This window comes from Cupressus sempervirens, chromosome 5 (genome assembly GCF_028749045.1).
Source record: "Cupressus sempervirens isolate cs-2001-9-10 chromosome 5, ASM2874904v1, whole genome shotgun sequence".
Classification (NCBI taxonomy): Eukaryota; Viridiplantae; Streptophyta; class Pinopsida; order Cupressales; family Cupressaceae; genus Cupressus; species Cupressus sempervirens.
This window is the reverse complement of record NC_143122.1, coordinates 263,378,397-263,450,485: the sequence shown is the minus strand read 5'-3', so window position 1 is coordinate 263,450,485 and position 72,089 is coordinate 263,378,397. Positions and strand designations below refer to the sequence as shown.

General features: G+C 34.8%; 1 protein-coding gene across 1 annotated transcript; it reads left to right on the top strand.

Annotated features, from left to right (window-relative positions):
* The first annotated feature begins 17,997 nt into the window (after positions 1 to 17,997).
* Positions 17,998 to 70,392, top strand: LOC149555558 (RNA-dependent RNA polymerase 6-like). Its single transcript, XM_089829673.1, is given in 3 exon segments — positions 17,998 to 20,910; positions 69,245 to 70,089; positions 70,091 to 70,392. Coding segments are annotated over 3 exon segments (3,591 nt in total). The 5' UTR covers positions 17,998 to 18,222; the 3' UTR covers positions 70,149 to 70,392.
* The last annotated feature ends 1,697 nt before the right edge of the window (positions 70,393 to 72,089 follow it).

Genomic DNA, 72,089 nt, shown 5'->3' with positions numbered 1-72,089 from the left:
TATCCCATGTTAGATTATTTTGGATAAGATTTTTACATCGCATCATGAAGTTCTAGGTTTTGGAGCCTTTGGGTGGGTTTTTTGTTTGAAAATAGATAGAGGGTCATTGTTGTTTAGGTATTTTTGATATAATATTTTGGCCCATTTACTTTCATATTCGGAATACATTATCCATACCAGCTTGGCACCTAGAGCTATATTTTGCCACATCAAATTTTTGATGTTGAGTCCTCTTGCCTGTTTGCGTTTGCATATGTTTTCCCATTTAATCATTGCTTGTTTCTTTTTGTCCTTTATTCCACTCCAATTTTTTTTTCTAAGTATAGAGTCTAGTTTATTTTTTCTAGCTTTGGGTAGTGGGAGGTAGGACATTTGGTAGGTGGGGATTTCAATCTTGACTACTCGTCCTACTTTTGTCAATCATTTGCCTTTCCAATTTTCTATTTTCTTATTTATTTTTTTCTAATAAATGATCCTAGGATTTGGTTTCTTTCATTTTTTTGTCCAAGTTATTCCTAGGGATTTACATAGAAATAAACTATTTTTATATCCCATTGTGTGGCAAATCCTACTTTCTAGATCTGATTTGTTTTGGGGAAGAAAATCTCGGACTTGTTTGCATTAACCACTTGTCCTAAGGCTTTCATGTAAGTTTTGATGGTTTTTTTGAAGTTGTATGGTTCTATTAAGGAGCTTTCTCTACGTAGAATAGCATCATCCGCAAATTGCTAGTGTGTTATAGTTGGAATTTCTTCAGCTACTGTAACACCCTTAATATTCCATACACTTGCACCTTTTTATTGATCTTCCAAAGGCTTCCACCATTATGATGAAAAGAAAGGGTGATATTGGGTCACATTGCCCTAATCCTTGAGTTATGTTTTAAAAACCCTCTAGGGTTATATTGATGAGTATGAAGATGTCATAGGTAGTTATGCAGTTCAAGATTAAGTTGATTTGTTTGTGTGCAAAACCAAATGCTTCAAGTGTTTTGAATAAAAATCACCTATCTACTTTGTCATATACTTTCTGAATATCTAGTTTCATTAGCATGCATGCATATTTGTTTACTTGTGCTAAGTGAATTAATACTTGAAGGATTACGATTTGTCAAGAATGGATCTACCTAGCACGAATCCTATTTGTTCTTCTGAAGTGAGTTTAGGAAAGACTATTTTAAGTCTATTAGCTAAGGCTTTAGATAGGATTTTATAAATAGTGTTACAAAGCATAATTGGTCTGAAATCTCCAAGATTTTTGTGGTTGGAATTTTTAAGTATTAAAGTTGGAAATGTGTTATTAATTTTTGTCAAGAGGGAGCCTAAGTTCCTCATTTCCTTGATGGCTTTCCAAAGGTTGGTGCCTAGAATATCCCAACATTTTTGGAAAAAAGAAGGCTTGGAATCCATTAGGGCTGGGGGACTTGTCAGGGTGCATACTAAAGAGGGTTGTCTTAATTTCTTCTTGAGAAAAAGGTTTATTCGACTGTTTGTTGTCTTCATTTGTGATAAGTTTTGGGATAAGTTTCTTTCGTAATGTTTTGAGCTATTAGACTCAAGCTTTTGTTGTTGTTATAAATATCTGTAAAGTAATTAACAACAATATCCATAATTTTTTTTCAACCCTTTGTCATGATTCCTAAGTTGTTCTTAATTCTTGATATTATTTATATATTTCTATTATTTAATGTGCTATTGTGAAAAAAACTTAGTATTACAATCTCCTTCTATCAGCCAATTTTCTCGTGATTTTCCTTTCTAGTATATTTCTTCTTTTACCAAAATATTTTCTTATTTTGCTAAGAGCTCTTTTTCTTTATTATATCTAGCATTATCCATTCCCAGTTTAATAAATTCTTCATCTAGTTTTTTTTTTTCTTCCTCATTATCTACATTTTCTTTGAAGACATTCTTAAAATGATTTTGGTTCCATCTTAATATGTTCTCTTTTAGGTCTTTGAGTTTGGATACAAAGACGAACATCTTTAAGCCTTTGTAATTGCCTTTTGTTCACCATAGTAAGAGATTTCCCATAAGATTGTTATCTAAGAACCACATTTTCTCACATTTAAATGAGTTTCTTGATGGTTTACTTTGCTCCTCTATTACTAGTCTAACTAGAAAGTGATCTAATCCAACACTGGGGAGGATAGAGGACTGAATAGTATGATTAAAGAGACTTAGATCTCCCTTAAATATGAATCTGTCCAACCTTTTTGCTATATGAAATAATCCTAACCTTCTGTTATTCCATGTAAATGAACCATTAGTTAGGGGTATGTCAATTAGATTATCCTTAGCAAGTCAGTCTCTAAAGTCTGTCATAACTTGTGACATTGTTTGTATACCTCCCAATTTTTCTTCTAGGCTTAATAATGCATGAAAGTCCCCTTTTGTAATTATGTTGTCCATTATTATATTTTCCATAAATGCACTCATCTCTTTCCATACTGACTTCTCATTTCTTGTGGGGGTTGGCCCATATACATTAATAATAGTGAATTAGATGTTGTTTCTATAATTTTGAATTTTCCCTCCCATCCAATTGTTTTTTGTTCTTATCCTACTGAAGTTTAACTTCACGGGGTTCCATATTATCCCAATGCCTCTTGAGGCACCTGCTGCTTCTATCAAGTCTAATTTCCATATTTTGAGTTGTTTGTTAGATTTTTCCCCTTCTTCCTTATTTAATTTGGTTTCTTGTATTGGAATTAATTATAATTCAAAAACTGCCAAATTGCGCTTGAGTAAGCTCGTTTTGTTAGAGGCATGAAAACCCCTAGCATTCCATGTTGTTATCTTCATTGAGACCTAGGAAGGAACTTCTTCTTCCCATTATTTAGAATATCGCTTATTTTCCTTTGATTCCCTTTTAAGCTCGTTACTACTCTTGGTTCAGCAAGAAATTTCCTTCCTAATTTTTTATTTTGTTTTCCACATTTAGGTGTTTCTAGTCCTTAGCTATGGCTTTTTTTATACCTAGTTTGTCTATATGCTCACTGGTATTTTTAGTGATGATTGTAATTGTTTCACCTATGAAATCATCTTCTTCTTCTTTGAGTTATTTTATTAATTGGTTACTTATGTCGATTTGCCCATTTTGGGTTTCATGAAGTTCTTCTTGTTGATCCATATTGCAATCTACCTTCTTGTTTTCCTTGCCTATTGCGTGTGCTTCTAAAACTACAAATTCTTCCCAATCTTGAGAGGTGCTTACTTCAGCTTTATCTTTGATATTCTCAGTGTTGTTGTCATTTGTTATTACTTGGTATTCTTTATTAAGTTCATCTAAAAATGTTTTCACTTCAATTGGGACTAGACTGTGTCCACCACTTCTCGGGATATCCCTTTCCTTTATACTCCTAGATAGGCTAGGTTGATCAAAGGGATCTCTTCCATTTTTTGGTGTTTGCCATAATTTATGAGAGATCCATTTTAGTTCTTTGGATCTTTTCCTTACTGTAATGTGTTTCCAATGATACAATGTTATTGGTGGTATACCACTACTCATTTCTTTATGTTCTTTTATGTTTGGGTGGCTGTCAATTTATTCTCTTCATGTACCTTAATTAGCTTACTTTCTTAATCTACTTTGTTTTAGGTGATCTGTGCTTGTTCTCTTCATTCCTCATCTCTGTCAGAGTAATACATTTCTTTGGGTCCTTGCTTCTCTGTAGTTCAGTTAGCTTCTCACTTTTTTGATGTTGGTTTGAGGTCTTATTGTAATTGATCCATATCTCTTTGTTTGATTCTCTCTAAATTTTAGATCTCACCTTAACTTCTAGTGATTTTAGCAGTTCTATTGAATCTTTATCTAAATCATTCTTTGTTCTTTTTGGGCTTCTTAATTGTATTTTTTCCCTGATGTAGAGATATCATGTTTCCATATTATCACAGTTTTCTTGGTCTGATACTCTCTAATGCCTATCTAGGCATTATGGGTGCTAGATGGGATACATCCTTTGTGGGATTGATCCCTTAATGCCATTTGATTAGCTATATCATTTTAATTTAATAGGAGGTTGTGAGACAATCTATAATAATGGTTTATGCTAGTTGTTATGTAGTGCCTACCCCTAGTTTACTTTTCATGTTATATTGTCAAATTCTTTTAGGCCAACTTTATGGTTATGTTTTATGATTTAGTGGTACTTAGTTACCTGATTTGATAGGGTGTTATTTCATACTCAGTTTATATATTTGATGAGCTACTTAATACTCTATTATTTCATGTGTTCATGTTTATTCAATGACGGTGCTTTGTATGTTCATATAGTGATTTTAGTTGTTTCATGATGATAGTTAGATGGATGAATTATATATAGTTTTCTATGGTTACTTACCCTACACTTGCATGGGTATGGTGTATATGTATGTTTTACTTTATGTTTGATATTTTTGACTTGGTTGAGGGAGGGAGTCATAGTCACCTGCTAGTCAGGATCTGCACAATGCACCACTCTCCATCATTGCCTGTTTAGTTTACACACACACACACACACACACACACACACACACACACACACACACACACACACACACACACACACACACACACACACACACACACACACACACACACACACACACGTTCAAATTTTATGCAGATTGTAGGTACCGGACATTGACTTCCTTAAATTGTCAAGATGAGTGTGCCCTATCAAAGTATCTCAATGGTAAAGAGGGTAGATAGTTCTTGAGTCCAAATCCTAACCCTACAACAATTGTCCTAAAATATAGACACGTATTTGAGTTATTCACCCTTCTAAATTCATCAAACTGACAAGAATTTAAGATTTTGACCCTTAAGTTTGAATCTGTACTTTATTTTATAGATATAATTTTTTATGTAGATTTGTGGGTCTGTTGTGATTTTTAGTTATAATTAAATCAAATAAAGAGAATATTTAATGGTTTAATTTAATGAAAATTTTATAAAGAAAAGTCATTTTTAAATTATATTTAATTAATTGAGAAGTTAATTAAATAGAATAATTGAATTTAAAAATATTTAATCGAAGTTCCAAATTTGGCGCAATTATATTTATTTAATTTAACAATAAGGAGCAAAATTTTGGAAAGATTTCGAGAGGCGACAATTCTTGCAATCTCTGAGCATTCATCTGTTTAGCATTAGATTGAGGTAGGAACCTTGTTGAAATTTTCACAGTGGATTGCTTTGAATCTTTCCTCTGTCTTCTTCATGCTTTTTTGTGAATCTTGATTTAGAAATGGATTTTGGTTGAAACCCTTGTTTATAAATTTTTATTATTTCTTCGTTATTGAATCATAAGTGAACGAAAGCCTAATTGAAAACCCTTGTGTTGTGAATTGATTCTTGGACTACAACATAACTAGGATTTATTTTCAAAATTACTTCAGTAGCAAGTTGATAATTAGATTAGAGAAATCGTTGTTTATGTGTGTGTGTGTGTGTGTGTGTGTGTGTGTGTGTGTGTGTGTGTGTGTGTGTGTGTAACATGGGGGTGTTTTGTATTGTTTTGATTAAAAATAATATTAAAAAAGTGGAGGAGGGCTCCTGACCTCCCCCTAGTTGCAATGGTAGTGAATGTTGCCAAGCAACGACTACCAAAGCAATCAGGTCGCTAAGTGACCACTCCATATTTTGGGGTTGCAATTTTATAAATTACATTATTATTGTTAATGTTATAATTTTTTCAGATAAATTATATTATATATAGATGAGATATATAAATAATATATGGTAAATATTATATATGAAATAATTAACTTATGTTAAGTGTGTGTGTGTAGATTATTATTATAATATATCAAGGGTATATTTTACTTGTGTTATAACTATAACCAATTTAAGTTAATATATCAAAGAGACATGTCTCTTCAAGAGACATACCTATTTGATCTCATATATATTCACTCGTATAGTAACTTGGAAAACATATAAAATATCCATAAGTGCTATTACAAGTTACAAAATAATTTAATTGATCCTATTTCACTAACACGGTATCAAAGCAAGTTCCCTACTTGCCTGTGAAGTTTAGAAGGACAATATTGTAAAGTGCAGGAATTTAGCATTTGAGAGTGTGTTCGATTCACATATTTGGAATGTTAAAATGTTAAATTTAGATTGCCATGAATATAAATAAAAGATTGGTTTCCAATATTCTTGAATGCATTTAAAATGAGGTAACATTATCCTTAATATTATTCTTCATTGAAGATACACATGGAACCCTATCAACGTTCATTTGGTTTACATAGGCTGATGTGTGTGCAAACAACAGTACATACCTCTCATAATAAATGATGGATTCTGATAATGTTGAGATGTGCATAGATTAGCCTCATGTTGGGCAATGCACAGGGCACCAACATAATCAAAGATCAATAACTCTAACCTACTTATTATCATGAGCAATTTCATTTGTTGGAGATGTTATAAGTATTGTGTATCACATCAAAGACTTTGAAGTTACAGTTTTACATTCTATCACTGAGAAGTTTATATCATATTGCAAATGATACATATCTGTCACAAACGTAGATTGTATAGACACTACAGATCAATGTTAAAACACTTGCAGTAATCGGTTACAACATTTCGTATATTTAGTTAGACAATTCATTTCTAGAGATTGGAATTTATTCAAACAGATTGATAGAGACTGCCTAGGATTTAAATGCATCTAGTTGCAACAAAAATTTCATCTCAGTGGTAATGTACACGATGAGGGACACAACCCTCATTCTTGTTAAATTAGCCTATGTTTGTTATAGGCGAACAATCTATAGAGAAACCCAATGTGTAGAGTAAGTTTGACCTTATCTCCTATATAGTGTAAGTTTTACGAATCAAGAAATATACATTGATTGGTTGACATAACCGATCCAGTTGATTATTATTGCTCCGTAAATTGTTGCAACCATTATAATAGTGTTCATCTTATTCTAGTGATTTAAAGAATCTACTAAGTGTAAGGTATGGGTTGTACCAATATGATTTGGTGATCTATTAAGACTTACTAAGGATCTCCACATGGATTATTGGATTTTGGGAGATTTATGACTATTTCATGATCCATGAAAATTATTACTTCAATCTGCTTGTAAGGTGGTCGGACCTTCACTAGAGCAGCTTAAGTGTGCCATATTTAAATACAAAATTGTTTGATGATATAAAAGTGGGAATTTTATATTGTGGGGGAGAAATAATAAATAATATTTCATTCCCACTTGAACCATCCTTAGTGAGGAGTTGATTCAAAAGAGGAAACATCTCTCAAACAGTTTAAGAAGACATTTTTAGATATGGACCTTCATTTTAGCAAACTCGTATTGAGGATGCATAGATATGTATTTATTATCCTTCAGTATTACACTGATCTACTCATTGTAGTCTCTCTCTTATTTGTACTTCTATATGTGCTATAAAGAGTCATTTGTATATTTGCCTTAATGTTTTCCTTTGTCTTTGAGGATGTCCTTGCAGGAAAGAAGATTGGAACATTAGGCATGCTACCAAATATTGTCCAAACTCAATCTTATGATAGTAGCTCCAGAGAAACTGTGATTTAGGAATCATTTGATGATTAGGTTGGATAATGTGAGGATCTTGAAGCGAATACGAATATCCTTGATGATTAGGATTATGAGAGGGAGTCTAACAGTTCATTAGAGGCAACCTTGGAGAAAGAGAGGGAGCAAAAAATTAAAAAATGCTTCAATCAAACTTTTGATGATCTTGGTTTAGAAGGAGTGGACCTTGTTGATGGATTCAACACTAGTCAGAAACTAAAACAACTAAAGGACTATGATTCATGGAATAAAGTCTCATGTATGTAGGCTGGAAGGCCTTATGCTATCAGGATACCCATTGAACTAGGAAAGCATGACATGACTTGCTACCAAGAGGTTAGAAGGATGATAACAGATTCAAAGGAAGTCTGACACTTCATTGGAGAGAACCTTGTGCTAAGAGATTAGAAAAGTTGATATCAAACTAAGAGGGAGCTTTGACACTTTATTAGTAACCTTGACAAGAATAAGAAAAGTATTCGTGGAGACTTCATGTGAACTTTTGATATCATAAATGTATGAGCCTATCCCCTGTGTACATCATGAAGAAGTGACAACTTCTAAATGATTATCACTTGTATTAGGAGAAGTTATTGAAAGGTGATGACCTTACAATAACTTGTATCATGATATACATTTCAAGTGTAAATGTTGAAATAAATCATGAAAGGCTTTATCTTATAAATCAACAACTAGGTGTTAGATGTCATTAATTTGACTATCTACAAGTTGTTTGTATAGATATATTTTAGGTACTTGGTGAATATCTTGCCTTGATATTCTAATAGGCCATTATCACATTGAGTACTTGGTGAATATCATTTAATTGATGTTCTGATAGGCCATTATTCAGAGTACTTGGTGAATATCATTTGATTGATGTTCTTATAGGCCAATACTCGTGTAACCTAATATGATATCAAATAGTAATTGATGAATATCATGTATTGATATTCTGATAGGTCAATAATCATATGATATCATATTCTAGAAATCTTCTGATCAAAGATTTCCTATATGTATTATTCTTGAAATATTATCCATGGTGTAATATCTATGTGTTTTAACCTTCTTCATCAAGAGGGAGTGTTAATGTTATAATTTTGTTGGATATATATATATATATATTATATTATATATTATATATAAAATAATTAACTTATGTTAAGTGTGTGTGTGTGTGTGTGTAGATTACTATTATAATATATTGAGAGTATATTTTACTTGTGTTATAACTATAGTTAATTTACGTTAATATATCAAAGAGACATGTCTCTTCAAGAGACATGCCTCTTTGATCTCACATATATTCACTCATATAGTAACTTGGAAAACATATAAAATATCCATAAGTGTTATTACAAGTTACAGAATAGTTTAATCGATCCTATTTCACTAACAATTATTATTATGTATTTTAAATTTTATTAATATAATAATTATTATATTATTTAATTTAATAAGTATTATTAAATTTTAATAATAATATTAAATTATAAGATTTTCTTATATAATATATTATTTAAAAAATAAAATAATAGATGTATTTCAATCATATTTAAGAGAAAATTTTCATTTAAAATTCAGGATGTTATTTCAGAAATAGTTCAATTTATATAAAATTGGTTTTTATACTAAGGAATTTTTATTATACTTGTGAACGAAAAACTTTATCAAATGTGACACTTTGAAAATGAAAACTTGAACTCATTTGTAAATTGAACTTTTATGATTTCAAACCAAATGAACTATGAAACTACACTTGTTAAATACTTGATGTGATGTATGGTTTATTTTGTGTTGGGATTGGGTTTAACTTATTACGTTTACCAGTTAGGATGTTTACTAGAGGCTTAAAAGTTTTATGTTATGATGTTGTGCAAATATCGTGATAAATGTGATTTGATTTTGAGATATGGATCAGGGCTTATATTGTGATTTCCAATTGCTTGTATAGGACTGATGTGGTCATTGTGACTTTATGAGATTTTTTGTTATGAGTTTAGGGTAGATTATCTTTATGTAGGTTGGACAGTGGCTTGCAATGGAGGCTAAAGCCTTAAAGAGGCTACCTAGGTAACTCATTGTAGGTTGTATTAATAAGTGATAATATCTCATTAAATGGGTTTAAAATGAATTAACAAGAGCTAGTGGATTACCTAGCCCATTCCTCGGGTGCTAGTACATGATAGGATGGGAGTAGAGAGGATGTTTGGTTGCGACCTTGCCTCATTATTATGTAGGGCCCATTTTCCGTTGCACCAAAAGCCATGACTGTTAGTGAACATGGAACACCACATAATTAAACACCTGTGGGCAGGGGAGCGCGTCGCATCACCCAACAAAAATCTCCCCCTCGATGTGCATACCAAGTGCTTACGCAAGTCGGGAAGGCACGAGGGAGATTTGAACCCATGACAAGGCCAAAACCAGGCTTTGATACCAATTGTGGGGCCCATTTGCCGTTGCACCAAAAGCCATGACTATTAGTGAACATGGAACACCGCATAATTAACCACCTATGGGCAGGGGAGCGCATCGCATCACCCAACATATTATGCCTTGTCTATAAGAAAGGATATTGATGTTGTATAAAGTCATTAGGGAGCCGAAGTCTAGAGAGGCTGCTAGGGTAACCTTAGAGTTAGCTCATGCAATGATACTTGCCCATGGGATTAGGTGTTAATTGTCTCTTGGTACCTTTGAGATAGATTGCTATTAGGATTTCCTTGACCTAAATGATGGTTATGACTTTTGGATTGTTATCTATATGGGACTTGAGATTATCTCCTCAATACTATTACACAAGGTCAGGTGGTAGTTTTTCTTATCCCATTGAGATCCAACAACTAGATACCGTTGTTGGATGTTCTTGTGCAGTTGTTCTATTCTTCCAATCTTGTGATTATGTTCTTTGGTCATACTCTGATGTACTGCACTTGAAAATTGGAGATCTTATGAGATGTAGGTTTTATTCATAATGTATATTCTTTTAACATCTCACACTCTATGAATTGTACAAAGGATGCTTATGCATTTGGGTTATGCCATGTGGCATCTTATGTACTTGTATATTATTTTGTTTAATTTGTACTTATGGTTATTCTATGATGTGGATTTTGTTATGTATCATATTTAATCTTAATAACACTTATGTATGTGATTCAAAGTCATGGAACCCTTAAGAGATGTAACTATTAATGTATGGTTTTGTATATATGTGAGTTATTGCTTCTTAATTATTATTTTTTGGAAAACTTAGTGACTTAATAGATTAATTTCTTTTGGGTTCCCTGGTGGGGTTTTACATGTTACCTCTTCAGAATATTCCTTATTACATCGTTCACATTGTGCCAGGCTAGATATATATTTCTTTATGCTGCTAACATTTCTTAAAGAAATGTCTTCTACCTTGATTGCATTGCCTGTTTCTAGTTTTTTGTCTTCCTAGAGGTTGTTGCAGTTATTTGATCATGTTTTATCTCTTGCTTCTCTTCTTATCCGACCTTCTTCTAATTCTTCTTCGATTTCCATTTTACTATCAAATGTGTTATTATTGTTATTACCTTTTGAACTTAGATATAAACTTTGTGGGACAAGGCTCTTGTTCTCGCTGTAAATAATTCTAAATGTATCCTTTAGGTTTGACATTCTTTTGATATATTTTAATGTTGTTGTAGATTTTGTGTTAAGAATTTCCTTAATCTTACCTTCATATTTGGAGAGTGATAAGTTATAAATAGATTTTTTAAATTTATTTTTTAATGAAGCCTGGCTTGTTTTAGAGTGTAAAAGGAACTTTATGTCATTTGATTTGTTTGATCCTAAATTTATTCCTATTAGATTTCCAACTTCTTTACCTATGCATTCTAAGATTTGAATGTGATCGAGTTCTAGTGGAAGAGCTTTAGTTGTGATCCATATGGGAGCTTTATGTTTTCTAGTCATAGATTCATTACAATTTGGTTCCCATTTAAAGAATTTTAGAGAAAAACATTATAGAAATAATGAGATACGTGAAGAAAATCATCTCTTATTTGTTTATCCTTGCAATGAAAATGAATTAATCTATTGGTTACGGTGGAGGTACTTACCTATTCCCCACATAATATTTTTAGCCAACTGATAAGATTGGTGTATCTGGCTTTCGAGCCATTCTAATAGGCATAAACCCCACGTTCTTGGCACTCTATCCATTTATTTTCACTGCACTTGTTGCTTATTATTAAGATAATCTTTGTGTTACAAAGAGTTTGTTGCTAGGATTCAATGTCCCCTGTTGTCCTTGCTTGACTTTCTTTTCAAATTTGTATTGGTTTGGGTACTTCTAATGGAATTCTCTAGGGAGATAAATTAGAAGAGTAATTGTTATTGGTTTTTCCTACTAGATACTTTTGCATGTCTTGGTGAGGTAATCTGAGTCTACGAGGAGAAATGTAAGGCTGTGGTTTTCTACCTTTAATTTCTATGGCTTTGGAATTAACATATATATTACCTATTGGATGCTATTGATTGTCGGTATGTTTTTGGGTTGGGTAGTGGTACTGCTAGGGTTACTCATAGAAGAAGGGTGGAACATTTTCTAAAATCTATAAGATCTACTTGTGTTTGAAATGGGACAACTAGGATTAAATAGAGGTACTTGATTGTGGAGAGGAAGACTTTGGAGATCCTAGGTTCTTTGAGGATCTTGCTAGGGAACTCCCTTTTCTTGTTTGTCCTTTCTTAACTTTGCATATTTTGTTTTTGTGAAGAAGGATTCTCGCTTCTCTATCTGTCTCAAATCTCCATCTTTGGCAGTATTGCTATATGGGTTTCTCCTTCTATTTTTGCTTTTTTTCCTTTGGTTTTGACTAGGGTTCCTAGTTTTTACCTTCGAGCTGTCTTCCATCCTTCATTATTTGCTACTATGCTTTGTGGGTTAATTGACTTTCTATGGTAGGGTGCTAGTATTTGTGGATAATAGTTTTCTTCATGCATTTGTGTATTGGAATATGGACATTCTGCTACCATTTTAATTTGGTTTGTTCCTATTGCATGGAGTTTTGACAGGATTTTGAAACTATATCTACATTGAATTGTGGGATTTAATTTATTCTTCTTTTGATTTGATTAATAAGCTCTCTTCTACAAAGATTGACCACTGATTGTCTTCGCAATGCCATTGTTTGGTGTTTTTCCTTTTTGGCGCTTTGGTTCAATGGTAAGACAAGAGGGAATTTGAGCAGAGTGCCCTGTTTCTTTTGCAACAAGAGTTCGCAAAAGAAGAGTTTGACATTTTTAGATAAACTACCCTATTCTTTTATAAATAAACTTTATTCTACTCTCTTATTTTACTGATAAATTATATAATTTAATCTAAAACATCATAAAAAAATCCACAACTATTATCAAAAATAAGAAAAATTGGTGGAATCCTTTGTATAAAATATAGTAGCTTTAGAATTTTAAGAAAAATATTAGATTTGTGAATCATATTTTAATGAAGAGTCCTTTATAATATTATTTAGATAAAATACCTTATAATATACTTTTTTGAAAAAGCTTAAACTAATTTAATTTAATTAACTATCTAATTAAATACAATATCTATTTTATAAAAACAATAATAAATCTTATAAACAAATTAAATTTAATTCATTTTATAAAATTATAAATTACCTTTAAACTAAACAACTATTCAAGGAAAAACATTCTCTTACTAGACTAAAAACTATAATTTTATTAAACTATTTCTAAAACTATATCTTTATTAAACTATCTCATAATAAATTGTGAATTACAATCTCTTCTTATAGACATTTTTCTATCAAAAAGATGAAAACAATCATTACTTTTTTGAAACTTCTACCACAATTATTTTTATTATTATAATAATATAATAATAAGGGAATATATTTCTTTGAATGCCCTTTAGGTAAAGCAAAGTTGTTGGGTTGTATTGATTTAACATAAAGGAACACACCATGGTGAACATAGCCAGGAAAATCATATCTAATTGGTGCCATTAGTCAATCTCTTCAAAATGCAGCAATGCCCTCCCATTCTCCCCTTCTATTACTTGCACCAACAGGACTTGTAGCATTCAATATAAGAGCTTCTACAATTCATTCAAAATTGAAGATACCAATAAGAGATTTTTCTTAGCTGGAAGGAGCAAGACTCATAAGTTTTCAAGACAAAATGTCACATATAAAATGCATTTTGACTGATGAAATGAGTTTCATTGGTCAAAACATGTCGAAAAATATAGATTCATGACTGTGGCAAGCATTCCCACATTCTGCACATATAAGCTTTGGAGGTAAAGATTCCATTTTTACATCATGAATAACTAACTCATGTGTGACATATACTTCATTTGAATCAAATACATGAATTATTACATAGTTTTAAAAATAATTATTTTCCTCAATTGTATTTTAGGTGCATTTATAATATTGGTGGGAGATTTGGGCCAACTACCTCCTGTCAATGATAGAGCAACATATGACATCAATAAACGAGCAAAGTTGTCATGGCAAGAATTCAAGACTGTTGTCACATTAGATAAGATTTTTAGACAAGATGGGGAAGATATTGAGCAACAAAGATTTCAAAAAATTTTGACGAATCTAAGAGATGCAAACCCACAAATTGATGATTGGAGGTTGCTGATGTCAAGGACCCCTAGCAACATAGATGTTGCAACAAATTTTGAATTTGATAATGCTGTTCATTTGTTCTCAACAAATGAAAATGTTCATGTTCATAATAAAAAAATGCTACATTCATTGAAGCATCCTATTACACATTGTGTTGCATCAAAAGTAGGTATTATAAATACAATAGATGACTGTTCAAATGATGAGCTTGATCTTTAGTTGTTAATCTGTAAGGATTCAAGGGTCATGCTAACTTCAAATCTATGGATAGAGGTAGGTCTTGTAAATGGGGCTCTTAGATACATTCAAAAAATTGTCTACAAGCAAGGTAGTGCTCCGCTTGAGCCTCCAACATATGTGATGGTTGAGTTTGATGGTTATTCAGGACTACCATTCAAAGATCATAATCCAAAGATAATTCAAATACCACCAATACAGAAGGGTAGAACACTTCAATTGCCATTGAGGTTGGCATGGGCATTGATTATTCACAAATCTCAAGGATTGACTCTTCCCAAAGCAACAATTGATATAAGACCAAGAGAAAGAGCAGGATTGACATCTGTGGTAGTTGCACGTGTAAAATCTCTCTAGTGTTTGAGAATAATGCCTCCTTTCACATATGATCATTATGAGAAAATGAAAAAGAGTAGAAATTTTTCGAAGCGCAAGGATGAAGAAAATAGACTTAAGTGCCTTGAAGATAGTTGATGTGATATGTTATTCTTAAATGTTATGTCCATAAAAGTCTTTTTGGCCACATTAGTATCTTGTTTTTAACACTTCCTACTATATTCCATGTTTTAAAAATGTCTATATTATACAATGATAATGATAAAAGAACTTGTTTGATTTTAATTTATTCTATTTTGAGAAACCTAAATTTTTTTTATGATATTTTATTTTTATAGATCTTAATTAACTATAGTGATGTATTAAGTAATAATTTTATCTTAATTATTTGTAGTGATGTTTTAAGTAATAACTGTAGCGATTCATTGAGAAATATCAATTTATATTTACAAATTATATTTACTTTTGCTTCAATGTCCCCTAATTGTTTGATGACAATACTATAGATAACTTTTCTTTATTTAAACTATTAAATTAAATAATGATCCATTATATAATTTAAAAGAAAAATCAATGAATATAATTTACTTATTGTAATTATCCTCCAATATTAATTTGATTTTGTTTCATACTTCTAAAATTAGTGAACTTGACTTTTTTTGATATGGTACAGTAAAATAATAATATTATTAAAAATAAAATATATTTTCTACTGACTTTATTTGATCTATATTTAAGTATAACTGCTAAATTTAATTTTTGTGTTCTATATTTGGTTATATTTTATAATGGTTATATATATATTTATATTGATATTTGTTTAAAATTTTGCAGCATATCATTTGAGCTATGGATTCTTCTATTGGAGAGTCAAATATTATTGTTACGAGTCCTGCTACTTCGGTGACCTCAAATAATTTCTTTGAGACAGATTTAGATAAATGTAAACAAATAATTCAAGAATTGTGCTCACATATAATCAAGGCTTTGGAGAATGTTGCATTGTCAATTGATATTGCTAATGGACTAGAAATAATGGAAATGGCGGATGTTGCCAAAGTTATGCATGATACATCTGCAAAAACAGATGCATTTCCAAAAATGATGAAAGAAGTCTACTGCGATCACTACTCTAATAGAGGTCGCAACACCATCCTTATCACTGAGGAATATGTGATGTAGCTACATCATTATGGAGAAATGTTCTTTTTTAAGTTTCTTCTAATATTTCCTATACTTCATCTAAATGCTTGTACTTGGGCTTATATTTCCTATTTTATTTATGTAAGTTCTATGAACAACAACATGAACAAGTTATTTTCACTATTCAAGTCATGGACACATATTTTTTATTTCATCTATGTGAGTTTTATGAACAACAAAATAAATAAATAAATTCCACTCTTGAAATGATATTTAAAGGTATACTTATGATATTTGATGTTACATTTTCTATGCATAATCACCAACACTAATAATAATATTTATAAAATTGATATTGACATTGATATGTATATTATGTATAAAATTTATGCTCTCATTGATATGTTAGATGCTACATTATCTATGCACACAATCATCAAAAATAATAATAAATATGCTACATTATCTATGCACAATCATCAAAACTAATAATAAAATGTATAAAATTGAGCTATTTGTATGCATAATTATCAAATTTAATACCAATAAATATAAAATTGATACTGACCCTTTAAAAATTGACTTTTTTATTAAGTCGTTGAAAATTAATTATTCAAATACATTTGCCAAATTTTTTTTTAATATTTATTAATAATTAAAATTATTTATTCTAATAATTAATTAAACTTAATAAATGAAACTAATATTTTTTAAAAATAACAAAATAAACAAATATAATATATTGTGATGTGAATATCAGGATTTAACTGTGTGATTTTTGAGTCAAACTCGATGACCCATGTTTCATGAGTAGTGATTCAACATGAATCCATCTCTCATGAGAATAAATGGAACACTTAGCACTCATTGGACCCCTGTGAGCATCACCTAGATCCAATGAGTGCTAAGTGTTCCATTTATTCTCATGAGAGATGGATTCATGTTGAATCACTACTCATGAAACATGGGTCATCGAGTTTGACTCAAAAATCACACAGTTAAATCCTGATATTCACATCACAATTTGACTTGCTGTGGAAATTATCTCCTACTTATCAAATATAATATATTTAAACAAATAATATTATTACTTGTGCTTATTAATTGTGCGCCGCGTCTGCCACTAGCTTATATATTTATATATATATATTAAAAAGCAGAGAGTTATCCTTCTTGAGGCGCCTATTGTACTGAGTTAGATTATCAAAATAGGTACCTTGAGAAAGATAACTCTCGACTTATATATATATATATATAAAAGCTAGTTCTAAAACTATATTTTTATTAAATGATCTTCTAACAAATTGTGAATTACAATCTTCTTACAGACTTTTTTTTAATCAAAAACGACGAAAACAATCAAACTTCTACCGCATTTATTATTATAATAATAATAATAATATAATAATAAGGGAATATATTTCTTTGAATGCCCTTTAGGTAATATATTAATCTTCTCTAAATAAATTTAATCGAGTGTTTTCTCATTGTCGCTTTCTGGGCACGCATTTCTATAAATCAAACCTTGGAAAACGGAAACACCGAACCATGAAACAATGGAACGGTAATCTTGTGATAGGCAATGGATAAGCTGCAAAAATTTCCGCTTCATCTCGTTCTTCCATCGTAGAGCAATGCTGTTGGGTTGTATTGATTTAACATAAAGCAACGCGCCATGGTGAACACAGCCAGGAAATTGTCCTTGCGTTTTGGCGTGTCTTCCACGTTTGCCGTCCTCCATTTTAATTTAACATACAGTTTTAAAATATTTTTTAATTTATTTTTTAAAAACAGTAAAATGCCGATTTGATGTTATTCCATTTCCTTGCTTTTCGTTAGATTTTACTTTTACGTCCTTTTCCTCAATAGTGAGGTCATCAATGGAATTCCAGTAAATGCCTGGAACATTTTGTGGGGTGTGCTCAATGCCCAACGGACAAATACAATAATATATTAAAGCAGCTTGTAGTGGAAGGAAATGTAAGAACGCTCGGAAAGGACAGCATGAAAGATGGAATTGGAAGTGGGACAGGGATTTACTGTTTGATCCTTAATAAAAGGATCGAATCGTTCTCCACAAGTCTACTCAGAACTCTCATTTCTGCGACACATTCCCACCATGCCCATCGAATAATCTTGTGTATATATGCCTTTGTCCAGTTGGGATTAGGGTATATGCACATTTCTGCAATCTTGTGCATATATACATTTGTCCAGTTGGGATTAGGGTATATGTACATTTCTGTAGGTGGGTATTTTTATATATATTCATCTGTGCAGTTGGGTGTTGTGGAGTTGCAGTGATGGAGCCGACACAGATAAGCCTGGGAGGATTCGGAGAAGGAGTGAGTGCCAAGGAACTCACAGAGTACTTAGAATCAACAGTAGGAATGGTGTGGAGATGCAGACTGAAGACGTCATGGACTCCTCCCTTTGCATACCCAAAGTTCACTAGTAGCAGCAAGTATTTGGCCGAGAACAAAGCCAAGGTGCCTCCTCATGCCTTTGTTCACTTTGCAGCTCCAGAAGCTGTCAAGGAGGTCGTGAAGCTCGCTGAAAAGGGAAGGTTGGTGTTCCGCAACCAAGCTCTCAAAGTAAAGGTTGGTAGCGAAACCTCAACTAGAACGCGTAAAAGAAGAGATACTCAACCCTTAAGATTTTCTTCTGCTGTGATTGAAATAGGTTCATTGTATAGTCTTGATGAATTTTGGGTTGCGTGGCGAGGACCCACTTCTGGGGTAGAGTTTCAGGTAGACCCGTTTGACAAAAGATGTAGGATTATTCTTACTAGGGATCAATTGTTTGCTCTGCCCAATATTGGTAGAGATACTCTTATAAAATGTGACTTCAAGGTTGAGTTTTTGATTAAAGATATCAGAAACGTGAGGTTTCTCAATGAGAAGGGTATTTTGGTCATGTTGATCCAACTTTGGGTGCCACCTTGGGTACACTATAGAACCGCAGATGATGACATCCATGTGGATGGACCTTTTGTTCTGTTAGATGACGATGATCCATGGATACGAACCCTGGATTTTACTAATAACAATGCAATTGGTAGATGTTTGGTATATAAGGTTTCAGTATCTCCTCGTCTAGGGTACGTCATGGAGAAAGCCAAAGATTATTTCAAGAAACATCGCTTGATAGATGAAAAGATTTCCAAGTTTTCTTGTTTGAGGACAAAGAACGAATCTGATGTTCCTAGACCAGAATTCTTTTTTGTGCTGCCACCAATCCCAAGAATTCTCTTTGATACCATGTTCCTCGTAAATGCTCTTGTACACAAAGGCATTGTCAATCACCACAGACTAACACACGAGTTTTATGATTTGTTGAATCCTAAAGTGACATTACCTGAATTGTCCACAATAGCACTGAGGCACATGCTATCCTACACCTATCCAATTTTTGACACCTTCGAAAGACTTAAAACTGTACTTACGTGGATTTCAAAGAGCCCAAAGCTTTTGAAAAAACCAAAGGTTGCTGAGGAAACAGTGGAAGTTAGGAGATTGGTCATCACTCCTACAAAGGCCTACTGTCTTGCTCCAGAAATAGAGCTGTCAAACCGTGTCATAAGGCACTTCAAGAAGTATGCAGATAGATTTCTAAGAGTAACTTTCATGGATGATAACATGGAAGCAATGTCTTCAATGGCACTAACTGTGCCTACAGCACCTATCGTTAGAGAGGTGTCATCTAGTGTTCCTGCACATAGAACTGCAATTTATAGGCGAGTGAAGCAAATTCTTCTCCATGGATTTGAGCTCTGTGGTAGACAATATTCATTTCTAGCCTTTTCTTCTAATCAGTTGAGAGACCGCTCTGCATGGTTTTTCGCTACTGGAGATATTGAAATACATCAAATTAAGAATTGGATGGGGACATTTCCTAAAAATAATGTTGCTAAGCACGCTGCTAGAATGGGTCAATGTTTCTCTTCCACCTATTGCACGGTACAGGTTCCAAAAGGAAAGCTTGAAAAAGACTTTGAAGACATCAAAAGGAATGGTTATGAGTTCTCTGATGGTATAGGAAAGATCACGCCTGATCTTGCCAGGGAAGTTGCTCAGAGATTGCAGTTGAATATCAACCCCCCATCAGCCTATCAGATCAGGTATGGTGGCTACAAAGGTGTGGTCGCAACTTGGGAAGCTGAACCTGGAAGCAAACATAAGCTCTCATTGAGACCCAGTATGAAAAAGTTTGAATCTCGACACGACATGCTTGAAGTAATCACCTGGACACGTTTCCAGCCCTGCTTTCTTAACAGACAGATAATTACTTTGTTATCAGCTCTTTTAGTTCCTGACACCACTTTCCATGAACTGCAAGATTTAATGCTTGGTAAGCTCGATCAAATGATTGAAAATGGGGAAGTGGCATTTGATGTATTAACCACATCATGCACAGGAGATCTACAAAACACTGCTGCTATGATGTTGAGTGCTGGTTTCAAGCCTCAAACAGAACCACATTTAAAAGATATGCTTTCTTCTATAAGAGCTGTCCAATTAGAAGAGCTTCGTAAAAAATCTAGGATTTTTGTACCTGATGGAAGATGGTTAATGGGCTGTCTGGATGAAATAGGGGAGCTTGAATATGGGCAATGTTTCATACAAATTTCGAACCCTCCCCTACAAGGCTGCTTTCTTGAAAATGGAACAAGCTTTGTAGAAAGAAAGATAGGCCCGAGCATTATAACAGGAAAAGTGATTGTGGCAAAAAATCCTTGCTTGCATCCTGGTGATGTACGAATCTTAGAAGCAGTTGATTCTCCTGGATTGCATCACTTGGTTGATTGCTTAATATTTCCACAGAAGGGGTGTAGACCCCATCCTAATGAAGCATCGGGCAGTGACCTCGATGGTGATATCTACTTTATTTCTTGGGACTCTAGGCTCATGCCACCAAGTGGTGAGAGTTTTGAACCAATGGACTACACTGCAGCTCAAGCGGTAGAATCAAAAGAACCCGTGAGAACAGAGGTATTGCTATTTTTACTGTACTAAAGTTGCCCGTCTGCCACAATTTTTATTTTGCACATTAGTAGCACCTTTTTTATATAAAATATATAATTTTAAGAACTTCTTGTACTAGGGTTTCTATTGATGGCTTTCTGTTAATTCTCTGTCTACTGCTATTAATCATTTATTTGCCAAACAGTTATAATTTATATATAAATTTAAACTGCATTCCAAGACAACAACTGCTTCGATGGTTCTTCATCTTGCTTGTATGGTGTAGATTGCTTGTTTATTTTAGTGTTGTCTTGAATCTCATAAACAATGACAACACAGAAATTGTGGCATATAAACTATGTGATAGCTTATCATTTTTCCATTTTATATTTTGTGTGCTGTGACATCCCCAAATCAGGATCATGAACAATATGCATTCTATATAATATTTTTGTGGGTATGCAAACTGAAAGAAGAAGTTGATCATCCCTGGTAGTTTCCAGGATGCAACACTTATATAAATTACAATTGCTGAAGATATGTGAAACTATAATTCTATACCATGCTTAGAATTAATGATAATTGTATAATGCTTATATTAAACTCTAAAAATAAATGCTAAGTTCTAAATCCAAATGCCGTGCATGATTACTGGTGAAGAATAATTTTGATAATTTGCAGAAACCCTTATTCAATCAGCGTCTTAGTAAACAACAGATTCAGAGGATAACAATGCTACGTTACATATAAAACCATGATGCAGGATTTATAACACCAGGATTTACTTACACAACATAGATAAATTGTCAAAAAATGGCAAATAAAACCACAAAGACAGTACTTAGTTTGGCAGTAATAAGTGAATTAATATTTTATAGCAAATCATAAGCAAAACAAGGCACATGGGCAGTAATAAATTTCCTATAAAATCAGATGTGCATCACCTGCCCTGAGGAATGTACGGGTTTCTCAATCCTGGAAATGTAAGCACATGCAAATTAAATCTCCTTCAATGCAATCAATACCTCCCAAGCTTTGAACTTCTGCAAACTGGAAACTCCAAATAATATCAATCAATAGTAAAATCAACGTGTACCATAGAGGCACTGTAGCAACACATGTAAGCTTGAAACTATGAACCAAAATGCTGATTCGATAACGCGGAATAATTTTCTTGTGAACAATTGAACAATCACAGCCAACCAATCCAAATGCCATCATTGTATAGGATTGTTCAATTGAAGATGAGGGTTTTTGTCCTTAAATTCAAATACCATTCCATGAGGGTTTTCATCCTTAATCTGCACATATTGGGGAGAGCAAATGCAATAGATTTAGTCTTGGCAAGGAATATGATGATTTACCTTAACTCATAGATGGTGGGAACACACCTATAGTTGGCCAAGGGAGTATCTTAAGCTCTTTGACCAATGATGTTTAGATAGCAAGGACAACATAAGATGGCATTGTGCAAGAAATGCTCTATTTAAAAAGCAAGGTTCTAACTGATTGGAATAGGAGCAGAGGTCTAGATGACCTAGATGTATTGTTTGTGAATGTCCCTTCTGGCATTTCTAATGATGGCCTCCTTTGAGTGAAGTTGCCAAGTAGGAGTGGTGAGGGAATGCATGAAAGGAGTTAGTCTATCAATAGAGATTTCAGTTGAAAGGAGCAAGGTAGTCGTAGAGTGCTGAGAACAATGTCACCTACTGGACCTCAATGAAGCACTATTCATAGAGGAATGAAGAGCTCAGTAAGGATACCCCTCACAATTGAAGTTGAATCCTTTGTGGATTTGTTTGTGAATGTAGAAAATAAGTTGAAAGACAGTTGCATGCTGTGTTCCCCTGAGTTTCTGGGACAAGGAAGGTGGGGCGGGTTTCCAGGATGGCAATTTTTTTTGGTGATTTTGGGGACAGGGGGGAACAGCTGAAACTAAGCACAAAGCATGTCATTTAAACATTGTAGTGTTAAATCTGTAACTGGATCTCATACTGATCTGATTGCACAGATCATTGAGATCTATTCTTGCATGGTAGACCTATATATATATAAATTGTTCTATTCTAGGCATGATCAGCATCTCCCTTGGATTATGGTACTTAAGTTCTAAGATAACTAAGTCTTATTTAGTTTGAATAACAAGTAAGTGATGTCTCTTCAACGGACATGCCCTTTGGTTACCTTATTTATATGGGATGTGGTTGTAGTTAAAGGACACACAAAGAACATAAAGTCTGCTCCTTTAAGCAAGTCTGCCCTATTTGAACATTTGCAGATATAAAAGCTTTCAGAATAATAAATATATTATTGACATCTCTTCTCTCAAGTCTGTAACAAGGAAGATCATCTTCAGCAAACATAGGAGAAGGTTTTATATCAGATTAATCACATAGAATTTGCACAAACTTTGCATGGTATTAGAGCTCTGGTAGTCGAAACTAGCCTTTGCAAATTGACAATCAGACTTAATATATCTAGCAACATCTTTCTATTTTCAATGGCAAGCACAATCAGACCTGAGGACAGGTTTGATGGGAAATAACCTTAATTGCCGATTCGTGACAAGAATCCGATTTGGGCACAGAATTGGATCCATGGATTCGGGGATTTTTTATTTTCCCAATTATGATTTGTGGAGGATTCATGCACATATATATATATATATATATATAAAAACCCAAAAAAAAAAAAAAAAAAAAAAAAAAAAAAAATATATATATATATATATATATATATATATATATATATATATATATATATATATATATATATATATATATATATATATATATATATATATATATATATATGCATTATATATATAAAAAAAAAGAGATATACATAATTCTAAAACTAAATCATTTCATAGTATGCATCTATGAATCTAGTATACTTGATCAATGACATTGATAATTAATCTATTTTCATGATTATAAAGAAGATCAACACATTCACATTGAATTACTGAAAGTGAAAGTTTGTAACATTCAAAATATAGATCATTAAACTTAAAGTTTGTAACATGATTTACTCATAAAAGAGTCAAGAGTCAAGACTAAAAGTTTTTGATTTAATCATCAAATGGATTTTCAAGAAAATCCGCATTAGAAGGGTACTGATGAGCTGCAAGTACTACATCTGTATTAGTAGAGGAACCCAAACCACCAGTAGTACTAGTAGAGGGGATTGTTAACTCATAATCCTCCTCATCATCCACATCAATCAAAGTGGATCTAGCAAGATCTCGGATGGTCATATCTAAATCAGGAGTCATGGGTGCTACATCCCAAAGCTTTTCAGGCCCCTTCTTGTACTTAGGATCCTTCGGTGACAACAAGCGCAAATTGTTGTGATAGAACACAAGGTCTTCTGATTTTTTTGGAGCCAACCGGTTGCATTTGACTGAGTGGATAAAGGAGTAAGTACTCCAATTCTGCTCAGCTGCAGAAGAGCTAGCAACCTAAAGAGAAATTAAAAAGTATCAATACAACAATCAAGATAAATAAATTAAATAATAAATTCAAGGAATTGAGAGTGTTAACCTTAAGCTTAATTTTACAAACTTACTTGGGATATGACCTTTATGGCAAGAGGTTGGAGGTACATAAGGCTTGACCATGAAGGTACCACCATTTGATGACACCCATCTTGCTTCGGTCTGCTATGGCAATAGGGAGGAAATCCTCACCTGAGTTGAAGGCAACAAATTCACTCCTCACGATTGTCCCAATCTTTGGATCTTGGAATATCTTAGCTAGTGCCTTCTTATACCCATCTGCAACCTCTGCATCTCTAAATGGTGGCACTCTACCTGGAAGGTTAAGTACCTCTGCACTATAGTACTTGGGGATAACAAAAGACAATTGAACACTATCAAATATCAATAGCACAAACATTGGATAAAATAAGCACAAGCATTTGATAAGAACTATAGTACCTAGGGGATAGTGCATATGCAAGGAGGTGCAAAGGTGTGGTCATCTTGTTCCATTGATGATGAACAATTTTTTCCACCTTCTTGTAAAGGGTGTCCTCAAGATCATTCTCCCTGCTCTGTATGGCCTAGGATATGAAATATGAATAATAATTATAATTAGTGAATATGTCAATTTAAACTTTAGAATTTAGATATCTCTCAAATAAAAAATTCAAATTGTTGTAAAAGAGTGTAAAACTTACCATTTTAATTTTTTCCAGCATACTATCCATGGAATCATAAATGTCCCCAAGGCATGGCTCGTCACTGTCTGCGAAGCGAAGCATTGCCATTATTGGATTGGTGATTTCCAACACATAACTCACAAGACCCCACCAATCCTCATCTAGTATCATTCTTCTCACATTTATGGCCCTTGCTGTATTGGAATTCTTCCAAATGCCCCATTGGGCGCTAATGACCATCTGTTTCAATGCTTCTTTTACCTTCACAAATCGTCTCAAGACGATTGTGTGAGAGGCAAAGCGGGTTTTAGCAACCTAAGAACATATTAAACTCAAGTTAGTAATACATTTAAAAATTAAAACATGTTAATGTAAACAACAACAAAAATTAATAATTATGGAATCCAATAATATTCAATTATATAATAAATATACAAATTTACTTTCAATAACTCCAAGTCCGAGAAACTCCTAAAAATTGCTTGTGACATGTGGTGATTTGTTACAAACATTTGAATCTCTTCACCTTCCCCATATATCCTTTTCACCCAATCTATTTCGGTGCCAATTGCTTTCATCACTAAATTGAGAGAGTGGACGTTGCATGGTGTCCAAAAGATATGATCATATCTAGACTCTACAATTATCCCTGCAGCCCTGCAAACTTTTGCATTGTCCGTGATCACTTGGACAACATTATCAGGACCCACTAACTCTATAGCATCAATGAGAATGCGTGAAATAAATTCTGCATCTTTCACTTGCCCTTCACAATCAATTGCCTTCAAGAACATTGCCCCCTTAGGGCATACAGCAATAACATTGATCAATGGACGGTTTCTACAATCTTTCCACCCATCCGAAATAATAGATACACTTGATTGAATCCAAAAATCTTTTATTGGTTGAAGTTGAGCCTCTACATATTTCCTCTCATCATGTAATATGGTAGTGCCCAACTTCTCATAACCAGGCGGTTTGTAACCATGGGGTGCATCATTTACTGCTTCCACCATCTCCCTAAAATAAGGTGATCTCACAAAATTAAATGAAACACCATTTGCAATTAAACAACGTCCAATTTTGTGATCAGAAATGTCTCTCTTTTCATTTTGGAATGCCCTATCTAGTGGGCCTCTCTTGCGGGTGAGTGGAGATGGGTCTTCATCTTCATCATTTGTAGTTGGCATAAGCAAAAAAGGATGTATTCTTGTGTTTGTTTGATCGGATGATGGTGTTGGCAAATTTGTTCTTTTGGAAGCACCACGTTTTGCTTTTGCAATTGCTCTATCAACATTCTCTTGCTCTTTTGCTAATGCTGCTATTTGTGCAGCTGGTAATCCCTTCTTATCACTACCCAAACACATGTTAATTCCTTCACCCGTAGGGCCCAACAAATGTAGTTTCACTCGAGAATAGGAGCTTCTATGTTGTATGTTGCAATAATTACATTTCCATATGTATGCCCCACCCCCAGGACATTGTGCAATTCTTGTTGTGTGTCTCCATAAAGGAAGCCCCTTATCGATTTTGAAGCTTGGTGATGTAGCCCCACCCCCACCCATTGAGCCTTGACTACTCATTGTTCTATTCTTCCAATCTAGAAAAAAAAATGAAAGAAAACCATGTTTCACACTTACACAACCTTGAAAATTTGGAAAGCTAAAAAAAAATCAATAATCTATGAAAGAACTCAAGAATATGGTTGAAATGCATACTTTAAGCACTTTTTGCAAGGTATTTGGAGCTCCACAACCGATCTCCTTCGAATCCAAGCTCTTTACTTCAAACTAGCAAGTACGAGAGAGCAAAATAGATAGTAAATGAACTTGCATTGTGATTTAGAGGGTCGTTTTTAGGGTTTAGGGCCTTTAGAAGAAAAAAAAATTAAAAAATGAGGCTGGGCCCACTTTTTTGCAAATTTTTTTGGACCCTACCGCGGATTCACACGGATCCAGGCAGGATCCGTAATCCTGCCTGTGGATCCGTAAGGATCTATGTGCCGTGGATCCTTACGGATCCACAGGCAGGATTACGGATCCTGCTCGAATCCTTGAGGATCCATACACTTATCCGGATCCAAATCGGACCCGAATCCAGATCCGAGGCTAAACAAACAAATCCGGTAACTAGGGAAATAACCCTTTGTTGCTTAGAAATTCAGAATTATGATGATTCTTGAAGACAATGATGTGAAATAGTATGTTGATTCAGCATCTAAGCAACCTGTTGTTGAACCTAATAAAGCTATCTGGAGTAAAAGAAACAGGAAAGCCATGCAGATCATTATTAGATGGAGTGAAAGATGAAATAGTACTTTGACAACATCACACTTAATCAAGGAAAGTATACGTTAGACATCTTGAAGAGATTTGGAATGTGAAATTGCAGGCCTATTTCTTCTCCAATGGAGACTAATCTTTATAAACTTAAGGAAGCAACAACAGAATCACCCTCCATAGATTCTACTCTTTACAAACAGATGATTGGGTCTTTTATGTACTTGGTAAATACAAGACCTGATATTTGCTATGTTGTTAATGCCTTGAGTCAGTTTATGTGTGAGCCAAAGGAGATTCATTTAGTTGTAGTCAAACACATCATGAGATGCTTACAAGGCACTCTTAACCTTGGGCTCAAGTATGAGAAAGTTGAAATAGACCTACATGGGTACACAAACTTTGATTGAACTGGAAGTGCTAATGACAAGAAAAGCACTTCAGGATGTTGTTTTAGTTTAGGCTCAGCAATGATATCATGGATATGCAGAAAGTAGTCATCAGTAGCACAAAGTTCCATAGAAGCCGAATTTCAGTTTAGGCTCAGCAATGATATCATGGATATGCAGAAAGCAGTCATCAGTAGCACAAAGTTCCATAGAAGCCGAATTTCAGTTTACGCTCAGCAATGATATCATGGATATGCAGAAAGCAGTCATCAGTAGCACAAAGCTCCATAGAAGCTAAATACATTGCAACAACAATGGCCTTTCAGGAAGTAGTTTGGCTTAGAAAGTTACTTGTGGGATTATTTGGTCAAGCCATGAATCCTACGATTATTCATTGTGATAATCAGAGTTCCATCAAGCTTTTTGTGAATCCAATTTTCCATGACAGGTCCAAGCATATTGAAATTCCTTACCATTATATAAGAGATATGGTAGATAGGAATATTTGTAAAATTAGAATACATTTGTACTACGGATCAGACAACAGATATTCTTACCGAACCTCTCTCTCTCATTTAGATAGATCACTTCAGGAAAAGACTTGGTATAGTTGAATTGTAGAACATTTGTATTCTTTAAATTATTAATAAATAATTTTTACTGTCAAGCTGTTCACTGTTATGGGCTTCACCATTTGTATTCATTATCTAAGAGGTGATCATCTCTGAGATAATGTAACACTTGTATAAAAGACATTATGAGAGATGATGATCTCATAGATAATGTGCTGAACAGTAGAGAACTATTGTTAGATCTAGATGAGTTCAAGATCCTTTGTGATGTAGACATTTCTATGCCTTAAGTCACAACTTGGATAAAGGAAGAATTTAATCATTCTCCAGAGTTTATTCTATGTTTTGGTAGATCTTAACTCAGAATAATGTTGTGATTTAGAAATACCAGTACCTATGAGTCACAACTTAGATAAATGAAGAATTTAATTATTCTCCAGATTTTATCCTGTATTTTGTATTCTTTGCAATATTGTTATTACTAATATCGATGATAAGTCATATCATAGGTATAGTAATATGACATAGTATCATGTGTTCGATGATACCACATGCTAAGAAGATTCAGATAGATATATAGTATCAATCTATGCTGATTCATCGTAATTGATGAGGCTAGATATGTTATCTCTCAGTATGATTATCAAGTTAAGAGGGACTGTTAAATCTATAACTTGATCTCATATTAATCTGATTGCACAGATCATTCAGATCTATTCTTGCATGGTAGACCTATATATATATATATATATATAGTTCTATTCTAGGCATGATCAGTGTTAAGTTCTAACTTAACTAAGTTTTAGTTAGTTTGAATAACAAATAAGACTATTACTCCTTGAATCCCGATTATGAGAATAACATGTAGGGCCGACCTAGATAGGGTCATGTTGGTTACCTTATTCATATGGGGTATGGTTGTAGTTAAAGGACACACAAAGAACATAAAGTCTGCTTCTTTAAGCAAGTCTGCCCTATTTGAACACTTGCAGATATAAAAGATTTCAGAATAATAAATATGATAGACATCTCTTCTCTCAAGTCTGTAACAAGGAAGATCATCTTTGGCAAGCATAGGAGAAGGTTTTATCTCAGATTAATCATAGAATTTGCAGAAACTTTACATATAGAACCTTAACATACACCATTTAAATGTCATCTAGGAAATAATAACTGATTTCAGTACCTCAATTGTCAATTTGCATATCAATATGTGAACAAGAATATTTGAATATAAGTTTAGCAGTGAACAATATCATAAAAATCTAGAAATGTAAATATGTAAATATGCCTAAGGGCTAGAGGGCTGTCATAAAGTTTCATCATCATGTTCAAGTGTTCAACATAGAAAACAAAATATAGAAAAATGAAGCAAGCTGCAACACACTCCAATTTCACAGGCAAAACCAAACAAATGCCAAAACAACCACAATGTGGTTGTTTTTTTACCTTTTCAGGTCTTTGGTGGGGTGGGGTCTAGTGGACAACCAAGTTGGGACAAACAAAATAATGTTTTTTCTTTTAAATTTTTTTAAGCCTTTGAAAAAAGGGGATGACTGGTTCTGCTCGGTACGGTTAGGGGACGTCTAGACATCCCCTTTCCGCACCGGGGACACCTAACCGTCCCCTGTTTTTCTCCCAGGCGTCCCCAAGTATCGGGGACGTTTCCTGCACTTTTTGCCAAAATGGGGATTGGGGGGGGGGGACGTTCCATACATGCCCCTTCGTCCCGGGGACGTCTTTGTCTCGAAAACCTTGGCTTTTCTAGTTGGGATGCGTCCGTGGAGTATGTAGGTTTCACGACATAGGGTTTTTGCAATGAAATTAGATTGGACAATGCTTTGAGGAACAATTTGCTTGCAACAGAGCAAGGGATGTAGCATGACAGTTTGATTCATCTCAATATGGGCCCAATTGATGGGTCTGAAGCTTTACCCCAAACTTTAGATCCACATAGAATTGTAGGTTTGTTGATGGCATAAAAAAGACCACATGGAAACATTAATGCACCAAGACAGAAAGAGGCATACCACTTCCCAAGGCACAAATGAGAGGTAAGCTTCATGTTGAAGGAGGGACAGGAAAATTATACCCCCAAATATGTGTAAGCTAATGTGATCTCCATAGAGAAGAGTTGGAATCTAGAAGTAGAACGTTGTGAGATGTTGAAAATCATGAGAGAAGAGTTGGAATCTAGAAGTAGAATGTTGTGAGATGTTGAAAATCATGACCTTAGTTTTAGCAAGCTGACCACAAATTGCCAAAGCTCACATATGCAAGCAAGGGCATTGTTTCTGTTTTAGTCCTTAAGTAAACAAGAAAAGAAAACAACATTGTTAACAAACAGTAGAATAGCTATGACTACCTTGTGTAAAACACAATCATCTTCAATAGAGCATGCTGTTGAAGAAGCTCTTCCAACTCATCAATGTAAATGTTGAAGAGGCCGGGTGAGAGGACACCATTATCTGACCCCAATGGTATTCTCTCTAAGTTGGAAAGACTATGAAACTTCCAAATAATTGTTTCATAAAGCCTCCGAACTGTGCTACTGAAAGAAAAAGGAGTGACAACCTTGTGCTTCCTTTGGAAGACGAGGTGTTTTGGAATTGAGTCAAAGGCTTTATTGAAGACTATGAAACAATAGAGGACTGTGAAAGACTAGTGATGAATGTTTTCAATATGAGCTTGGAGTTCAAAGATGTGGTCAAAGGTCAGATAATCTCTCATGAAGTTGGCATGTCCCTTAGTTTTGAGATTCCTCTCGTCAAGTGCTGAAAAGATTGCATGCTAAAAGAGTAGCGTAAAGTTTAGCACATCTATGCCCAATCGTGATGGTCATGCAGATTTCAAGACTGGAAAGATCTGTTATGACCAAGATTGAGAAAGGCTTGGACAAATCGCTTCATTCAGTTATTTTCCAAAGGAAGGGCCAGTGATTCTGCACTGAATTTGATGAATTCAACTTGGAAGCCTTTGCAATCTGCTGCTTTTCTGGTACAAAGCTTTGAAATAGCCCTCTTGATGCTACTCTTGCTTTGGCAGCGTCAAGCTCTTGTGACAAGGCTTTATTTTTGAATTGTCATGTTGAGATCTTTGCAAATCAATTTGTTAAACATAAAATTTGAGGGTGATTTTTCACGAATTCCACATCACCTCACATTAGGACCTTTAAATAGGAAATCATATATTGCCTTACATGATATTCAAATTTCAAATTTCAAGGTTGTCATAGGCAATCCCTATCAATTTTGACATGACATCAGAGATCAATGCTTGGCATATATATATTCGTTGTAACAAGCCATTTTTCCAGCCTTAACTAACAACTATCATATCATTGAACATAGTTACTTTTTCGTATTCATGAGCATGAGAAGGCTGTTGTAGCAGCTATTTTACATGTTCATATGAAAGAGTTCAATGGTTATAACAGATTAATTGAATTACCTAAATAAACAATTGAAAGAGCATTCAACCAAAAGATGCAATATAGATAGCTGCCTTCATAACTAACCATTACTTAATGGAAAGATCGTTTTCTACTAATAAAGATACGTTACTTTTCATAATCACATAAGACAATTTTACAACTACTTTACATATTCAGATGGGAGAGAATCAACGGCTGTAACAGAATAATTGAAAAGAAAATAACTGATTAAACGATAATAACCATCTATCATATCTTCAACTTGAAACTGCAAATTCACAAAAGTAAAATACCCATTACTAGAGGATATTTGGATGTATATCATAACTTTGTTTTGTGCAAGCCTTGGCATTTGGTGGAGAGGAGAAGCATTGTCAGGGGCTTAACCTCCCAACCGTGGACCCTTAAGTATCCCCACACAATCTCTACTGAAAAAGGTCCTCCCTACCTGGGATTAGGCTTGGGATACCATTGTCCAGCCATTAAGCATCCTGGTATTGGAGTGTCAACCCACTGTTTGACTTGACAATGAGACCTATACAATGGACTACCATGAGCTGATACAGATTTAAAACATCTTTTATTACTTGCTTATGTTTACTGATTGTTCTTTTCGTTATCGTATAGGAATAAACTGTAGCTCAATGATTATCATTTCATACCCTTCATCTCGACCATGCTTGTCTTCCTTGATGAATCACTGGGGTGAATGTATAAGCATTTTATAATCACAGCCATTGCATCTACCCTACTTGTGCCATGGCATTACAAAAGATAAATAATCCTTGAAATTTATTCTTGATTTCATAATGGTGCGGTCTCTTATCTTGGAGAGTATATTGCAGATGCCTCTGTATAAGCTCCCACCTTCGAATATTACTTCAGTTAACTATGATTCTGAAAAGAAAATGTTTATATGAAAAGTGCCACAGTCTTGCTCGATTTGGAGCAAATTTACGATTCTCATACAATGAAAGAAACATTAGATCATATCTGATCAAAGGCTCTAACAACATTAATATTGCTTTCCAATTCCAAGCTACAACTACAGCCTCATTTATCAAATTAAAAGAATGTAATTCAGCAGAGGTATTTTCATGACCTAACTGTAAGTTGCCTCTTGAAGTGCTCGATTGGTTCTTGAGCAATGCTGGTAACACATGTCTAAGGTTGCTGTGTGTAATGCAGAAAATATTGCAATTGATTAGAACATATAGCAGATATGAACAGACGATGCCTGATTAAGGCAGAAGAACTATCCATGGTGATATGGAGATAACAGCTAGTATGCATCTGCAGAAATATGTGTAGGATTCACAAAGAAAAACATGTGAAGCAAAATGAAAAGAAGATATTGCAGGCTGTATGAGATAGTATTCACTTTGTTGATGATATGAATGTTGTTCAATATGAACCGTTACACAATAAATCTTTGCCTTCTCGGTTGCATGCTCGTTACGAGCAAGAAATGTGAAGGTGGCGAGGAATTACAATACAAAAGCCATCGGCACAAATATGTGGTTATCATATAATATTAAACTTGGTCACCGTGGTGACATAAGGCCTGATGAGACAATTAGCAAAGTGGCTGCTCATGAAATAATATTAAGACCATAGCCAAGGTTGGAAAATTATTAAAACATATAATATATTAAAACATAAGATATAGGGGTTGGTGACATAAGATAATATTAAAACATAAAATAATATTTACTTAAAGGTAACTATTGTTCTCAATTTGATTTTTGCTTGAGTAATTATATAAGTTGGACCGGTTAGCTCATGGTTTTCCGTTAGTATACCCTTGCTTGCCTAGCCGTTTTTCCTTGGTTGTGGTGTTTTAGGACTCCTACCTATTTGCTCAATATTAGGTGGTGCGCACGTGCCCACATGCCCAATTTCCTCTCTGGCAATGCTTTACCCCCTTTGCCATGTTCCTCCAAGAGAAATTTATCATGGTAATGACATATTTCTCAACATTTATTGAAATCAAAATTATCATAGCATAGCCAACCATTTCCAATTCATATATCATCATAACGATTAACCAATATTCCAATTTCCCATGAGATATAACGAATAACCAACACTTCATTTTCACATGAAACCATAATGAATAACTAATTTAACCAATCACTCAACTTCTCATGAAGCCTTAACGGCTATAAAGGAACATTTAAAGTTAAGCCAAAATTTGGGATATAACAGTCATGCTTTATGTCATGTGTCAAGCCCATCTTCCAATATTGCATAATCCCATTCTTTTCAAACTGGTGTTGACTTTGCTCATACAAAAGAATTATTTGAATCCTTATTGACTTTGCTCATACAAAAGAATTATTTGAATCCTTACTGACATAAATTGTTCCCAATAGCTCATTTCTTTGCCATTTGTTGATCGTCTCACATGTCTTTGGCGTTGAGTTCTTCGTTGGTTTCTTTTTATGGTCTACTCCTGGAATCTTCATGCCTTTGGTAATTTTTGTTTGTTTGTTAGTCTTGTGTATTTGGAGCAATATATTTAAACCAGAAGCCAATTACTATAATTCAGTACTTTGCTACTGTTTGTTACGCATCAGTATCATAATTTTACAGGGTTTGGAATGGAGGATGGCTTTGGGAATGGGGTTGGGGACTATGTTCCAAAATTTGGGGACAGCAGCACTCACATTATAAAGTAATTGAAGAATTAGCTAAAAATAATAATTAGTATCAAACATTCTATTAAATTATAGTTGAGTGCACATATATACACTAGGAGGTACTATGTTGGCATCAATTCAAAGGGTATGCTGAAATATTGGAAACTCAATATTTGCATTTTATGGTTCTTTGTTGTTAAAACTTTGCATTTCATAGCTCTTTATTTATTATTAGGAGTTACCTATGGAGGATTCTGATTAAAAGACCGTGTAGAATTGTATCTTCCCATAGTATGATGATTACTACAATTAATGATATTTCTATACATTCCCAAGGAGTAATATTTAGGTGACAGGCAGAATTGCATTTCGGCATTTTCTGTACTGTCTCTTCAGTCTTATCAAGTCTTCTGATATTCACTCCTTATTGCTCCTCTCTGTATGGCTTCTGAGATTGGATTTTGAATTCAGATAATCTTTGCATTATATTTCTGTTTAGTATTTATGTGGGCATCTCGTCATAAGATTTTGTAGTATATATTTATGCGCAGCATCCATTTACCAGAAACTGTTAACATGATATCTTTGCTATGTCTGGCAAAGTCAATGTGGAATATTTTAGTAATCTTTAAAATGGTTCTTCAGATGGCTAGAAGTAGTTTGACCATTTAATCTTAATGGCATTGTATATTTCATATCTGATATTGATCATTATTCTCATCCTGAGTATTTACTGGTCTGCTGAAGTTTGTTTAAGAAAGAGATACAAATCAGATTCACTTGATTTGACATACCATTTGATTTGTTTTCTCTCACTTTTTTATATTGCTAATTGTTTACAAATATTGTGTTCACATGAGCATTGAAATCAGACCAGTACAAGCTCAACTGTGAGACAACTATTAACTCATTTCAAACAACCACATTAGAATCAACCTATGAAGATCAAGAGTCACAACATGGAAATCTACTTAGTGGAAATTACCTCCATCCTAGAAACCAACCATGGAAGAACAAGAGTCAAATTTAGAATTCACATTAGATGTCCCTTTAAGATTTGAATTTGTATCTCCATGAGAAGAACTCAATGCTTTAACCAATTAAGCTCAACCCCTTGGTCTTTATTCTCGCTTTTGTGTATCTCATAAAAATGATATGCATTATTAGCATAAGAAATCTCAGTAATAACTTACTAGGGTTAAAGTTTACACTTAAAGTTTTGTTAAATATATTTTTTTTTCAAAAATTGAATGACAGTTTGTAAGGTGGGTGGATTCCCTGCTGTTCCCTGGGAGAGTCAAATGATGCTCAGGCATCCCTTGGCTGCCTGCTGCAGCAGAAATGTCCCCGGGGATATTACCCCCATTGGTGGCCATGGAGTGGCTTCCCATGATAATCCCTTGGATGGCAGCAAATCTCTTAGTTGCCATTTGTTGGGTACAAAATCATCAGGAATGTCTTCTGCACAGAAGGCTAAGCCTGGGGTTATTCCCTTGGAACATTGATTAATACTCAAGCCACCAAGCTGCTATCAGGTGCTGATGGACCGAACAATTTTTTGGGTCTCTATCAGTGATTCAGCACCACTTCTTGGGGATATAGATCCCACAAAGCTCATGAAAACTGAAGTAAACGAAAGCATTACTCCCTGAAATTTTAACTTCTCTTCGAGCTGACCATTTACTTTTGTATGATCTTTCCAGTATACCAACTTCTTCTCCTCTGTGAAGAGCACACTTGTGCTTAAATCTAGAGGTCAATAAATCTGATTATACTCATGGTGACCAATTTTATTTACAAAGCCATTTGGACTGACTGACTGACTGACTGACTGACTGGAGAAACTGTTGGTAAATAGATTTGTCACTGTGAGTGCTTAATTCAGAATGACCCTGTTCATCCCATGATAAGATTACAATCTGCCTTTGCATTTGAGAAGGGCAGCTCTCTCGTATGACGGAGTTACTTGTATTTTCGTGTAATTTTGAGTTGAAAGTACAAAAAAGAAGAAATATAGAACTAAGAAAAATGCATAATAGAGACTCTAATAGTAGACATACAAATACTAACTGAGATTTCATCCACGATAATAACTATAAAGAGGGTTTAAGCATAGGATAAGTTTGACATGCAATAATGAAAGAAGGATAATCAATCTTAGTGCACTAGGAAACAAATCATCTTAGCCCACTCAAACCAAGATGCCCAGGTGTGACTATGTTTCATCACTACATACATTATTTTTAAGAACTAATGGATTGCATGAGTGCACATAGGGATTGCCAACTTCATTTAACTGTGTAGTCTTTGAGTCAAACTCATTGACCCATGTTTCATGAGTAGTGATTCACACGAATCCATCTCTTATGAGAATAAATGGAACACCTAGCACTCATTGGATCTAGATGATGCTTGCAGAGGTGAAGCACTGAGACTTCGTGGGAGGTCAGGTCACCCATCCAAGTACTACTCCAGTATGAGCGTGCTTAACTACGTAGTTTCCTCCATGGTTAAACCCACTCTACTTGCAACCCCATTTGCAAAACCTTCAAGCGTTGTGCTTTATGAACCATTTATTAGAGAGCCCCTTAAGCTCATGAATTGATAAGTAGGAGATAATAATAATTCATGAACACATACATTGATAATAATAACTCATGAACACATTGAAAATTTGAAGACATACAAATCAAAATCATTCTTTAATTTCTTTGTTATCACTTTGTAAATATACGAGGCCAAAGATCCTTAAATACAAAGTGCAAACATTAAAATTCTAAAAAAACCTTTCTTTACACAATTCTCCAGAATTTCCCTCTTGTAAGAGTTTTTTCACAGTACAAATTGCTTTGTATTTATAGGCTCACAAAATAACCTCCTTCTAAGCACCTTCTCTTCCAAGGTAACAACTAACTTCCTTTTGCACATATTGAACCATAGAAGCATATATCGTTTAAAAAATAATTGGCAAACCAAAGGAGTAGGATTTTTTGAAACAACTGGGAAAAACGACAAAAAATAAAGAAAAAATGGATTTACAAAGATTTCTAAAATTGAAGGAAAACAGGTAATAACTACATTTTTATTAAGGGCACTTCCATAGCATAGATATATTGAGAGCAAAGAAAATATAGAGTTCATGTAACCCATCAACTGTAGAAATTAGATTTTCATTGTTTATATTCATATCGCTGTTTACAGAATATACATATTAGATATACATAATATGAATGTATATTATAGGATACATAATATACATATATAGAATATTTACAGAATACATAATATGTACAAAATTCTACAAAAATTATGTATTGAATATTTGCAAGCCTTAATTTATTTTTTCTATATAATTTCAATAATGCATATTGAATACACAAGTTTGATATACAAAATGAAAATACAAACAAATGAATAGGTTTGATGTTTGTAATTGTAGGAGATATCCTGATTCCCTTCATGGTGCTCTTTTATATATCTACGTTTGTAAATATGAAGAGACATGATTTGGAAATATGAAGAGACGCATTTGGAAAATGAAGAGACTTTTAGTTATAATATGAAGAGCCTCTCAACTCAAGATATGTATTATTGCTTTGTATGATGAGTTGTGTATTCAATTGAAAGCCTTGTACTCAAACCTCTATTATTTAATAAAAGAGATATACTTTTTGGTGTGGCAGTTTTTTCCCCTCATGTTGGTGGGTTCTCCTAGAATAAATTGTTGCCTATTTGTATCTTAGTGTTCTTTATTTTGTTTATTGCTTTTATTCGCTATTTTTGGAAAAAGCAATAATATGGTATCGGAGTGGGTTGGATAATAGCAAATAAGGGAGTTTCTCTCGTTTATTAGTTCGAGTCTATGTCACAGGATATGCCGCATTTCATTCATGAAGTTTGAATTTCAGCAAATTTTTAGCCATTTTGAACTTCATCCAAATTTTATGATATTTAATACAATATTGTTATTTATAATAATATAATTTTATTTTAAAATAATATTGAATTATTTAGCTTAATTGTTTAGCAATGTCAAACTATTTTGACAATTTTCTGGATATATTAGTTATATTTAAATATAAGTAAATTTATATAAGTTAAATTTAATGTCGATTTTTTTCCAATTTTTTACCCTTGCCGAATTTCATCTGAATTTTATGATCAATGAACTCGAATTTGAATTTGAATCTTGTGACTTAGGTTCAAGTATTTATTGTAGATTGTAATGAGTATTTTTTGTAGGCAATCTCTATGTGTTGTTTATCATGATGAGTATTGTTTTGTGTTTGGATATCATTGTATGGGTTGAATAATACCATCTATGAATGTGTGGAGCTCATTCAACATTTACAACATGGTTAAATTTTCTGATTTTTGGTCTCTGAGAATTGTCGCTCATAGAGAAATTCTCCAAGACGTAACCCTTGGTAGATTTTGGCGTGGATGAATCCCCAAGCCATTGGCATTTGCAAGATTCACTAGCAGATTTTCTGATCGCAGCCAATATAAGTTTTAAACACAGTCTCTATGGAAGGAATTTCAACATTGGAAGACGTTGGATTTAGCAGATTACATCTTTGATATCAACAAGGGCTTGTCAAGTGATTGTCACTCTACAATCTCCATCCATCTGATTCACGTTGCAAGAATAGAGGTAATTATTGTTCCAATTTAGAAGATGCCCGACAAGAAAAGAGGGATATTAGAGGTAGTATATAGCAGTGATGTGATTGCTACGGTGCAAAGGGAGATGATGCTTGAGATTTTATTGGATAGAGCCAGAGTTGTCAAGGAAGACTCTCTACTCTCTAATCCTTAGGAGGACCTACCCAATTTCAAGTATTGCTTAGAGGGCATTGTTCTTTGACTACAATAAGGAGAAGTATTTTTTGATTATACCTTATAATATTGATCACGAAATTTATGTAGTAAACTCATTCAATATCATAGGGAATAGTGAATCATGTATGCTTCTAGCATTAGTCTGTATATTTCTCTTTGAGACATGGGTTGTGTTTATTACTAATCTCTCTAAAAGGCTTCTAAGATGGATGATGAGATTGCATTCAAAGGGAGTTAAATTCTGAGAATGGAAGACATGAGTTAAAACCTTCAGGTTTAGTTCTTTGTAGAGGGTCATCAAGCTCATGAAGTAGTGGGACTTCAAAAGCTCCTTTTTGGTCATTGGAGCCAACTGTATTGTGATAATCAAAGTTGTGAGTATGTTGTTCCTGTTGAGGAGTTTCAGCTAAAAGGGAGTCTTGACATTCAGATGATCTTTTATGTGCTTTAATGAGCTCTTCTTGATGAGGGTGAAGTTTGAGGTGCAATCCCTTGTTAATGAGTGTTTCTCTATGAGGGAGAAGTTTGAGGTGCAATGTTCCCACCCTCTAGGAGTAGCTATGGTGGATCCACCCACTAGGAATAGCCATGGTGGAAGTCATGTGTGAGACTCCATAACTTAGTTTTTGTTGGTCAATGTCATGCTGGGATGACTATATAATGTTGAGAAAACTTGTGTTAAAGTGTTGTTGTTGACAGACATGGGTATACCCAATTGTGTTTGTCATGATGACATGAAATCTGCAAATGAAATTTCCTTTGCTAAGAGGGAATGTTGATGTTTGTAGCTGTAGGAGATATCCTAATTACCTGTATGGTGCTCTTTTGTATACTTGCATTTGTAAATATGAAGAGACATGTATTTGGAAATATGAAGAGACACACATTTGGAAAATGAAGAGACTTTTAGTTATAATATGAAGAGTCTCTCAATTCAAGATATATTTCATTTCTTTGTGTGATGAGTTGTGTATTTAGTTAAAAGCGTTGTACTCAGACCTTTATTATTTAATAAAAGGGATATTGTTTTTGGTGTTGTTGGGTTTTTTCCCCTCAAGCTGGAGGGTTTTTCTAGGATAAATTGTTGTGTCTTTTTGTGTCTTAGTGTTCTTTATTTGTTTATTGTTGTTTATCTTTTTTTTGTGAAAAACATTAACAACTAGAAGTTCTACACATACAACAAATTTGATATATATACAAGATGAATTTGGGAAATAGTTCTTGTTACGACACAAATAGGTAGTTCAATGCGAATATATTTGAAGAATGTCATTAATGTTGTCCATCTTTGGTTGCCGTCTGTTTTTGGTATGTGATTTTGAGTTTGTGTGCATTGTTTTGTAGGAAATGATGGAGCTTATTTGGCGGATTTGTAAGTTTTTGGAGATTTTTTTTCATGTAGTTTAGGGTTTTTGACAACCACAATTAAATCCAATTTAATTTGGATTTAAACACAATTTCATCTTATTTTCTGCCAAACAAATGTAGACCGCCATTAATTGACTTTTCCTAATTTTTGGTGGGAAAAAATGAGTGCTAGCCTCGATCTTTGATTAATTGAGTGCAATCGGTTTTTTTTTTGCAGATTTATGCTTGTAATATGATTCACATTGTTGATTGCATAGGCAAATATTTTGTTAGCTTTTGAAGTTGGAAGTCACCAAGTTGTTGCCCGATTGAGAGAGCAAATATTAGCGACATCTATGAAGTCCCTGAGATCAAAATGAATTGTAAAAAATAGATTTTTACGTTTATATTCATATTGCTGATTATATAGGCAAATGTTCAGTTAACTTTTTAAAAGGGCGGTCACTAATTAACTATCCAAGTTTGAGATTAAATATTACGTATAAGTCTACGAAGTAACTGAGATGAAAACTTATTAGAAATTTAAAGAGGGCAGTCGCCAAATAATTGTCAAGTCTGAGATCAAAGATTAGCTAAGTCTACAAAGTAACTGAGATCAAAATTTATCAGACAACAATCTGGCCACTGCTAGGGATTTATAAAAAGTGGAATATATTAGAAGCAAAAACCATTTTGAACTGAACCATGACTTCCATTGTGATCGAGGTAAGGAGTTTTGTATGCGTAATGCAAACTTTGAGAAAGCTTATCAAATCATATTCCACATTTGCAATGCTATATTCTATAATGGCAATTGGTAATGTTGGGTGGATATTTTGCAATTGATAGTTTGTTAAAATTCAATTGCAAAATAGGTAGACCAACCACAGGGTATGAGACAAAGTCTCTCCTATGTTTAAGGGAAGGCTCCCCATTCTCACCTTTCCAGCGTTCCCTTGGATCAATTCAAGGTAAGAAAGAAGTTGAGAGATTATGAAAGGGTGTTACCAATATTCTTTCCTCTTAGCTTTAGGAAAGAATCCACTTACCCGCAGAGCGAGTAATGGGCAAGATGAAATCTCTAACTGCACTTCTATCTAATAGTTGGAAATGATGATACCGATAAACTCACATCAACTTAGAGGCTGATTGAAAGCGTACTAGTTTGGCTCTAATTCATGTTTAATCCTATTCTATAAGAATAACCTCTACTAGTGGGGCGCAAAGACTTCCAGAAGTAGGTAATTCTAACTATTTTTGTGAATTGAGAAGATAATATAAGCTACAGTCAAAGCTTCTATCTATATATTACCACAATCGCTCCCAATCAAAGCTTCGACACTAGTTGCTTCTTAACTCCTTATGCTCAATTATTAAAGACACAATAACACATGAATCAAAGACAACAGATGCAAATCATAGTCAAAGCTTCCAATTTGCATTCATCAAAATTGCACTCAATCAAAGTTTGAGCTCTGATTGATTTATTTCACTTTCCATCAAAATAGTACTACACAATCAAAGATATGCTTGCACAATGCTTCAGAGCTTTTTTGGATACAATTAAAGATGATTTTTACAATGAGGGGGGCACTTCTTCTATAGAAAAGGAAGTGAGAGAAAGGAGGAAAAAGTGAGAGAAACTCAACCAACTTTGACCCAGTTTAACTAGGCAAGAATAATTATTGGATTATGTAATGTCCTCACTTGGGATGCACTTTTTATTGAATTCTTATTCTTGAATTAGTGTGAATTATTTGTGTAAATGATTTTGATATTTCCTCGTAATGTAATTTAAAAAAAAACTATTCCTTAAATATATCAATTCTTTCCTTCTATCCTTACACTTTATCTTTTCTTATTTTTAAACTTCTCTTATTAAATACCCCTTAATTCACATTATTTCACATGCTTCCCACTTTTATCTTCTCGTATTACAATTAATTATCAATTCCAATTCTCCTCTATGTCTCTTTATATAATAATAATAATAATCTCATCTAAATATATAATATTACATTGTTGAAATAGTAGCAAGTTTACCTTTTACTAATCTTCATATATAGCCTATAATTCTTTATATTATTATTCGTTAATATATCTCTTTTTGCTACATTATATCTTCCTATTTTCTTGGTTAGCTTTTATGTCTTGCTAGAAGTTTCTCTTACTTCCTCTCACTTTTCCTTTGTTTCTATTTGCTGCACTTATTTAAAATATTATGAAGTATTTATTGCTGCTCCCTTTTAATCTCTCTCATACTTTTTATTCTCCCAAATAACATGTCCTCTTACTTTTATTTTTCTTGTGATATGTATTGGTTTCCTTGTGCCAAGTTGGCAAAGAAGGGCATCACTCTATTCGGTTCTGTTTTAGTTTATTATTTTTTTAACCCTAGAAATATATATGCTGAGCAATGGGTATGGGAGCCGTGACCCTACTAACCAACTTCCCATTTATTTAATTATAAATATTGTTCAACTCAATATTATTTGTTATATGAGATTATAGGAGTGACTTTTAATAAATATTAATCAATCATATGTATTTCTTATATTTAATTTAATTATTCGATTACTATTTACTTGAGTAATTATTTAATTATTTAATAATAATCAAATTATATTTGGTTATTTATTTATTTTATATTGTAATTGTTATAATTTAATATTGAACTTTATTATTATAGGGTATATTACAGATTACATGTCTGAAGGACATGTAATTCAAATTACATGTAATTACATCTCATGCAATCCATCCTCTCCAACTCGGGGAGAGGACCCGGTATTTGAACACCCTAACTTCACGCTTATCAAAATCCTACGTGGAAATTTCAAATCACTCCCAATTTTTTGCAGCAGCTTATTTGGTGAGTCTTCTACTTATAACTAAGGTTTCAAGTCCACATCACCCATTATGATGCCACATTAGCATGCTTTTTGTCAAGTTCTCCAAAACAACCCAAATAAAAAGTGAGACCATGGTTGTGCATTAAGGGTACCTATACTTGCACAGCTGATGTGGCATCACATCATTGGTTAATTTATTTAGCTAAGGGTACATTTTATTCAATTTTGGGTAGTCATCATTGTACTAACAACTTTATAGTCAAAAGTATTGGTGCTATGTTGTCAAAAAAATTGGGCATTAAATCAATAAGTGTAGGTATCAAGTCAACAACTCCTATCACGACTATTGGAACGCTTTCAAGTACTGGATCCTCTCCTCTACATACATGAAAATAAAGAAAGATGAAGACAAACGAAATGGGAACATTCCAAAGGATTATTCTGAAGGGTCTTATACTTGGGGATGTAGTCACACACTATAGGAAGATTTGAGATTTCCATTGTCTTTGATATGGCTTCAATTCTGATTGTATCAGTGTAAGCTGATTTCACAATCTTGTAGTTTGCTGCAAGAGAATCCTGTAGATGCTTTGCTATTGATTTGTATGAAGTGAACCTATTCATTATGTGTGATCCAAATTCTTCATAATCAAGTTCAACATTGACTTTGTTTGCGTATTTTCTGAAGTCATTTTCTCTTCCGAGACTAAGTTGTCATGTTCAGTAAGAACATTGCATCCTATTTGTTCCAAATTACACATGATCTTTGTTTCAAATGTTTGACGGTCTTCTAGGGCTCCCCGCAACTTGGTCAATAGCTTTCTCAGTGTCTCTTCCTTGTGTCCCATGAGTCCTTGGCACCTGTAGAACATTTTTGAATATGGAATGACTTCACGTGCCACCATGTCATCTAGATCAACATTAGCTATTCGATCCCAATCTACTAAAATTTCTTTCAGTATATCGACTTCTTGATTCATAGAAATAATCAAGTCATGTAAAGTCTCTTCAATTTCTTTGATGCGTTCAAGAACTCTGATTGCATCCTTGATGGCTTGTACTCATTCTGAGACAACTTCTCCAATCCAAGTTTTTGCTACTTAAATCAATCGTTTCTCCATAGCTGTTTGAGAAGTGGTGGCTACAAGCTGTGATGATTGCTGGTGGATGACCTCATTAAGGCAGGTAACTTCCTCCTTGAGCTGATTCTTCTTTTCCCATAGCTCATGATTGCTTCTAGACACATTAGCAAGTGCATCTTGAGCATCTTGTAGACATCCTAACCATGTTTGTTTACCAAGATCAACTCTGGTGATCTTATAATTTGAGCAATTAAGTTCCTCAGTAATTTCAGCATATTTGGTCTTCTTAGACCCAACAACAATCCTCAAAACAATCTTGTCTTTCAAAGATTTGGATTTTGTTTTCTTAATAGGAAGATTGTTTGGAGGCAGTGCCACTTTCCTCCTCTTCATAGTCATCTTCCCCAACCATGCGGGCAAATAGAAACCTTCATCTACTGAAACGAGGATAGTGGCAACAATAGACATTGATCCTGATTGTATTTCAGTTGTGACTGCGCATGCCTCAATCCATACAGCTGAATCCATAGGTGCCTATTGGATGATTCCATCATGATTATTTCGAAACCATCAACTGAAGTATCAAGTTCGAAAACTAGTCCTTTTGTGAGAGTTTGGAAATCTTCAAACATCTCCTAAGTTTTCACACTTCTTTGCTGTGAGAATAGGAGGGCTTGTCGAAGAGATAGGAAAAGTTGTTATATTCACCTTTGAGGTAGGAATAGGAGTTGTAAAAATAGTGGAGAATGAATCCACGTTGTTGTCTACATTGTCCAAGAGGGGTTCTTCTTGAGTTGATGGATCTTGAGCATTTGTTGGCCGTGGAGGAGAAATGATCATAATCTCCCCGTCTTTGTCTTCTTCAGATTCCTCTTTGGATGCAGATTCCTTTTCATATTCTTCTTCTTGAATTGGCACTTGAGAGGGCTTGTGAGATGATTTTAACCCTTTTCACCTTTGAGTTTGATCCTGAGAGATTTCTCAGGTATTGAAGAAGATGCACCATCTTGGCTTGTAATCTCCATTCGGAATGTCTTTCCAACTGGTCCAAAACTGTTGCAATCTAACTCGAGCTTAGTATGTACCTTGCTAAGGCGGTTGACTTTTAGCCACTTGTTGGTATTTGCCAAGATGGACCGAAATCTATCAAAGATAGAGATGTATTCCTTATGTTGCTAATTGATGGGAAAAGGACAATGCTTGTCAACGCCAGCCTGATGGTATTCTGGATCTAGAATACTGTCATTGTCTCTAGCTTGAAAATAAGGTGGAATCTCAACCATGTTGAGATCAATGATTTGTTGCAAGGTGAGCCTGCAGTAATCCATCTTCATGATATTCAACTCTGTGTGCAACCAATCCACACATCTTCCTTCTGATGAACATGAGTGAATGCTCTCTTGATTTTTGAATGCAATCCTTGGTAATCAAAATCGAACCTAGGCTTGAACTTCCTCAAAGTGATCAGCTGAAGCTTCGCCTCTATGGTGTTTTCCTTGGACATCGAATTGAGCATATATCGATTTATCACCAAGGGTTTGACAGTGGTAATCCTGAAACTTGGCCTATGGTGAGTATTTTGATATGATTGCACCTCCATGAGCTGTTTGGCCAACTTCATCAAATTGATTCTGTCAGCGGGGTACCTTAGTAGTGTATATGGTTCTCCTTTGAAGTAACCAACTCTTAGATAAGTAAAAGTTGGAAACTGTAAAACGATGCAACTGAATTGATTTACTCAGTCCCAAGTTTCATCTGACACTATCCTGATTACCAATTCTTTATTAAACTGACACTTGAAATGTCCAAAGAATGCATCTTGGACTCTCCTATAATGAAACTTGCTCTATGTCAAGCTGATTTGATCATACTGGTTCCAAATAGGGATTAGAGCGTGACCTCCTTTGGTGGATAGGCTTGAGAAGGATCCCATGGTTGCAACTATGTAAACCAAATATGAATTCATATAGAATGGAGCTAATGTCTCTACATTAAGCAACTACTCATGGAATGTTGTACTGATGAGTTCTCCCCAAAAGATGGGTTCTTCATTATCATAGATTTGAAAAATGAATTTGAACATCCATGGTTCAAAGTCGTCGGATTCCTTAAGGCCACACATGTTGTTGAGAAGGGTAATCTATTACAATAATAGATAAGACGTCTATTATTAGTTAATGGTTATCTTGTAAATATCTTTAGCTTTAGTTTGCTTTCGTTTTTTGCTTTCTCTGGAATAGAATGTTTCTATTCTTTACGATCGTTTCCTAAAGAAACATCGTCTCTTCCTTTTGTATAAATTGACCTTTCGGTCTCTGTTATTAATAAGCAAGTATTTACCAATTACCTTGTAATATGGTATCAGAGCTAAATACTTAAATTTTTTCGGAAAAATTTATAATTTCATCTTGAAATTATTTGTTTAAATTTTTCCAAAATTATTTCAGCTAATTTCTCCAAAACCCACCTAGGGTTTTTCTGCTTGGAGAAATTCCCGAATTACGGGTCTGCAAATCGCATGGAAATCGTGGCCATTTTTTGGAGACTCGCGTTTTTGGGGTGAAAATCTGCATGTTTCTATATCAAATCTTCATGCTCTTAGCTGTCTCAGTCTGTCATCGTGCTCTGGGAAGCAGATTCGACCATTTTTCATCAAGAAATCTGAAGTTTTTTCAAGCTTTTTTCAGCTAGGGCCGTTTTTTTTCGAAACCCTAATTTTTGGGGTCGAAAATTTTTTTGTTTGCAAATTCTTGGTGGGTTTTTTGAGAGCTCAACTGGGTTGTCGTCCGTTTTTTCTGGGTGCCTCGATTTTTGTGCCTCGATTTTCGAGCCAGCGGATTCAGAAAACGACAGCAGACTCCTTTTGGGTTTTTCGAGCTCTCTTTTGGGTCATTCTCTGATTCTTCTGGGTCTTCCGTATTTTTGCCTCGAAGAACGTGCCTTCACAGATTTTCACAGTTTTTCATTGAAAAACGTGCCATGGCATCTTTGACAAATATTCTGCTTGAGCATAATTCCAAATTCAATGGTCGCAATTATGGAACCTGGAAGCAGCGCATCATCGCAATCTTCGAATATCGAAACACCGATCAACTTGTTCTGGGTGTTAAGCAACGTCCAACTTCTCCGGGTCCTGATCAAGATACATGGGATCTGAACAATCGAGAGGCAGTAATGCTTCTCAAACTATCCGTAGCTGATGACCAGCTTTCTCAGATTCCATCTGGCAAGACAGCGGCCGAAATCTGGACACATCTAAAAGGTCTTCATGAGACTTCCGACAAGAGCAGAGCCTTCTTTCTGAAAAACACTCTGTTTTCTATTGTCATGGATGAGCGCACCTCGCTCCAGGCACACCTGAATCGGATTCAGGAAATCTGTGATCAGTTACTTGCCATCGGTCGCAAGATGGAGGAAGAGGATATTGTGGTAATCACTCTTCGGAGTTTACCAAATTCCTATGAGCATTTTATCGAGACTCTCAACATCACATCTACTGGTGTTGATCTAAAGTTCACTGATCTCTGCACCCTGCTACTTCAGCAAGATCGGTGGAAACAACAGTTCGGTAGCAGCTCCAGTTCCACCTCCACTGAGCAAGCCTTTGCTGCGAAATCCTTTCAGAAGGATAAGGGCAAGTTTCAGCAACCATCTCAGCAGAAGTCTTCTGCTCCAGCATCCGATGGTACCAAAAAGAAGAACATTCAATGCAACTATTGCCACAAGTATGGTCACATGAAGGTTGCATGTCGGAAACGCTTAGCTGCCCAGTCTAAGCAATCAGGTTCGCAACCCAAAGCGAACAATGCAGAGCACACTGAGCAGGTGGAATCTGCCTTTTATGCCTTCATGGCTAAAAGACCCGCAGATCATGTACAGTCATCTGCCTGGTACATTGATTCAGGTGCCTCTCGACATTTCACTCACCGCAGAGACTGGTTTACTGACTACCGGCCTTATTCAGATTCTGTTATCTTTGGTGGTGGAGAAGAGTACACGGTTGTTGGTAAAGGCAACATTCAAATTCAGTCTATTGGGAGGAAGCTCATATTCCTTGATGTGTACTACGTTCCAGGGATGGAACTAAATCTACTCTCGGTCAGTCAGTTGCTGCGACATTCTCCACACTTGGCAGTCACCTTCAGTTCACATCAGTGCACCATCACTGATCGGGCGACTAAGTCTACTATTGCAGTTGGTCTTGAGGATCATGGTCTTTTCAGACTTACTGATTTTGGTGATTCTCAGGACTTAGCTATGGCTGCTCGGCGATCTTCCATCAGCTCACTTTGGCATCAGCGATATGGGCACTTAAATGTGCATTATCTCTCACAACTTGCTCGGGATGAGCTTGTTCTTGGTTTGCTAGAGATTCAAACCCAACACCTTGGAGTTTGTGACGCATGTCAGGCTGGGAAGCAACATCGCACACCTTTCCCCAGTGGTGATTCTTGGCGAGCTTCTCAAGTACTTCAGCTTGTTCATGCTGATATCTGCGGCCCTATGGCCACTCCTTCTGTTCTTCGGTACAGGTATTTTCTATTGTTTGTAGATGATTTCAGTAGAAAAATGTGGGTGTATTTCCTTAAAAAGAAATCTGATGCATTTATTGTATTTTAGAAGTTTAAACCCTTAGTTGAAAAAGAGTCTGGGAAATCTATTATTACTCTTAGATCAGACAATGGGGGGGAATTTTGTTCTAATGTTTTCTCCAGCTTCTTGGATACACATGGCATCCAACGCCAGTTCACCACACCCCACACGCCACAACAGAACAGTGTAGTTGAACGTCGGAACAGGACAATCACCGAGATGGCTCGTTCCATGCTCGAACACAGACATGTTCCGAAGCGTTTTTGGGCAGAAGCAGTTAACACTGCAGTTTATCTGTTGAACCGGTCACCCACAGTGGCGGTCAAAGGTAAAACTCCGGAAGAGGCCTGGTCAGGTCGCAAGCCCTGAAGGTTTTTGGCTCTCTTGCTTTTGTTTGGATCCCTGATGCTTCACGCACCAAGTTGGATGCCAAGAGTCAGAAACTGATGCTTGCTGGATATAGCAGTCTTCACAAAGCCTACCGCCTTATTGATGTTGAGACATCTCGTCTCATATACAGCCCCGATGTAGTCTTTGATGAGCAGTGAGGACCATTCATGCTTGTTTCTCCTGTTCCTGATCCAGCAAACCAGCCTATGCAGGTTCATGATTTGGGAGTTCGGCTTCCATTAGGTCCACCTGATGGGAGGGCTCTAGTAGCTCCTACAGCTCCAGTCCTGCCAGTGATACCTGTACAGCCACCTCCGGCTTCTCCTGCAGGATCACCTCGTTTTGAAGATGCTTCACCTGAGTTTGATCCAGATTCTTCTGATCAGGATCCTGCTGATCAAGCATCTCCTAGTACTATTGTTGGTCATTCTCCTCTCCGGCCTAAGTGGTGGGCTAAGACACTTGCTGATCTTCATGATGATGAGCTCATTGATGGGAGAACTACTCGGAAAAAGAGCAAAACTATAGATTTTGTTAACTTTGCTCTTATGGCCAACATTCACAGTGTGTTTGAACCTCAAACATATTCCGAGGCTAAAGGAATTCCAGAGTGGGAACAGGCCATGCAATCTGAACACCAGAGCCTGCTGAAGAACAACACTTGGGTCCTTTCTGATCTTCCCCCAGGGAAAAAACCCATTAGCTGCAAATGGGTCTACAAAATCAAATACAAATCAAATGGTACTTTGGATAAGTACAAAGCTCGTTTGATGGCAAAGGGCTTTTCTCAGCGTCAGGGCATTGATTATGAGGAGACCTTTGCTCCTATTGCAAAGATGAGCACCATCAAATTAGTCTTAGCCATGGCAGCACAGTTTGGCTGGAAGGTCCATCAGATGGACGTAAAGAGTGCTTTCCTGAATGGTGATCTCCATGAAGAGGTCTACATGACGCAGCCTCCTGGTTTCAAGGTTGCTGGTAAAGACCATCAGGTTCTCAGATTGGTAAAAGCTCTCTATGGTTTGAAGCATTCCCCTCGGGCATGGTACATCAAGATTGATACGTACCTCAGTGATCAAGGCTTCAAGAGGAGTTCTTCAGACTCAAATCTGTACATCAAGACTACTGACAGTGACATCATCCTTCTGGTTATCTATGTGGATGATCTGATCATCACTGGCAGTTCGGCATCTTTGATTCAGGGAATCAAACAACACTTATGCCAGTCTTTTGATATGACTGACCTTGGGCTCATGCATTATTGCTTAGGTGTTGAAGTTTGGCAACAGTCTTCTGGTATATTCATCTCTCAGTCCAAATATGCCAGAGCCTTGTTAGACAAATTTCGAATGCAGGATTGCAAACCTGCATCTACACCTATGGAGAAAGGTATCAAGTTATCAGCCAAGTCTGATTCTCCTTCTGTTGATGATACTACGTATAGGCAACTAGTAGGCAGCCTCATCTACCTATCTGCTACTAGGCTTGATATCAGCTTCGCAGTCAGCTATATTTCACGCTTTATGACAGCTCCTAAGGCTGATCATTGGATGGCAGCAAAGCGTGTGCTTTGTTATGTGAAGGGCACTTCTGATTATGGACTTCTGTATTCTCGGAGTTCTAATCCTAAACTCAGTGGGTTCACAGATTCAGATTGGGCAGGCTCTGTTGATGATAAAAAGTCAACATCTGGATATGTGTTCAGTTTGGGATCCGGTGCAGTCACATGGACCAGCAAGAAGCATTAGGCAGTTTCTCTCTCTTCTACAGAGGCTGAATATAGAGGGACTGTTAAGGCAGGATGTGAAGCTGTCTGGCTTCGTCGGATGCTTGGGGATATGCAGATGTCACCAGCAGGACCGACTACTCTGTTTGTTGATAACGAAGGCGTTATCAAGTTAGCACGGAATCCAGTCTTCCATGAACGAACCAAGCATGTGGATGTTCATTGTCATTACATACGACAGCTAGTTGAAGACGGGACTATAGATCTGCAGTATGTTCCTACCTCAGATCAGACTGCAGACATTCTCACCAATCCTCTTGGTCCTGATAAGTTTGTCAAATTCAGAGGACAGCTTGGTGTGTTAGATAGATTAACCATTAAGGGAGGGTATTACAATAATAGATAAGACGTCTATTATTAGTTAATGGTTATCTTGTAAATATCTTTAGCTTTAGTTTGCTTTCGTTTTTTGCTTTCTCTGGAATAGAATGTTTCTATTCTTTACGATCGTTTCCTAAGGAAACATCGTCTCTTCCTTTTGTATAAATTGACCTTTCGGTCTCTGTTATTAATAAGCAAGTATTTACCAATTACCTTGTAATATAATCAAATCTTTACATTCTGACTTAAAGTTAGATCTGTTTATTGTCTTGGGCCATTTGGAAAAGTTACTTCTTTTGACATCCAAGTAGTATGCATTCATATACTTTTGGTAATTCCGCTTTTTCCAATTCCATAGTTGAAGAGATGTTTCCTTTGATAAGTCAGCAATTCTGCGCTCCAAGGGACTCTAAAGATCTTTTTAATGACCTTTGGATCTAGATTGATGATAACCTTACCATTTGCATTCTTGATCATTTTAAACTTAGGACAGAAATGACGAGCACATGCTAAGACGAATTTAGGTTCCAAGGCAGCCATAGGAAAGGTGGATACAAGATGATGAATGTTACTTCTCTTGATACACCTCATCTCTTTGTTTGCAGGATCTTCGACTCTTTGTAAGAAATCAACAATGTCTACATGTCCAATCTCTGTACTAGAGACTTGATCTAGGGTAGAAGAGACAAGAGATGCAGTTGCATGTGCCAACTCCTTGTCATATTGGTACTTCATCTTTCCTTTCGATTTCGAAGATGGGGGCCTATCTTGTGCTACAACATGAACATTCCAAAGGTTAAATACGTCATCAAAAGATATGGATTCTGACTCCATGAGAATATTGGCAAAGATGGATCTCTGAGGAATAGTGAGTTCGAAGTATTGATTAGATACTCATGGAACATATGCAATGAATTGGTTGTGACATGCAGAATATATGTAGATGGCTAAAATGGGACTTAGGAAGATGTATTACATGCAAATGCATATGGGTTTTCATGTAAATGCTCTTGGAATGTGAGCTAGGTACATGAGAATGCATGCAAATGACAAATTATGATTTTGGTATTTAAAGAGTGACCTTTTACCAAAACCGGGTTCTCTAGATGTAATTACATGTAAAGTGATTTACATGTAATCATGACTTGATGTAATCATGTAATTAGGTTCGAAGGATGAGATTACATGTAAGTGGATTTTGAAAATAGGTTTATAGGTAAATGCATATGTAGGATGGAATTGCATGTAATTGCGGATGGACGATGAGATTACATGTAATTGCTCTTAATATGTAATTGCGGATGAACGATGAGATTACATGTAATTGCTCTTAATATGTAATTGCACATATTGGGAAATTGATGCAATATGTTTTGACATGAATTGGTGGGATATGGAAAGATGTGATGCACTTGCATGGAAAAGTGAAAAATGAAATGGCGTGATATACCCTTGCATTCTTGGAGAAGAATGCCTAACCCTTTCGAGAAAAGGAAATAAAAACAGCAAGCAAACCATAAGCAAAATTATGTACAAAACACAAAACATACCTTTGGTATTTGAGTCAAACATGACAACCATCAACTTATTTTTCTATATGCAATTTCAAAATTGGAGTTTGGAGAAAATCCGAGCATGTGAAAATGAAGGTGTTCATCTTATTTAAAGAAATTTTGCACAATACATGGCATGTCTTTGAACAAGTCTAGAATGATAAGCCATAATATGCAACAAAATAGCAAGATAAGCATGAATAAACAAGCAAAGTTGAAAGTATCCACTTGGAGATCAAAGAGCCAAATATGGAAGGGAAAGAAGTTGAAATGAAAGACTTCTCTCCAACTTTGAATATTTCAACCAAATCCTTGACCTTTTCAAAACTTGCAAATAATGACTTTGAATGACGCATTTTTGTATGGGAATACCAAAATCGTGATCTTCCAACCCTCAATATGTCAACGTTTTTGAGAAAAGACATGCATTTGGGATGTTTTAAAGCAAAAACGTGGTCTCCAAGGTCAAGAACATTAAATGCTTTTTACAATGAAATGCATAAACGTGACCTCCAATAGCAATAGCATGGATCACAACTCCAAAACACCTCCTATTGAGCCCAAAACGTGAGTTGGAAACAGCAAAATCTTGGCATTTTTAAACCAAAAGTGGCCTTCAAAGGCAATGAAAAGTAACGTTTTTGCAAGGAAATGCAACGCCTAATGCATGGAAAGGGGTAGAAATCCAAAAACGTCCCTTGTAAGGATTTCATGCAATGCAATGAACAAATCTGGACATTCTTGGCAAAAATGTGGTCTTCAAGGGCAACACCATGGGTGTATTTTCTCTTAAAGGCAAAATGGTGGACTCAAGATGCAAATGCATGAGTTACAATGCCAAGTTGCAACCTATTGGAGCTTTTACATATATTAAATTGCATGCATTTGTAACCAAGAGGCAAATCACATTCTATGGGAGTCGCAACATGTTTAAAAATGCATGCAATTTAGTCTCCTATGTAAATTGCACTCTCCAAGTGCTTTTTAATATTTTAAAATCTTGCAATATGGACAAACAATGCAAATTGCATTCTCCAACCCTCGTTACATTTAAAAAAAAATGCAATATGTAATATGCATTTGACATTTTTTGCCTTGAAAAGCAAAATTGTGGACTCCAAATGCATTTACATGTGACACTTAACATGTAAAAGACCATGTTCATGCAAATTGCACTCTCAGAGGTCTTTTACATGTTTAAAAAAACTTGTTTTAAGTGTTTAAAAATGCCTTTCTAGTGCAAATCGCACTCTCTGAGGCCTTTTACATGTAAACATGTAAATGAGTTGAAAGTTGATTTTAAATAACTTAAGTGATCAATTAAGCACATTTTAAATTGATTTTTGAGGAAATATCACTTAATTGGATCAAAAATAACATTTACACTATATTATTTAATATATCATTTGCAAATATTATTCAAAAAGTAATATTAACTTAGATGTTTTGAATTAAAACATAAAGTAACTCAAAAATTAAATCAAATTATATAGTTAATAAAGTCATTTGAGTGAAAATTTTAAAAAACAATTCAACATTAAAATATAACACAAGGTGCTCTATAATCACTTATGTGATAAATTTAAGTGATAAAGTAACTTAAAAACATAACTTAAAAACATAACATAAAGTCAATTTATGTTATATTTTTCAAAAAGTGAATGTCAACATTAAAAAATAACATGATATTTTAAATATGCAAGTGTATTTGGAGGTTGCACTTTTTGGGCACCTAAATTGTCATATCTTTTGATTGTCAAGTCTGATTAAGCCTTAAGATATACCGAATCGAAGGGAAAACTGAAAGCAAGGGTTTGAGCAAAACTAAAAGACCAAAAGCATACCAACACTCGAAAATGCAAAAAAGAACATTGGAGGCTTCATAAATCAAGCAAAAGCTAAATAAAATGAAAAATGAAAATGACTCCATGAAAGCCTTCGGCAAAAGGATTCATTATACAAACTAGGATCAATTGATTGATCAATGTTAGCCAATTAAATAATGAATCATCTTAGAGAATGTGAAACTAAGTTGAATTTTTTTCATACTATTACCTACATTTTGTGGTGACAAAATGTAGGGTAACAGGTAAGTACTTAACATGGGGTAGAATTCAACCAAAGAAATTCCACATTTGTTTGGTTGAAGTAAAGATTGGCAAGCCACTAATTTTGGCAACTAGTATTGTAGGTGGAGACCCAATATTAATGACAAAATTAAATAAATTATATATAATTTAGAACTCATATATATAAACATAATAAAAATTGAATATTATCCTTTTAAATTAAGTATGTACATTATATATTTAACATTATTTATATTTTATAATTTATTATAACTATTAATATATATTAGTAAACAGTAAATTAATCTTTGAAATTCATAATATTAGTTATAAACTATAGGAATTTGTTGCCTCCCCTTTAAAGGGCCATCTATAATAATGCATGATAGTCATAATTTTAAAATTAGCGTATAATATTAATTTATGTTTTTGATCTTATCAAAATCCGTGGGGCGAGACATACAGAGAGAGCACAGGTCATATTGAAACTGTCATTTTGAACAAATTCATTAGCTGCTTTGACACTATCTTACATACCCCTAACAATTTAGGAGGATTGAGGCCCTTTTAGATTTTGCTAATGACTGCCATTGCTCCTCTTGCTTCTATTTGTTGAGGGTTTTCTAGAGGTTCGAAAGAAAACTGAAGGGACAAACTTACAAATTATTTCCATGCCAATTCTGCACCGACTTCATTTCTGTTCTAGAATCAACCATATTTTTGAGTGTTTCATATATTTCATGAATTTTTTTGTAGGATTTCATAGTTTTTTGCAATGACGTTTTCCCGTTTTTTGCCATTTGTTAGGGGCTTTAATATGATTTTAATGTAATTTAAATACAAAAAGAAGCACAGGTCATATTGTAACTGTCATTTAGAACAAATTCATTAGTTGCTTTGACACTATCTCACATACCTTTCACAATTCAGAAGCATTGAGGCCCTTTCAAATTTTGTTGATGACCATTGTGCTCCTCTTGCTCCTCTTTGTTTAGGGTTTCTAGAGGTTGGAAATAAATTATTTCCACACTGATTCTGCACTTTGTTTCTGTCCTAGAACCAACCAATTTCTGAGTGTTTCATCAATTTTGTGAAGTTTTTTGTAGGATTTCATAGGTTTTTGCAATGATGTTTTACTTTTTCTTTTTTCTATTTTTAGGGGCTTTAATATGATTAAGATGTGATTTAAATGCGAAAAGGTCATTGCAAATCGGGTAATTGATTGGTCAACAATTTTTTAATGAATCAGGAATTTTTTGGGGAAAAATTGGTTGGCTCTAGGATTTAGGATTAATTGGGTATAATCGGGATTTTTTGCAGATTTCTGCTTCTATGATTTGAGCAAGGTTATTAACTTCACAATTTTTGTGCAAAAAGAGTCAATTGCTTGACTGTGACTGAAAGTGACAGTCACTATTTACAAAAATATATAATAAGACCTATAAAACTAGAGAAGAAAGTATAGGCATTGAATTGTCTCTTGATCCACTGGTTAGTTGTTTTCCATGAACTTGACTTTCAAGTACAAATGCAGCAACTGTGTCTAATGACCATCCTTTTCTTTAATGAACATTCCATTTTCTGAGTCACGAAGAAGAAAAAATCGAGTATGTGCCAAGTCCACATAACAAGGCCATGAATGTGTTAATATTAGGTTGACATCCATTTTCGTAAATCTTCTTAAATGCCATTATGGAGCTATATCAGGCTGGCCTTAATTGCAGTTCTGAATATTTAGCAACTTTGGTATTGACCATATTCTTGCATTTGAAGCAATGACTTGATAGCCATCTCTAAATGTTTGAAGAGACACCCATTTTAATAGTAAGGTTTGTAGTGTCCTCAAGATAAACACCGTGCGCATGATGTTTATCCTTGAGACTTACAAATACAACATTTAATAAAACTCAATTCTGTCACTTTGATTGATGTAAGAATTTGCCTTAGGGCAAAATTCACCCAAGATCAAAGAACTCAAGCACAAGCATAACAGTAGACCAGAAAGAGTACGATCAGAATATCGATATGTATTCGATTCAATGTGAAAGTACACTAGGAGTGCCTGTATATAAAGGCCTCTGGAATGCTTCTAGAATACATAGGAATCAGCAACATGATAAGTCATACAACCAGGGACATGTCCACTAGAGATGGGTTATCCTCCATTAATGACTGTGGCAATATAAGCATGTGGACTATGTTGATGCCGTGACCACTTGCTGCAACTGTCGATAGAAACCCCACGTATCTGAATTTGTTGAAGCACTATCATTGGTGTCACTATCAGTATCGACACAGGGACAGTTGAGTAGTTTTAGAGACACCTTTCATCATCAAGATTCTTTCTACACATAGGGAAAGCATCTCACCTGTACCTTTGCCATTGTTTCTTCCAAAGGGGAGGAACATCATTCAGCGGTCATGGACTAGCTTCTTCCTTGGAGCAGCAATCATTGGTCGGCACTCTTCATTAAGGGGGGGTGGGGCTACCTTGTCTCTCCTTCTTTCTTATGGGGGGGACTTTTTCCTCTTATGGGTTTTTGTCCTTCTCATTCTTCACTATCGTATATACTTGATGTATGTCGTAATGGGGGGGTCTTGATTACTCCATCCATCCATGCATCTTGTCTTTTCATCTTTCTTTTTGGGGGAGGGTTTTTCCCATGTGGTTTTTCCTCTTTCTCCGCTTTATGAGAGATTGCATTTCATTATGTACATGGGTACCTAACATGGCCTAGTAGCCGGGACCCATTATGCATTTCATCCTGGCTTTTGTAAGCTTAAGTGCATTCCCCGAAGTTGCACTTAAGGGGGGGTGCTGGTGTACATAAGTCTTTACTATTTACACTTTACTTAAGTTTACTTAGGTTAATGCATTATTTTATTATTTATTTGGTGAGGCACTTATGAGTTTGCGTACTTTTATGAGTTGTCATGTTGACAACATAGAAGTAAGCAACTCTAATTCAACACATGGTGTCTACAATACTGAAGTTTGCATAATTAACTGAGTTGTCATGTAGACAACACAGTTATTCGCACTCCTAATTTAGCACATGGTGTCTACAACATTATTTTGTGTGCTACACCTTTGTAGGCTTATCCTCTCATCATTGCACTTACTCGTGTGTTTAATAGAGGATAACCCATATCTGGTGGACATGTCCCTGGTTGTATGATTTATCATTTTGTTGATTCCTATGCATTCTAGAAGCATTCCAGAGGCCTTTATATACAGGCACTCCTAGTGTACTTTCACATTGAATCGAATACATATCGATATTCTGATCATACCTTGTTGGTCTACTGTTGTGCTTGTGTTTGAGTTCCTTGATCTTGGGTGAATTTTGCCCTAAGGCAAATTCTTACAGTAAAGCCTTTTCGTCATATTCATTCTCGCACATCTTACAATCATGACATTCAAATAGATGATATCTCTTTGAGACGTTTTTGTCAAATAGTTACAAGCTACCTGTTTTCTTTTCATGGAAGTTTTTCAAGTCTTTTCAACAAACTTATCTTTTAAATATTGCACCAACCTTGCATTTCACGAGTTGCCATTTCTTCTGGCACTTTGTTGAAAAGTCCAAGAGAAATGCCCATGATTCCATAGTTAGCATGCATGTCAGCATGAATGTTTTCAGATTTACATCTAATATAAATATTTCTTATCCTTATGCTTTACAGGATGCCAACACACTAATTCGAAGCTTCCATATTCCTCACTTCACAGGTGTATAGATACTAGCAAAGTACCATGTCTAAACTCCCACATTTTGCACCACCACACATGCAACTCCTATGATAATACAAAAAAGCTTCCATTTTGAGAAGTCATGAAGGAGATCAGGAATGGCTGTTTAATTCTGCTTTATGCTGACGAATCAGTTTCCTTCAAGTCTTGCAAGCATAGTTTCCCATGTGACGGCATTACTTGTGAGCCTTGTCTATGCTTCAACATTATGTATGCATGCCTGCCAGAACATTTCAAACTTAAATATTTGACAGGGAATTCCCTATTAATATGCTTCGATTCCTGAACAATGTGATTGGAGGTTGTTGAATTGATTTTATATTGGCCAAGTGCTTTTGCTTGACACTTTCCAAAACCATTTTAACTGTTCTGATTTTTTAATAATCTTATCATCATTGAATTTGATGAGATGACCTCTCTTTTCAGGCATTCTGTTAAACTATAGAGCTGTGCTATTTGCAATTGTTTTATTCCTCTCCTTGAGAAGATGTATCTTCGAGGCATTTTGTTAACACACACTGTCAAAGTCCTTTCAACAAGCCGCTATATCACCCCTGATCTTTTGCATCTCACTTTCCTTCATTTCACCGTGCCTCATGTATGTCTATCTGCCATTATAAAATTCTCATTCGAGCATATGAGCAAAGAGTGCTGCATAGGTTGTTGAAAGTTTACACAGGTCAATTTTGAATTTGGTTGAGTATATAAAGCGTTTTCAACAAATAGTTGGTGCACATCTCTGTCTGAAGCTTCCCATTCGGCATGGATGTAACGATCCCAACCGGTTATAGCTTTAACAAACACCAAGTTCCTTTACTATTCAGTTATTTGACATTTTGTCAAACACTTTGCAAGCAAGTGCTGAATATATAAAAATATAAAAATAATTGAAATGCAATGCCAGGAAGCAACTCACAGATTTATAACAGCCTTTTGCTTATGCAATTTATTTTGTTTACCCAACTAATGACAATTGGAATCAAAATTGCATAAATTCAATTCATGTACAAATGGAACCTGATTGATATGTAGCCCAAACGATCCAAGAATCTACCCAGTTACTCCTCCTAGACCCCAACGTGACTCACAGCAGTCTCTTATAATCACCTTTAAACATCCACAGTAGGCAGATTGCAAACATCTCCCCCCGCCAAGCTGAATGCAGTGCCCAATAAATGCTGCATGGGCTCCAAATCATGCATGGGACCTCCCAAATACTAAATGCAGGCCTTTAGAAGTTTAACACAGGCTCCCCAATTTCTCAACCCTGGCCTTCAAAACTGATCACAGCCCTACAAACACACAAATCAACAGCTAGGGCTACCAATCTTGCCCAAGCTGGATGCCAAATTACAGGTAATTTCCAGCGCCTGGTAAAAATAGAAATTCGAATGCTTACAACAGATTATACTGGTCAGTCAAACCAGAATATGCCAAGGAAGGATAAACGGCTCTCTCTGCCATGAATTTTCAGCCTTCTTAACAAGTCAGATTGATGGGCGAGCTGTATAAATGTTTCCAGATAGAGACTCAGACTACGCAATCAGAGATCAATATCACCTTAAACCAGAGGTGACAAACGCCCTAAAACAGATAGAATAGGTGCCACAACAGATATTGCAAGGTGCACAATTTGTAGATGTGAATTGCAACAAAACAGGGATTAATATTACCAGTTTTTGTCATAGGCAAGTTTGCCTCAATGCCAGTCGAATGAACACCAGCCAACAGTGGATATAGGTGCTCTCAAAATAGAGGTAAGAATCACCAATTTCTTCCAGTGAACAACCAACTTCTGAGTCGCAGTGTGAAACGGTAGAGAAGAGGCTTAGAAAGTCAGATTAGAGATCTCAGTACAAAACCACTATACTTCAGCAGTGGAATTGAATTCCCAAACTCAACCCTCCCAAGAAATGACAGAAGCAAATAGACAATTGGATGCCTTTCTCACCAAATGGGCTCATATTTATAATACAATCTGATACCTAGCTTCTTCTTCACACTTTTCACTTAAGAAGCTTCATCTTCACAATTCCGTTTTATAATATTAAATAACATACAGTGCCTTAATAATAATAAAGCATTATTAACATATTAATGAATATGAATCCATCAATAAATCACTCCATCCAATGCAGGTGATGACCAACTACTAGCATCACCAATTGCACTGTTATATATGGAAACTGCCCAAAATATATTTACTAAAAATAGAAAGTCCACAATTGAGATCCTCAAATCCTAGTGTTAGCTGTCGAGGGTTGCGATGATGAGCTTTGACCAAGCCAACTGCAGAGACTTGCTAAAAATGGGAACATTATAATGGACGGCATGGCAACAGTAATTGTAGAATTTGGCTTTATACTTATAGAGTGTAATTATTCAAGGCTTTCCATAAGTTGGTTAAGCAACTTTTGTGTGCATTATTTTGCAATCACTTTCTTGCATTCCTTGAGATGATATATCTTAGAGGCTTTTTGTCAAGTGGTTCTGGTAGAGGGAGCAACATGCGAAATACATATTACTATTCGATCTCAATTCTGTTACTTCCATTTTGTGTATACTAGACAATCCTTTTGTACCGTGCAATGACATCTCTATTCCATACTACATTCTAAAGCTTCCATTGTTGGTGCAGATAGGGACGGTATTGGCAAAATTTGTGGAATTGATTTGAAATTTAATAGATGTATTTGTTAAAAGATAAAAATTTCAAACACATTTAATCAAATTCATATTCGGCATATTTTGTAGTTGTGGTATTGCTATCAAGATTCAACTTCGTACTTTTGAGTTAAACTTATTGACCCATGTTTCATGAGTATTCAAGTGAGTCCATCTCATGAGAATAAATGGAATACTCAGCACTTGTTGAATCGAGGTGATGCTCACAGCGGCGAAGCTTCGGTTATTCCTGGGAGGTCACCCATCCTAGTATTGCTACAACTTGAGCACACTTAACTACGTAGTTTTCTTTATGGTTAATCCCACTCTGCTTGCAACCCCATTTGGAAAAACCTTCACCAAGTGTTGTGCCTTATGAACCATTCATTAGAAAGCCCCTTAAGCTCATCATTGATAACTAGGAGATGTTTTTCACAACAAGTCATATCCTATGGAAAATATCTCCTACTTGTTTTGTAATTGTTAAATATCATAGGATGTGGTCTATTTTGAGGCGCTTGGTCAAACAGTTAATTATGTATGATTCCATATTTTGGTTTTGAGTCAAGAAAAAAAAGTTTGAGCACCTTCCACACTACTGGCCGAGCATTTACAACAAATGCATTCCATGAGACAATGTCTCTAAAGTGCTCTATTAGATTGTTAGTGTGCATTGTCTCTTCTTCACATTTTGAATGCATTTCTACCAGAACGTTCCCAGCCACGTATCTGATAAAAATGTTAACGTACATATGGATTCATGGACAGACTTCACAAACTTTCCAGCTTACTCAATTAGTGGTTGTTGAACCAAATTCTACCCGCTTAAGAAGAGAGAAGGATTCATGAATATAAATTCTACCCACTTAAGAAGAGAAAAGGATTTAATCCTTTTCTCTTCTTAAGGGGGTAGAATTTGGTTCAACAACTGCTAATATATATTGATGAATCCTTTTCTCTTCTTAAGCTTCCATATCGATGGAGTTTTGGAGGTAAAATTTGGTTCAACAACCGCTAAATGCATAAGTTTGAAAGTTTGTAAAGTCTGTCCATGAATCCTGTAACGCCCCGCTCGGGAACCCAAGAGAATTAAACCTAACATGTTACAATGTTTACTGAACTATTTTTTTTTTGAAGTTTAAACAACATCAAGATAACATTAATGCGGAAGCAATATGAACATACACAACAAATACACATTTGCAATTACAGATATAGTTTCAATTCCTCAAAGGTTCCTTTACGTTGAGTCACATTTAATAATTTTTAAATTAATTAGTTTAAGTTCCAAGTACAATGTCTCATGATCATAAAGAAATACTAGATACATAATCGCATAAGCAATTGCATAAGTATAAACAATACAATGAAAGTACATCCAATCAATAACATCCACTGCACATGTCGCAGGGTATGTGAGAATAGATACAATACATCAAAATACATGATAACATATATACTTCATCTGAAAAGAAGTCTCTGAGATAAGAAATAAGAATGATAAAGGTACATCTTCTACAACGAACATCCAACAGCTGGTAATGTGAGGGGAACCCAAATGGTAAGAAGACACTACCTCCCGACCGTGTGGTTACCTAGTCAGGCTTCCACTCCCACCGTGCAAGGAAGATAATGAACGATCCACAAACGGCTATCAAACATAAAACATTCCTAGGCATGGAATACCTACTAGCCAGAACTATCTCAAAGGTAACACATACTACTCAAGAAGATAAAATAATCCAAAAGTAAGAACACTCAATCCAATATTGACACCACATAACCAAACATCATACACGAACCAAGTATAAACCAAATACCAAGATCATAAGATAAAGTCAACGAAAGATAATCATCTCAATTCAAAAGCCACATGTCAAAAGTACAACATCCATGAATCACCAATCATCCTCAATGAAAGTAATAACCACAATAAACACATCCAACAATAAATACACCACCAGAGGTACAAAAAATCTATAGAGGAGACTCAGGCTACATACTAGGGAGTGTCATCACATCGCTGCTTGAGTTACCTTGGACTGATCTCTTAATAGACCCCGGACCCTCAAGCGTTGAGTTACCCTAGACTGGTTACTCAGAACCCCGGACCCTCAACATCACACATATGGAAACTAGAAAGCCCTCTCAAGAAGACGAGGCACTCATCTCATTCCCATCCTTAGTCTATACAAGCACTAAAGGCATGGGTGGATCAAATATCTCTAACTTATCTTTTTAAGTGTGTTTTCCCCCCAAAAGTTTTAATTACTAGATTATCACTTATTACCTAACTTGCATTAGGTTACCTTGGTACTGACCACTTTGGGTCCCGGACCCCTATGCAAGCCACTCCCAAGTCACGTACCTAGACAACCTCTCCTAAGCACATAAAAACATAGTTGTGTCCCATACCACAACACCCATAAAGATCAAACTCGGTTCCTTAATAGGCAACTTGATAATAAGATGGATCAAACTAAATCCAAATACACATAAATGCTCACAAAACAAATCTCATAAGTATAAACTCCAATATGAATGTCAAAACACATCATGACATCCAATCACATCAATAGTATAAAATAAATCTCACAAAACCTCTGGTGTACTCCCTAGACTGGTCGACATCTAATCAACACCAAAATCTCAAAGCATAGGAAGTACAAGTAAAACAATACAGATACAAAGAGTAAGTTTCATGTTTGGCTTAATCGAACTCACGTAGTTAAGTTGAACATAAGGTTTCATTTTCAGTTAAACATATGTTTTAGGTAATAAGTTTTCGCAATCATTCCTTTTAACTAACCCATTTCTATATTTAAATGATTGTTCAATTACCTTATAACTAAGCTAAGGATAATCATTTATTTATTTATGTTATAAAAACAATACTTAATGATTTTAAATAAAACAAATTCGACTTTATTAAAATCATTAAACCCTCATTAATATCTTCCATTAAATCAATAATCTAATTTTACAATTTTAACAAATAATGTCCATTATTAATTAACTTTAATTAAGTTAATATTAATTAAATTAATCAATAATTGTTCATTTAAATACTTATATTGAAATCTTCATTGATTATCAATTTATTAATATTTAACTAAAAACTATTAATAATTATGAAACTACATTAAAATATATTAATATTTAAATTATTAAATATTAATAAAGATCATTAATAAAACATTATTAAATCACATTTATTAAATATATTTTAAAACGCATTAAAATTTATTAAAAAAACAAAATATAAAAATGTATATAATTCGGCATGTTTAAAGGCCCGCTGGCCTGGTACCTGCGACAGCAGCGGTACCGGCTGCTGCGGCAGTCTCTGCCGGCAGCAAGTACGGGGGGGGGTATATCCCACCCTAACAATATTATCATTATTATTATTTTTTAAATCAAAATTATATTATTTCGAAATACGTTTTATTTATTTATTATAATTTATAAAATTTCGAAAAACGTTTTTATTATTATAATAATTATAATTTTATAAAATTTTGAAAAACATTTTTATTATTATAATTATTATAATTAAAAGCTTTGTGTATATATAAAATTTATTATATAACTTTCTTTTATCTCCCTTCTATATATATATATATATATATATATCATTTTTACACAATACTTCTTTCAGTTCATAATAAAATACGTATATATTTTTAATCCATGATTGAAACTTCAGTCTAATAGGAAAAATAAATCGAACCCTTTGAATTTTCAATCCTAAGATTTTCATTTCCAAAAACAAACCCTTCCAAATTTTAATTTCTTAATTTCTTCTTTTGATCCAAAGAACAAATCTCGATTTAACACTAATTCCTTTCAATTGTAGAACGAGGTTATCTAAATAGTTTTTCAATCCCGATTCCCAGAAGAAATCAAATTGTAAAAGATTCAGAAGAAAGGTAGCAAGATTCATTCAATAAAATTTGAGAAAGCAATTTCCAACAAGCACGAAGAAGACAAAGATCCGAAAGTGTTTCTAGAATGGTTCACAAACCCTACCTTGATTTGATGCTAACAATTTGGTGAAACCCTTGCTAATCCGAACCCTTCCAAGCTTTCAAAGATTTCTTTGTTCCCCTTTCCAAAAGTGTGTTCCCTGAAACCTGTCCCTCTAATAATGACCCCATAATCCTCTAATATAGAATCTAATTACCTTTTAGGGTTTCTATCTCCACAACTCTAAAATAATAATTACTTTATTTAATTAATTCATTCATGCACAATTAATTTTCTTTTTAAATTAAAATATTCTTTTATTAATCCTTCATGCACTTTAAGTGAATTGTTAAATTACTTTATTTAACTTTCCACTTTGACTTTGCTTTTAAAGTTAATTTATAATTTTAATCTCATGCGTACTTTATTAAAATATCTTAATCAAGTTCACATATTTTATCTTTTAAATTAATCTCTTATATTTAAAACTCATTCATGCAAACTTAAATCTTTTCCATAAATTAATATCTTTTCACTTCTTAATTTATTTTTGAATGTTTAAATTTGATAAATATTTATTAACTTAAATAACAATAATATTTAGCATTTATTTAAAAATGAACTTTAAATATATTATTATTAAATTAAATAAATATTATCACGTTCTAAATTTAATCTTAAAACTTTTATTATCTCACTTGTATTTGAAGAAGTTATTGAAAGGTGATGATCTTACAATAACTTAATTTTCTATTATGATGGATATCTTATGATGTCTATGCAGATCATTATAGTTTATACTTTGCACAATGGATTTTTTTTATGGCGCGCATTATGAGATGCGTGTGCACATACCTTATAAACATTTTTGAGTACATGGTGAATGTTATGCAAATTGATGTTTTGGAGGCCATTACATGGAGTACTTGGCGAATATTTTGCGACTTGATGTTTTGGAGACCATTACTCACAGTACTTGGTGAATATCTTGCATCTCGATCTGGAGGCCATTACTCAGAGTATTTGGTGAATATCATGTGTTGATATTTTGGAAGACCAATACTCATGATATTAGGTGTGACATCAAACATTATTTGAGTACTTCGTGAATATCACGTTTGATACTTGGGAAGACCAATACTTATGATATCAAATGTGATATCAAATTGTTATTTAGAGTATTTGGTGAATATCATGTGTTAAATACTTTGGAAGACCAATATTGTGTAGTTTTTGAGTCAAACTCATTGACCCATATTGCATGAGTAGTGATTCAACATGAATCCATCTCTCATGAGAATAAATGGAACACTTAGTAGTCATTGGATCTAGGTGATGCTCATAGAGGTGAAGCACCAGGACTTCTCGGGAGGTCACCCATCCCAGTAGTACTCCAGCTTGAGCGCTTAACTGTGAAGTCTCCTCCATGGTTAAATCCACTCTGCTTGCAACCCCATTTGCAAAACCTTCACTAAGTGTTGTGCCTTATGAACCATTTATTAGAAAGCCCCTTAAGCTCATCAATTGATAAGTAGGAGATAATTTCCACAACAAGTCAAATTGTGGTATTGCTATCAGGATTCAACTGTGTAGTTTTTGAGTCAAACTCATTGACTCATATTTCATGAATAGTGATTCAAAACGAATCCATCTCTCATGCGAATAAATGGAACACTTAGCACTCATCAGATCTAGGTGATGCTTACAGAGGTGAAGCATCGAGACTTCCATTTATTCTCATGAGAGATGGATTCGTGTTGAATCACTTATCATGAAATATGGGTCAATGAGTTTGACTCAAACTACTCAGTTAAATCCTGATAGCAATATCACAATTTTACTTGCTGTGGAAATTATCTCCTACTTATCAATACTCATGATATCAAAATGGTGGATATCTTTTGATCAAAGATGTCCTTAAAAATTTGCCATTTACTAATATTGTCAATGGTGTAATATTTGTCTTGTGTTTATCCTTCCTAGCTAAGAGGGAGTGTTGATGTTTGGTAGCTTTAGTTGGATAAACTATGAGACTAAAATGCAGATATATATATGAGATATAATATATATCTATATATTATTAAATGAGATATCATTATTTGTTATAATATTAATATCTAATTATCAAATAGACATGTCCCATGAAGGGACATGTCTCTTCATAGCCTTTGCTCATTATAAATTATAGGTTGCTGCCTTTTGGAACACACACTCCAAAACATTATGGAAGTGCTATTACATTTGCAGCGGTCCTCAGAAAAATAACAGTTTCTAAGCCCTTTACTGTTTTGGTATTGGCTGAAGAATCTAGCTTCACTACTGTTCATTGCATTTTCTTGAAACATTTTCAATCCCCCTTCATAAAATCTGTATTGTGCATACCATCCTGACAAATCTCCACGCTCTGTTGAAAACCTCATTCCTGTATGTCTTTCTGTACAAGTAGTTAGAAAAGAGTTCTTGAAATTAATCTCATATATGGAGGTTAGAAGTGCTCAAAGTTTGAGCATTCCTAACTAAATGGAGGTTTTAAGTTAGAAAAGAGTTTTTGAAATTAATCTCATATATGGAGGTTAGAAGTGCTCAATGTGCTCACTTTTTGAGCATTCACAACTTTTTGATTTTGAGTGCTCGATCTTTGAGCATATATTATCATTTTAGTTGTGTGTGCTCAATTTTTTAGCATTTCTAACCTAAGAGGTTAGAATTTAAACTATTTGAGCATTATTGAATGAGGTTATGAGGCATTTTTAATTGTTTTTCTTCTGAAAATAGCTTATTTTAATTAGAAATAATTGAGGAAGATGTGTGAAAAATAATAAAATTATTTTGGAAAATAATTTTTAATTATTTCTCATCGAAAAGTTGAAAGAAGTAATCTTGATCATAGTGAACTCGAGGAAATTCAGATATGTATCAAAACACCCAGGCCAACATTTATGAACGGAGGCTTCGGACTACTAACATTTGCACATGCAATACACAGACTTTGAAAAGCCAGGCTTTGAATTTGGTATAAATTTTTAAATTATGGGCCAACAAAAGTATAGGCAGTAAATGCTTACTCTTGAATATCTTTTGCTAAGTTTCATCACCTTGTATTGTAACAAACCTTGTGGATCTTTAGTGGTGAATAGAAACAAAACATTTTTTTAAAAGGGAACCCTAATTTTCAAGGGACTGTAGGGGAAGAAGCTTTGGGGGTCTAGATGCTAACAAGAAATCTTATTATTTGGAACTTGAGCTCATGGTTATTTTTTCCTTTTGTTACAAGTTACTCTCCCACAGCGTGAATTGACAGGAATGCTTTGTGGCCTCCCTCTCAATCTGTTAGTTAGTATATGTGGGAGAACTGTCTCTATTGGCTTTCTATATCTACAATGCATGCTTGTACTTACAATCTATATAAATTCACCATTAGACAGATTTAGAGTCAAAAGCTAAACTTGTACGATTTAGAATGTTGTGCTTCGATCATCCATCAACACTTGGGCCCGTTGCAGGAACCGATGGATGTGTCTGTGACTTCGGGCTAAACCATCTTTACTTGCTTTCACATGTTTCTACATTGGGTCTTGCTTGTTAGGTGATCAAGAAGAAAAAAAGGAAGATGCTTATTTAGAATGTTATTTAATCATTTGTTAATGCGTGGATGTTTTGCAGGACATAATTGAATTTTTTGTGCGACACATGGTCAATGATAGTTTGGGTGTTATTTGCAATGCACATGTTGTTCAGGCTGATCTAAGTGATTGTGGTGCACTGGATGAAGGCTGTCTTAAACTTGCAGAGTTGGCAGCCATGGCCGTAGACTTTCCTAAAACTGGAAGAGTAGCAGTGATGCCACCAAATCTGCGACCCAAGCAATATCCGGACTTTATGGACAAAGATGATTTTATTACTTACAGGTCAGAGAAGGTTTTAGGGAAGCTGAATCGCAAAGTGAAGGATACATTTGAAGAGGTTGATAAACATAAATGTTCTGTTGGAATTGTCAATGCATTGGAAAGATTGCCTTATGATTCTGATTTAGAAGTTGATGGGTTTGAAAAATATGTTGAGGAGGCTTGGCGATGCAAATGTTTGTATGATAGACAACTTCATGCTTTGATAGGTCAGTTCAATGTTAGGAAAGAGGGGGAGGTTGTCACCGGACAGATTTCTTCCCTCTCCAAACACAATAGCAGGCGGCAGGGGGAAATCAAGGAGAGACTGCAGAATGCATACAAAGCTTTGCGAAAAGAATTCCGCTTAATTTTTGAGGAAACAATGAATTTCCAAAATATAGATCCATGTGAACAGTCCAAATACGAAGCCAAAGCATCTGCATGGTACCATGTAACTTATCATCCAACATGGTTGCAAAAGACCACGGAACAGCTTACAGAACCAGATGATTCTCCCAGTGCTCCTCTTTTGAGTTTTGCATGGATTTCTGTTGATTATTTAGCCCAAATAAAGTTGCGGAAGGTCAGGCCAGATGTGGATTACAGTTCAGCAATAAGATCATTTACTACCTTTTTGTTTGGCAAGTAATAAATGGATTGGTGATTATCAGTTCAAGTAGCTTTTCTACTTAACCATTAGCATGTCAAGCATATTGGTTTTAAGTGGTTAAAGTAGTTTGCCACCAGCTGTGGTGGCAAAACATGGGGAAAGTTCTTCTATAAATAACCCCTAACCAGCACGGCCACTCTGCCATTACTCACGTCTGATTCTTCTGTACCTTCTTGTAAAGATATATCTTACTCACTCCTTGTATTACTGATGTCTGATGATTATATCAAGTCCTATGGACTTATTATTCATCATATTACTACCTATTGATGCTCAGGCACATTGATTTTAATTAGTCGATGAAATGGACTGTCTGCTAAGCTGGAATGACCTGGGACAAGTTCTGTCTGCAATTGTATTAAGTCTGCCTTTATTGTACATTCTTAGGCAAGAGAGTTTTTTATCATCCTTTTGTTGCCATTTTTCGATTTATTTCAGTCATTTCAATGTATTTTCCTCACTAATGTGGTTAATCACCATTAATGTAACTTGTTAGTCCCTGCCTTACAGATAAGGCAGGGAACTAATGTTTTCACTAGGCCCTTGTTACACTTAGTTTAAAAAATAATTAAATGCAGTAGTCTAAAGTCTCAGAAGTTAGATTTTTAAAATCAATTAAATCATATTAATTAGCATTTTCTGATTGGTCTATAGCAAATTTGGTGGGTTTTTTAATTATTTTTCACAACTAAAAAATATAGAAAAAGGGAGAGGGCAAATAAGATAAAGATACATTTATTGTGTGTCAGAAAAGTTGGAAAAAGAAACAGTAGAAAAAACTGGTTATGGAAGAAAGCCCTAGGAAAGCATCATGTGAGTGGCAAAATGTACAGACACGGCGATATGGTGGAATTATTTTTGCTGTACTGCTCAACTTATTGTGGTCATTGACAGCCTGCATTGATTCCTTTATTTTGTTCATTTGCAGAGCTTTTCCAGTGGAAAATGATGAGCATTTGGGTGGAAATTCAAGGAAGAATGAACGGATCTATGACATGAGTGATGTTTAAGTTGGTTACGATTTCTCAAAGAGGAAGACGGGATTTGTATGACAAAGGTTCTAAATTTGGGCAGTGGAGTGTATGTGTTTAGTGATTTTGTGAATTGTCTGGATGTGTTGTTTTTTGGTCTGAATTGTTGTTTTAAAGGCAGAACTCGCGAAAGGGGTTTCTTTGAGATATTTTGATCTTGTATTGGAGGGTTTGGGGTGGTGTGCTTGTCGAGTTTTTGACATAGTTGCACGGTTTACAGATGTGCTGTTGGGATTAGGGAGGAGTGCTTGTATGGCAGATCGTCTGCAGCAAATTTGCAGGGAAAGTAAGCGAATGCAGGAGTTTTTTTTCATCTGCTGTGTTGTGAGTTGATAAAATCTGTGTAATGAAATGTGAGGTTATAGATGTATAGAGACATAGAAGGTCTAGAAGATAACAATTACAGACCAAAAGTCATAGGTTATTGATGGGAGTTGATATTTTTGGCTTTGGCTTTTGGAATATCTTCCATCAGCAAATGGTAGCTTACTGTGTTCTTTGGCATTGCGGATTTGAAGCCCAGATAATTAGTGGCAAAAGCCTGTTTCAATTTAAAGTTTGCTGATCTAAACGTTCAGGTAGTTCGAGGAGTTTTGATTTGCTGTACAGAACAAGCAGTGGTTCAGAGCTGTGATTTGAATCATGTAGTTTGTGAGATATGGCTTGTACAACGGAAGGGTTTCCATAAGGTTTTGTGAAGCTTGAGGCTCTGAAAGTTTTTAGTTATGGCGAAGCTTACGATAGTAAACAGATTAAAATAGCACAACAGCGATAGACATTTGAAAAATCAACAACATTTGCAGGTGAGGCTTGACCATCTAAAGGCAGATGTACTTATTTTTTTGGGTTGGGTTGGAAAAAGGAGTCTACAATGGATGGCAAGGCAGGGCCACAGGTTGCCATGCCATTTTTTCAGCATT